Below are 72089 nucleotides of genomic sequence, written 5' to 3'. Positions count from 1 at the left end.
CATTAGACTCAAAATCACATTCTGAGTGTAATGGAAATACTTTTAAGATTTTTTGGAGGTCCAAAATTTATGAGTGGTGTTTTCGTCATTTTGGTGATTTTTCTTGAATTTATCTGTTTTAGTCGATTTGGGTCCCCGTTAGACTCAAAATTACATTCTGAGTGCAATGGGAGGTGCTTTTAAGATTTTTCGGAGGTCTGAAATTTTTGTGGGATATTTTTGTCATTTTGTTGATTTTTATAAATTTTTATGACTTTTAGCGTGAGATTTCTTCCAGTCCTAATGTGATTATTTCTAAGTCTCAAGATCATATTTTCTTAGCGTAACGAAGTCTCTAAGTTATCGAATTGTATAGTGAACCTAAGCGTATGTGCTTGCTAAGTCAGATGTAAGATGTAGCGATCTTAAGCGTATGTAAATTTCTATGTCGAGTCGTGACGAGTAGGGGGATGAAAAAAATAAAAATAGAAGGTATCCAGAACAGTACTCACAGGCTTTCGAGTTCTTTATGCTCATTATTAGGAATCCACAACAACTGGGTGACGAATTGTCGATTTAAGCAGATGCAAAAGTGGGGTGTCTACAATATCTTTTCAAGGTATTCGATGTTTGTCAGCTCAAGATTAAATACTTTGTAGATCCAAACCCCTTGTTGTGAGTAGTACTTTGTGGTTGGACTAGACTCTTCTCTTAAGATCTCATTGCACAAGGGTTGAATCATTTTGTTGGACTATCATTCATTTTCTCTTCTTTACTTGTTGATCTTTTTCGATATGTTTTCCAAAAATCCCTAGGATTGTTCATTTAGGTTTTCCCCTGAGTTGGTATAAATATTTTTTCATTATCTTATCAGGTTTAGGCTTGAAAAAAAAATCCTCAAGAAAGCATGTATAGATACACCATTTAGACATAACTTTCTTTTTGGTTTGCGAGGTCACTCGAAATTGGACAATGAAGTAGAAGTGATAGTCAAAATTAGAGTTGGCTATTTTAAAATGAAGGATTTTGACGAATGAATAATATTTTGATCATCTTAGACTAAGAAATATAGAGAGTTCCTTAATTTAGACAAACTTTTTTATTATTATTTTTTCCATTCACAGTTTATACTATTGGGGGCCAGAGTATTCAAAAGGTATTGGAAGAAAATAAGACGACAATCTTCAAAGTTTTTGAGTCATCTTCAGTCCTCTGATCGAATCAAATTTGACTCTTCAATATTTGTCAAAACACCCATATCATTCATTAATTCTAAATTCTTTGTGTTCATTAAGCTCATGCTTGAAGGATATTTTTCAAAAAAAATTATTTTTTTAATAATTCTTTTAAATGGACTTCCTAAAGTAACGATCTTCTTGAGAACAAAAGTCTGACAAATATTCCCAAGAAGGGAATGTATTTTTTTTAATTTTTTGTTTAAAAGATGGGCATTCTATATTAATACCTTCCTGGGGACGAACATCCAATAAATATTCCCAATAAGAAATGCATTTTTTTTTAAATTTTTTGTTTAAAAGATGGATATTCTAAATTAATACCTTCTTGAAGATGAATATTTCCTAGGAAAGAATGCAAATATTTTTCTTATCAATATTTTTCCTTGAACGAAAAGTTGCTCAAAAAATTTTCTTCGATTTTGTAAATAGTAAATAGAGGATCAGTTATCATCTTAAACAGATTCATGCTATCATTTATCATCTACACACTAGAACGAATGTTATTATATGGGTAACAAAATAAAATGTATAACGATTTATTAGGGTAAAATTATATTAGTTTAAAACTGATAAAGTCAAGTTAAGAGTGACATTCAATTGAATTTGGAAGGAAAAAGTGTAGAATTTAAAGTGCATCAACATAGAGGTGGTATCAACATAAAGTTAGTCTAGGTTGGAAAATTTCATCAACATAGGGCTAGCATTAGAGTGGAGCTGGATTAGGTTAGAAAAGTTCATTAGCATGGAGTTGGCATCAGATAGAATTGGATTGTTCATCAGTATGGAGTTGAAAAATAGAGATAATTTTGTAAAAAATTCATTAGCACGGATGTGGAAAAGTTTGAAAATTTGATGATTTTTTAAGAAGTTCATCATCAACATAGAGCTAGCTTCAATATGATGTTGGAATTTTTATGATAAAGAGACAACTTTTTAAAAGGTTTATCAGCATTGGGTTGGCATTAACACGAAGCTGGAATGTTTGAAAAAGGAATAAGTCCATCAGCATAGAGTGAGCATCAACACAAAACTAAAAAAATTTGAAAAATAAATAAGTACATCAACGCGAAATTAACATTAGTACAAAATTGGATTAAATTAGAAAAGTTCATCATCATGGAGTTGGATTGTTCATCAGCACAGAGATGACATTAACACGGAGCTAGAAAAATTTGAAAAGTAGATGATTTTGTAAGAAATTCATCAGCATAAATTTGATATCAATTAATCCAAGTACTGGGAATTTTTTGATAAAGAAATAATTTTGTAAAAGGTTCATCACCACAAAACTGGAATATCTGAAAAAGAGATAAGTTCATCACCATGGAGTTGGCATTGACACGGAGTTGGAAATTTATCTGTATAGAGTTGGAATTAGCATGGAGCTAAAAATGTGTTGAAAGAAGATTTTGTAAAACGGTTCATCAACATGAAATTGGGGGTTCATCAACACGGAGCTAGCATAAATTAAGATACATTAGGGTCGTAAAATAAGACATGCCTATGATAGTAGAAGATAGTTGTTTGATATTGTTTAAGATCGATAATCTTTATTGGTTTTGATCTTTGGTGATGATAGGTGATGATCATGATTTGATAAGAGGTGAAGGACTCTATTTGAGTCAATGGATGATAGAAAACCTGATGAGGGTCAATTTAAAGGATAGTTGGCCCAATTAAAGTCGATTGTGGAGATAGTAGATTCGATTTGGATTGATCATAAATGGTAGACCCAATTAGGATAGATTGCGGAGGAAACTAGTGTACTCAATTTAGAATTGGCGAAAGATAATAGACCATATTAGGGTTAATGAATGATATTGGAAATGATTGGGCTCGATCGAAAGATAATCAGGGTCCATCAAAAAATGGTTGATATCATTGGAGCCTAATGAAGAATAAGTGATCTCATTTGGGTTGATTGTTGATAGTTGATCAATTGGGTCGATCGTTCATAGTAGATCTGATTGGGTCGATCTTAGATAGCAGACCCGATTGGGTTGATCGTTGATATTGATGCATATTAAGTCGATCGTTGATAGTGGACTTGATTGAGTCGATCATGGATAATGGATATACTCGATTGGGTTGATCGTTGATAGTGAACCCAATTGGGTCTATCATGGATAATGGACCCGATTGGGTCTATCATAGATAGTGGACTCAATTGTGTTGATCGTTGATAATGGGCTCAATTAGGGTCGATTATAGACAATGGACCCGATTAGGTCAATCGTTGATAGTATACCTGATTGGATCGAACATGGATAGCTATCCCGATTGGGTCAATCTTGGATAATGGACCCGATACAGGTCGATCTTGAAAATTGAAATTGATCATCCTCGATGGAGAATGGACCTAATTAGAGTCGTAAAATGACGAAAAACCTGATTGGGATTGATTATGGAGGTAGGCCGATCTTGGCCATTGATGGACGGTTATATGGTATAGATTTGTGAAAACGAGTTGTCCTTATGAGTGATGGTTATTTGGTGAAGACCCAATGATAAGTAAATGATAATGATAATGGGTTTGATTGGGATTGATCAGTCGATGCTATACCACATTAGGGTCAAGATAGGAATCATATGCTCTTTGATTGATGAAAAAGGAGTAGACTCGTTTGGCTTGAATAAATGATTTTGATGGTTAAACAAAGTAGCCCATTTAAATGTTATTAGGCCTTAAAATCGGGAAAAAAAATACAAAACTGATATATTATCAAAATTGAAAGATGAAAGAGAATTTTTTTAAGTATGTTTTTAAAATATAGATCAACGTCTTTTATACGAGTCAATATTGTAAAAATCTAAGAATTTTTTTTTAAGTCCGTGTTTCAAGTATAGACCAGAGTAGCCCATGCTGTAGTTTGTTGAGTTAATAAAGAACAAATTGTCCATTCTTAATGTATGGACCTATGTTGATACCTTAAGTCCATGCTCCAAAGATGGACCAATAGTTATTTTTGGGTCGTATCTTTCCATTGTTTTCTGCTCTGGACATTATCCATGTTTTGAGTCATTATTTTTTGGCTTTAGAGGGCATTGTCTTTATTTTTTGTTGTGAGCCAAAAATGGTCACAATTTTTTTGTTTTGTTGGACATATGAGCTAAGTAAATTGGAAAGCAAAAGAAAAGCTCCTAACCTAATCTATACAACTTTCCTTCTTGGGCTCCCAATTGGGTTTACAAAATTACCTTCATGGGCTTAGAATATTACAATCATTGAACGTGAGATTGATACACATTTGATTTGAAAGCTTTAGTGTCCTACGTCTTTAAACGTGCTTTGATGCATATGGATTCATAGATAGTTTTTTGGATACTTGTTCTTCAAACCTTGATGTACATCTAAGTGTCCATGATTTAATGAATGGGGTGAATATTTTTCTTCCCACCACCCAAAATAATGATTTAGGAGGCTTGAGAGTATCGGCATCTGGGAGTAATTTGGAACTGTGGAGGGTGGTTGTGTAATGGGTTGTGAAACGTATGTGCATGTGCATTTTAAAAGGTGTATCAACCCTTACATTATTTGAAAAAATAAAATAAGCAAAAGGAAATAAATATTACATACATTTTTCCACAAAATGACAAGGCACATAACAAACATTAGTAGGTAATAAAAACTAAGAAATGAAACACAACTTTTTTTTTGAAAAATGACCGAATAAAAAAAGGGTTGAGCTTACTACTTCCTAGTGGAGTCGTCAACTCTAGCTATGTAATTTTTGAATCCAAAAATCACTGCCACGTAGATTTGGAGTTGTCACCATTCTTTTTAAGAAAAAGGGTGTGAATGGGCACCCAATTCAAGTACTAATCTACTTAAGATCTAGGTAAGAGGTGTATTTTATGAAATAAGAAAGGTGTCAGATACCTTATTCCCTCTAATATTAGGTGGTAATCTTAGATTCGATCATTTCTTGAAAGTAAATAGAAAATAGGTAAATTTGCTTGTGTGCTTTCGATTTCGAGGGACTTTGATTTAGACTTAGATCATGAAGGATTCCTTATTGAGGAAAGATCCCTATCCCTATCATGTCTTGAGAACATAACTTTTGAAAAATGTGGGCTTTGTTGGTTAAGGGCCCATTCTCATAGAATGAGGGGCCTTATGTTTTAGCCTCAAAAACAGTTTTGTGGTGGGTGCAAAGTATATAGGGATTTTTAAAAAGAATATTTTTGAAATGAGCTTCAACCCCTACCTTTTCAATCAAACCGAAGCTCAATCTACTGGGTGTAGGGAGGGTATCCACTACATCCTAAGGTTGTTCTAAAAAATAAAAGAAAAATATAATAGGGGAACTAGAGGGGAGAGAAGGGTGGTGATTAGTGCATGTTTCTTTTTTTATCTTTACCTTACCTTCTTTTTTATTTCTCTTCTTTGTGTTTTCTTCTTTATCTTCAAAATGAGAACTTCTTGATCTTGGCTTTAGTGTAGAGAAAATGATGGTTGAGATGCTTGTATTATGAGGACTTGAAGTTAATTGACTTTAGGTTGAGAATTGAGTAAGTTGAGAAATTTTTTTAGAGGTTAAGAGATATGAGAGAGGTGAGGCTTGAGAGGAAGAGTTCAAGAACGGGAGATTTGTGAGGCAGAGACGATGGATTTTATAGGTTTCTAAGGGATTTTTTAGGGGTAAGATGGGGCAAAAGAAAAAAAAGTAAAGGGAAATGACATAGGGGTTTAGGATAGAATGTTTGAAATTTGATATTAGAATAGGGTAAAAGTTGGAAAAGAGTTGAAATAGATCTTTTTGACTTATATGGGTTGGATTTTACAACCCATTCCTAGGTTGAGTGTGACCTAAGTGAGGTGATTGATTGAGGGAATGGATAATGTATGATAGTTAAGTAGTTGATTTTGAGAAGGTGGAGGATATGGTGACACATAACAAAAAAGTATGAGAGTGGGTTAGGTGAGTTGATTAAGGATATGAGGTGCAGAGAGTGTGAAGATAGCTTATGGAGTGATTTGAGGAGTGTGATGGGATTAGGTGGTGGCAAATGGTGTGATGTAGGAATAGTGATGGTAATGATAAGATTGATATCTTTTTGGAGGTTGGTTGTGGTGGTAACATGTGTCCTCTTTTACGAGCATGGGCTTTTAAGGCTGTGTGGACTTTGATTAGGTTCTTAGATCAGTGTTAGGCTTGGATATGGACATAAGTAGGGTATTGGGTTTGGGTAGGCTTTTGTAGGTTGGGTATTAGGTTGGGTTGGTTTGAAATTGGTTAAGGCTTATGTTGTAAAAGGTTTAGGGTTATAAGGTGATGAGAATGGGTTTTGAATTGGCAAGGTTTTTTTAGTGAACTTTAGATTTGGTGGATTTAGGTTTTGAGGGGTGAAGGTAGGATTTAAAATTGGATGTGGGCTTAAAGGTTTGGAAGTTTTTTTATGAAACAAACAAAAGATTTTAAGATGTTCCCACTGATTAAGTTGAGCTTTTGGGCTTTTATTTGGACACAAATATTGATTTTTTGAACAATGGGCCCTTAGGCTCGTAGATGTTTCTTTATATAAAAATGTATTTTTGTTTGTCCTTTTCGAGTGGGGCCCATTCAAAATGGAGTGTCTACAAGTTGGTTTTTCTTCAATATACTGAATAATAAAATGTTTAGACTAGCAAGATATGTAGACTAACAATGATCAATCTTTCAAAAGACTAGATAAAATTTTGTTATGATTGTTGACGCAATAAAATAACAAGGTAAGAGATGACAAGCTACATCAACAAATTTAATATGATCATCAGAATCAAAATCAAGTTCAATATGATCATCAAGGTCCAAAGTCCAATGCATCAAAAGTTCCTAGGGCATAATGTTAATGGTTAACAGACCAAATGTCCCTAGATAATATTGTTTATAGATCATTAAATATCAGAAAATCAATCTTAATTGGTTAATCCTTGGATGACATTGGTTATTAGTGCAGTAGTCTACCTTAGCACTTTCACCACTTCTTCCATATGTGCTATAACTTTCTTACTCTCATTAACTGTCTGCTCTGAAAGTGCCCTCGATCTGCGGGATGCGCGGATCCGCTTTTGACCCTTGAGGTTGGGAGTCGCCACCTAGTTATTACGGTCTAAGAACCGATCAATGACTCTAAATAGATAAAGAACTAATCTAGAATAGAAAAAAACTGAATTCGGGGATCATGTTACGGGGTTGGAAGGTGTTAGGCACCAACCCCGCCCGGCCAAAGCCGATCTCTACTAACTTCCCAAATAAATTACATTGCTAAAAACCTAGATAATAATAAATAAATAAATAAAGTTATACCTTTCCGATAGTAAATACTTTGTTTCCTCAGATCCGACAAAAATTGCTCCTTGTACCGTACTCCTTACTTCGTTCTGTCTCCGGATTTGATTCCTGATCTCTGAGGTAAGGTATCTCTACTTTCTTGGATCTGAATTCTTCAAGTTTGTTGTAGATTTTGGGATGTTTTTGAAAGGCTTTTAGGTGTTTCTTAGGCTAAAATCGAAGGAGGGATGTTAGGTAAGGAGTTGGGACTCCAAAACTAGGGTTTATGGGAGGTTAGGGGGGCTTTTAGACCTATTTCTCTTAGGGTTTATGACTTGATACGAAAATAGGGTGTGAGCACCCCTATTTATAGATTTTTTTAGGGGTTGATTTTAATAGAGTTAGTATTTAATTAGAGTTGTGTTTTAGTTAGACTTGTTTTAAGTAGAATTGTGTTTTAATTAGAATTATTTTAGGTAGAATTATTTTTTAGTTAGAACTCTATTAGATAGAGTTATTTTTTAATTAGAACTCTATTATGATTTTGACTTTTGGTCTTATTTGATTGACTTTTAATATTTTGACTTTAGTCTTAATTGATTGACTTTTAATATCTTGACTTTAGTTTTGCTTAATTGACTTTATTTTTGACTTTAGTCTCACTTGATTGACTTTAATACCTTGACCTTAGTCTTGCTTGATTGACTTTAAATTTTTGGAGAACCCCCCTCTAAAATATCTTTAATTCTTGGACCCCCAAATGAAGGGGTCCTTAAAGAATATCCCACGAACCCTCAACAATTTTACTTGAAAGTCCGATTGATCGATTTTTTAGTTCCATTTTTAAATTAATTTCATTAATATTTCACTTTAATTATTTAATGTTTTATTTATTAATTTCGGAATTTTTAATTATGAAAATTATGAAATTATCGTTTTGCCCCCGGAGAGGACTTTTCACGTTTTAAGTCGGTTTTTAATGTTCTAGGATGCTTTAGAATTGATTTTTCGTAAGGAACTCAATGGAAATATTAGTTTGTGTCATTTATGAAATTTTTTGTGTGAAATGGTCATGAACTTTATGAGGGGCATTTTCGTAATTTTATCAAATTCTGTAAAAATTGACGAAATGATTTATTTGATTTTGATTTGTTGTTTTATGTGTTTGAGAGAGTTTTCCTAAGCGTAACGTAGGCTCTATGGTTGTTTTGAGGTTAGGGGTATTTTGATAATTTTTAGTAATTTTTATCGTGAAGCTTCTTTTTGGTCTGCAAGATGATGATTTCTATGTTTTTGGGGTCGTATTTTCCTAGCGTAGCGTGGTTTCTAAGGTTTTGTCAGTTCGAGATACCTCATCCGGATTTCTAAAACACATCTGGTAACAAAACAAAGCAATGGAAATAACATCCATCATTGGGAATCATTGCAATCGGGTTGACGAGTTGATTAATCAGGCGGATGCAAAAATGGGGTGTCTATAGTTGCCCCTCTTTGGCAGAGGGTTGAAGCAAACTAGATAGCAAATCTATTTTGGTAGATAGTGCGATATCTGAATGCCAAAGCTAGTGACAGTTCATTTTGCAGCCTGATTTAGCAATTCGTCAGGGTGTTCGGATCCTTGAGGGTAAAGCTCTCCTCGAACTAAAAGGTTGTCAGGTCCTTGAGTGCAAACTCTCACTGACAGTGTCAAATCCTTGAATTTTAAAGAATTTTCCCTGACTAAAAAGTGCAAATGTGCAAGTGTGTGCATTGTGTGAAACTGAGTAAAATCTGAGTATAATTTGAGCATAACCTGAGCATAATCTAAGCATAAAATGAATATAAACTGAGCATAATTTTGAGAAAACCCTCGACGGCATCTGAGAAAAATCCAAGATAACCCTTGGCGGCAACTGAGTAAAATCCAAGATAACCCTTGGCGAAAACTAAGCAAAATCCAAGATAAACCTTGGCAGCAACTGAGCAAAATCCAAGATAACCCTTGGCGGCATCTGAGCAAAATCCAAGATAACCCTTGGCGGCAACTGAGCAAAATCCAAGATAACCCTTGGCGGAAACTGAGCAAAATCCAAATTAACCCTTGGTGGAAACTGAGCAAAATCCAAGATAACCCTTGTCGGCAACTGAGCAAAATCCAAGATAACCCTTGGCGGAAACTGAGCAAAATCCAAAATAACCCTTGGTGGAAACTGAGCAAAATCCAAGATAACCCTTGTCGGCAACTGAGCAAAATCCAAGATAACCCTTGGCGGAAACTGAGCAAAATCCAAGATAACCCTTGGCGACAATTGAGCAAAATCCAAGATAAGCCTTGGTGGCAACTGATCAAAATCCAAGATAACCCTTGGCGGCAACTGAGCAAAACTGGCAGATGAATGAATGAATTTTGGGAAAAAATGAACGAATTTGGAGAAAACTGATTAGAACGAATCGGAGAACGAATAAATCTGGAAGATAATGAATCTGGAAGAGAAATGATCGATTCCAAGGATGATTGGATCTGAAAAAGAATCTGGAGAATGAAAGAATGCCATATCTCCTATGTGAGATCCAAAATGCTTTTGTTTGAGCCTCAAGGATTTATCAAAAAGTTTTATGAATTTAAAACCTGAGTTTTTATTTCTTTTAAACCTCAAGAGTTTTTCGAAAAAACTGTTATCAAGAAGGTAACCTTAAGTTTGGGGTCCTCATTATCTTTTAGGATTAAAATGCCTCTAGTTTGACAATGAACATGGCCTTGAAAATAATTGAACACATCGTGCAAAAAATAAAAAAATGCCCCTAGTGTAAGAGGAAAAAGAAGAAAGAAAATGCCCCTTGTATGAAGGTTTGAAATAATTGATTACCACAAGCGCAATAAAGATTCAACTTTTAATTTTGATTAATTTTATTGCAGGTTTTGAGTCAGGCTCAAGAGTACAAAATTATTTTCTTTTGAGACTCATCATAGAATTCACCCTTATCTCCCTTGGTCCACTTGGGGAAGTAAAAAAATTCAGATCGATCATAGACAAGATACTTGTGGCTTCTGAGTCTATGCCTTGTTTAAGCTGAGTATTGAACTTGATTATTCGGACTTCTGATGTTGCAGCTCGGACCGCTCTCAGCTTGGAATCTTCTTTTGTTTTTCTTTGTTGCTCTAACTTTTGCCTAGATCACCTTTTCAGGTTTTCAATCTATCGAGCTTGCTCTAGCTTTTGCCTAGATCGCCTTTTCAGGTTTTCGATCTAGGGAGCTTTTTTCTTCTTTTTTCTTGGCTCTGATTGTTGCCAAAGTTGTCCTTTCAAATTTTCAACCTTGCGAGCTTGCCTTAATTTTTACCTAAGTCGCCCTTTTCGGGTTTTCAACTTAGCAGACTTCATCATTTTTTTTTTCTGTCTGAACTTCTAGAGTTGTTGTCTGATCATGCTTTACTATCTTCCTTGACTTTTCGTACGGTACTTAGGAGGACTTTCATGGGTAGGCTTAGGACTGGATATAAAAAGAAAGGAATTTTGAGGCTCAAAAACCTAAATGCCCCTTGTGTGGCATTTTCTTTTAAATTATTTCTTTTTCTTTAAATTTTCTTCCCCATTTTGGATGATATTTCTTTTCTTTTGAATTTTTTCTTGATTTTTTTTTTGTGTGGGAAATATATTTTTTTATTTTGATGTGGTCGGGCCTGAAGTAACTTCTCAGGTTGCCTACGTACCCCAGAATTTTGGGATCAGACCAAAACGTAGTTCAAAGCTTCCCTCCCCTAGGTTAGGTGATCGGGCTGAGAAAGAAAAAGGCATAATTTTTTTTTTGAAAAGACTGCAAAGGGGTTGAGAAAGGATATGTTGAACTGGGTAACTGGGTAATATGAAGATTGATTCGGCCAAAGATGGCCTCCTTAAATGTAGTACCGTTTGATTTGGTCAATGTTGGTTGGTTGGTTCTGGTAATTCGATTCCATCATGATCTTGAAGTCTGACAGCTTTTCCTGGTAATATTTCCTTGACGATGAACAGACCTCCCCAATTTGGTTTGAACTTCCCTCTAGGGTCAAAGATAGGTGCCCGATTCTCTTTGAGTACTAAGTCCCCGACTTGTAAGTGACGGGCCTTGATCTTTTTGTCAAATGAGCGGACGACTCTTCTTTGATAAGCTTGCACGTGGTACAACGTTCTTAGTCGTTTTTCTTCGATCAAATTCAATTCTTCATACCGTTGGTGAACCCAATCTGCTTCTGACAACTGACTTTCTAACAAAACCTTGAGAAATGGAATCTCCATTTCAACTGGCAAGACTGCTTCCATGCCATACACTAAGGAGTAGGGAGTAGCTCCAGTGGAAGATCGAATTGAGGTTCGATATGCCCATAATGCAAATGGCAGTTTTTCTGACCAATCTCAATGTGATTAACACATTTTTCTGAGGATGGTCTTAATATTCTTATTAGCTGCTTCGACTGCTCCATTAGTCTGGGGGCGGTAAGGAGATGATTTATGGTGTGAGATTTTGAACTTTGAACACAATTTGATAACCTCAGCTTTAAAGTGTGACCCGTTATCGGAGATCAACTCCGAAGGTACCCCGTATCGACTGATGATGTTCGTTTGAATAAACTTTGCAACTCGAGACGCAATGAGGACAGCATAAGAGGCAGCTTCGACCCATTTGGTAAAATAATCGATGGCAACTAGAATGTATTCATGCCCGTTTGATGCCTTAGGCGATATTTTACCAATAATGTCGATTCCCCAGACTGAGAATGGTCATGGTGAAGTCAGACCCACTAATTGAGATGGTGGCACATGTATAAGGTTCGCATGTATTTGGCACTTATGACAGGTTTTGACCATGTGATGACAATCTGTTTCCATCGTGGGCCAGTAGTATCCTTGTCTCATAATTTTCTTAGCTAACATTTTCCTACTCATGTGAGGGCCACATTCTCCTGAATGTAGTTCAACCATTATCTGTTCAGCTTGATCTTCATCAACACACGACAAGTGAATCCCATCATAAGACCTTTTGTATAAACTTCTTGCGCACAGGATAAATTGAGATGCTAATCTTAGTAGGGTCTATCGTTCCTTCCTCGATGCTTCTTCCTGGAATTCTTGTTTTTCCAACACTCTATTTATATCTGTGTACGACGGCTTTCCATCAGGTAGTCGAGTAGCAATGTTGATCTGATGGCAGTATGCGGGTTTGTCTTTGACTTCAACAGTGATCGGCCTCAATTCCATGCCAGAGGGTAAATGGATCATTGAAGATAAAGTTGCTAAGGAGTCAGCAAATCTATTATCCTCCCTTGACAAGTGCTGGAACAGGATAGCTTTAAACTTACTGACTAAGTTTAACAAATACTCATGGTAAGGTTTCAACTTTTCATCCCTAGTCTTCCATTCTTCCAATGACTGATGTATGACCAAGGCCGAATCCCCAAAAACTTCAATTTCTGTAATACCCAGGTTCAAAGCAGCTTCGAGCCCCGCGATGCACGCCTCATATCCAGTCGTGTTATTAGTGTTCGAAAAGGCTAATTTAATAGCAATAGAATGTGGCATCCTTCAGAAAATAGGACTGCCCCTATTCCATACCCATTTTGATTGGCGGCTCCATCAAAGTACAACTGCCATGTTTGGTTCTGCGGTTCTTCTTTAATGTGCAAGATGTTCTCATCTGGGAATTGATCGACGGGCTTATTCCTTCTACTACAGGGTGATCTGCCAAGTATTCTGCTACAGCTCTTCCTTTGATAGACTTCTGTGTAACATGCGTGATGTCAAACTCTGATAGCAACAATAACCATCGCGCGGTTCTCCCTGTCAACGCCGGCTTCTCGAAAAGGTACTTGAGGGGATCCATCCGAGATAACAGGATAATTGAGACAACATATAGTGCCGGAGTCTCTGAGTGCCCATACCAGTGCTAAGCAAGTTTTCTCCAAGGATGAATATTTTCGTTCATACTCTAACATCTTCTTGCTGATGTAGTAGATGGCCCTTTCTTTGCGAGTATCTTTGTCATACTGTGCAAGCATGCATCCCATAGCTTCTTCTGTGACTGACAGATAAAGAAGAAGTGGTTCGCCCAGTGTGGGTGGAACCAAAATAGGCGGGTTTAAGAGATACTCCTTGACTTGGTCGAAAGCCTTTTGACATTGCTCATTCCAAACTGTTGGTTCATTCTTCTTAAGAAGCTTGAAAATAGGTTCGCAGACGTTGGTGAGTTGAGCGATGAACCTGCTAACATACTGGATTCTACCCAGAAAACCTCGAATCTGTTTTTCAGTCTCGAGCGGTGGCATATCTTGGATAGCTTTAATCTTTACAGGGTCTAGTTCGATCCCTCTCTGACTGACTACAAACCCCAATAACTTTCCAGAAGTTACTCCAAATACACATTTCTGTGGGTTAAGGGCGGAGTTGCTTTTGAATCCTTGTGAGAAACTTTTCTAACGCATAACATGCCCCAGTCGTTCTTTAGATTTGACTATCATATCATCTACATAGACTTCGACCTTCTTGTGTATCATGTCATGTAGTAAAGTCGTGGCTGCTGCTCTTTGATAGGTGGCTCCAGCGTTCTTCAAACCAAAAGGCATGACCTTGTAGCAGAAGGTCCCCCATGCGTGATGAACGACGTTTTTTGCATATCTCGAGGATCCATTTTTATCTGATTGTACCCTGAAAATCCATCCATGAAGGACAACAACGCGTGCCTGCTGTACTGTCCACTAGAACATCTATGTGTGGTAAAGGGAAACTATCCTTTGGGCTTGCTTTGTTTAAGTCTCTAAAATCCACACACATTCTAACTTTTCCATCCTTTTTCGGCACTGGGACGACATTGGCAATCCACTCAGGGTATTCTACTACTTCCAAAAATCCAGCGTTATCTGCTTCGTAACTTCTTCTTTGATTTTCAAAGTCCATTCCGGCTTCATACGTCGAAGTTTCTGTTTGATTGGTCGAGCATCAGGATATAACGGAATCCGATGTTGACAATATCTGTGCTTACCCCCGGCATATCCTCGTAAGACCACGCGAACACGTCTTTGAACTTTCTGAGCAAGTCTACTATCCCTTTGCGTTCATCGGGAGATAAAGTGACCCCTATCCGAATTTCTTGAGGACTTTCTTTTGTTCCGAGGTTGATAACCTCTACTTCCTCTATTAGAGGTTGAGCCCGACGTTCCTCTTCTTGTTCAAGTAATTTGATTATTTCAGGGGGAGGTTCTTCGTCAGAAGATTCTCCCTCCGAAGTCAGATTATTAGTTAAATTATTATTGCGCTCGGGGTAATCAAAAATTTCTTTCATTTCATTAAAAGGAGATGGGGTAACAGGACTCATTGCAGACTTGACAGACTCACTTGACTCAGCAGGAAAAACAGACTCACTAGAAAACAACTCAGTAGAAACAAACTAACTTACTTGACTCAACAGAAATAAAGGACTCAACTGGCATGTCAGACTGAACAGGACTAATGGGACCGACAGACCCAGCCTTGACATGCAACACAGGACTGATTACATGATAATTTGATAGAGACCCAACAGCGGGTTTGATTACAGACTGAGGATTTGGGATCCCTTTCTCAACTGACAACACTAAACACTATGGTCTTCAATGAATAGCTGATTGATGTTGAGGAGTCCAGATAGAGCTGCCAGTCTTCAACTTTCTCCTCTTGAACTTTCGCGCTTGCTTCCTTCTCAGGCCATTCCATGCCAAAGAAGATTTCAAACCCTGGCAGACGAGTACCTGTGATGTGATCAATGAACGGCTCTGGGAACCCACAGTAGCGGAAGTCTTCTCCTTCTTTCACAAAATAATTATTGAGGGTCTTTCGATAGGGCTTCATTTTAATGAGATCTGTGGTACGCCTTTGCCTTTTAGCAATGGCCTTATCTCGTTTTGTCTTCCAGAATTGGGCCCAATCTTCCTTAGTAGGCTTATATCCTAGTCCGAATGTGCCGATGGCCTCTTTAATCACTGGTATCTTTTTAATAACTTGCTGCTTTCGACCTAAGCCCATACCAGGGAAGAATTTCATTTTCTTGAATATATTGGCCATGTAGCAATTAGAGGTATTTTCCATTGGAAAATATTCTTTCATGGCTTGATCCCATTGGACTGAGCATATCTTTTCAAATTCGAACCCACTGAGCTCTACTCCCTGTTGTTCTGGTTGAATTTCAAGCAACGGCTCATCCTTAGCCTCAGTATTATTTACGATCCCTACAATTTCAGCGTCTCCATGAAGAGTAATTACTAGTCCATCCTTGATAAACTTGACCTTCTGGTGTAGCGTAGAAGGGATGGCTTTGATCTGGTGTAACCATGGTCTCCCTAACAGTAAATTGAAAGAAGACTGGATGTCAATGACCTGAAATTCCACAGGAAATTTAGCTATGCCTGTGGACAATCGAAGGTGCAAAATTCCCAGTACATCTCTCTTGGTGTTATCATAGGCTCTAACACCTTGATTAGTGGGCTTGAGATCTTCAGCCTTAAATCCGAGACAAGTAGCCATTTTCAGCGGGCAAACGTTCATCGCACTCCCGTTATCAATCAAAACTAGAGGTACCCTCATTCCGTTACAGTCAACTGTAATGTGCAACGGCTTAGTGTGGCTTGCCCCTTCTTTTGGGAGATCTGAGTCCGAGAAGGATAGGATATTCTCCATGTAAGTTGCCCCCACTATACTGGCCAGTTGATCTGGAGAAGTATCAAGGGAGACTTGGGCTGTGTTTAGTGCTTTGAGAACAGCCTCCCTATGAGCTGTGGAAGCCATGAGTAAACCCCATACTGAGATATTGGCCCCTGATTTTTTCAACTGTTTGATCACGGAGTTATCTTCTTCGATGCTTTCCTTAGTGGGATCTTTTCCTTCTTTTCTTGCAAGGGCTGCAAGAATATCAACACAGAGTTCTTGTGGCTTAAAAACTCTTCCCCCTCGAGTCATATGTCTAACTTCATCACAGGAAAGGGGGAAAGGCTCATCTTCCTCAGTCAACAAGTATGGATCTTCATCTGTCAAAAGTACAGGGCTTTTCAGATTCATTTGGGCCAACAAGTAACTAGTGAACGCAAGACTATCGTAATGAGGCGGAGATAAACATTATGTATCATCCGAGGTTAGATCAAATGGTTCATAGTTCGTAGTGAAAACCTCATCAGTGAAGGCTATCCCGGCAAGGGGGTAACTAGGCGGTTTAACTTGGATTGGATGGATAAGAGAGACGGGATCAAACGGCAATGAGGTGTGAGAAACCATATTTAGGGTTGGTGGAGGTTGGTAGGTAGGTAGTGGATTAGTGGTGACATTTGGTGGGCTGGGGATTGTGATCTTTTTGTTATCAATAAGGTTTTGAATGGCATGGCGCAGGGTGATACATCGATCCGTGTGATGACCAGGATTTTGATGAAATTCACAGAATAAGTTGGGGTTGTGTCCGGCTGGCAAGGGATTTGGAAAGGACGAGGTTGAATCGGGGTAAGCAACCCTTTTTTCAACAGTTTTTGCAAAGCTACGGTAAGGGTCATCCCTAAATTGGTAAATTGACGTGGAGTTCGAGGTTGACTTGGGTGAACCTGGTTATTAGTCCGGGCCGGGAGTTGAGCTGGGGTAACTGAGGTATTGGCGATGTAAGTATGGTTGATATTGGGTTTGGGAACATATGGTTTCTTAGGCTTGTTATCTGAGGGGTTAGAAAGGATCCCAGAGGCAAATGCATCCGCGAGTTGGCTCCCGGCTTGCAACAATGATTCAAAAGTAGGGAGGTAATGGGCCACTAGGTGTTGAGCATATCCTTGAGAGAGGTTCTTTAGGATAATTGCTATTTGTTCCTTCTCCGAAGGTCTATCCCACATTTGAGAAGCCTTGGCCCTCCAGCGACCAATGAAATCAGTGAATGTCTCCCCATTTTTCTGTTTAGTTGCTTCCAAATCCCTTCTTGAAGTCTCAATCTCGGTACTGTACTTATACTGATGCCAGAAGGCCTTTGACATGTTTTCCCATGTACCCACAGTAACTGGATCTTGAGACATTAACCAACGTAGTGCTGATCCTAATAAAATTCTTTGGAACAATAATGTCATCTGTTCGTCGTTGAGCCCCATAGTGCGCATGTTGGTAACATACACCTTAAGATGCGTTTTCGCACACCCTGTCCCACTGAACTTGTCCATTTCAGGCATCACAAACTTCTCTGACAAATGGATTCTAGGGATGCGGTTCAGAGCTTCAATGCCTGCTGCAATTTCATCAATACCCTTTATACTCTTCATAGCTGACTCCAATTGAGACATTCTGTTGATAACGCCGGATTTTCATCAATATACTCTTCGTCTCCGTCGAGTTCGAAGACTTCACGCGGACGTTTCTCTTCTACCTTTTTTCCTTTTGGGTCATCTAGAGGAATTCCTGTCGATTCCGAGGTCTGTTCCAACATTTCTACCTTGCCTTTTATATTGTTGATATCATTGGCAAAGGCTGCCAAGATCTTACGGATCTCTGTGAGCTCAGATTCTAAAGTCATCTCGGCTTGTTGACTTGGTACTGTGGTTCTTTCTAACCGACTGGACTTACGACTCCAACTAGGAGGTGGATGCTTGAGTTTGGGCGCAATGATAATCCTATATGACCCCATCAAAGGTAGATTTAGTCAATTTCAGTATTACCCCCTTGATAACATTTTAGAAAATCATTTTATTGATGTTTGTGCACCAATCCATTAATCAATCCATTCACACAATGAATATTCGAAAAAGAAATAGATATTTATTCAAAAAGAAAGATAGTTTTATTAAAATGATTAACAACGAATATGTTCTTATTAAAAACATCTTTCAACAAATTTGATTTGAACTATTTTTACATGGATGCTTGGCTTTGTCTTGATGGTCATCAGGATTGCTGTCAGGCTTGACCCTCTTGGCTCTAACAGCTGGCTCTTTGAATTCCGCTGGTCCGTCTGGATATCCTAAGGTGCGCTTATTCCAAGCTTTCTCAATGAGGTGTACTAACTTTTCAGTCAAAGGCTCGGGGGAAAAGAAAGCTTTGTGCTGAGGTAAGGATAACTCTGTAGGTACATTGTACTGTTCTAGGATCAGATTAGAATGGTAAAAAGATGTTTCTTCTAAACCAATCAGACGGACATAGTAGGATCCTTTGGTTCCTAGAATAGGGGGATCAATCATCCACCAAGGGCACCTAAAATCGATATGACAGGCAAGGCGAGAGTCTAACCATTTGCTCCAAGCTTTGACTGAGTTGTGACGCACTAACATGTTTCTCTTTGAGGGAACCTCTACGATTTTGAGACGGTCACAAAGTCACATATAGAGTAAGTAGGGGCTTCCTTTGAAGCTTTCTCGTTTACCATTTTTTATGGCATCTAGACCTGAGAAAGTTTCAGCTAGGATAAGGGGTACTGGGTTGGCTTTCTTTGAGAGTTGAGAGGCTATATCTATGAAGGACTCAGGGATAGTTTGGCCATCACTATTAGAAGTCAGTATGTATTGGGCTAGGATTCCTAAGCATAATCGGTAGTCTCTAGTGACTCACCAGGCTTCGGGTTTTACATTGATAGGATCACTGCGGGAGCGGTATGGGCCCAATAAAGGTACTAAGTTCAATCTCCCGTCATGAACTAAGGCCTTGGCTTCTTCCTTGGAAATGTTCAGTCCTGTGACGAGGTCACCAGAATATCCTGTCTACAATGAAGGTCTAACTAGAGGTCCCGAAGTGGATATCCTCATGATGCCACAATAATCCTCATGAGTGGGGCACAAATGCATATACCTCATATGGAATATGTGAAGATAGGGGTTCCACCGCTTAGCCATAGCATATAAGAGGTTCCAGTCTATCTCAAACTCATGAAAGTAAAGAGCACTCCTCAACATGAATCTCCCAAAATTGATCTTCTCTACAGGGTGCATTCCTATGACGGTTGTTTTGACTAACTGATCGATTGGGTTATCGCCGACGGCTAACATCCTGATTTGACACAAAAGGGTATTTTAGTACTCTTCCAAGGTCCATGTAAAAGATCAATTTTCTTTTTATTTAGAAAATACTTTCCTTTCATAAAATCTTGTTCTTACGGAAAACATTTTTTTTGGAAAATATTTTTTCTTGGAAAATATTTTTCTAGGGAACACTTCGTTTGAAAAACATTCTCTTCTGGAAAATATTTTCCTTTTCTTATTTGAAAATTCGATTTCCCTTTTGATTTGAATGGCCCGGTCCATCATGATTGTTGGATCGAGGTGGACTGGGTCATTATTGTAAAAGAATGGGTTCTTTATTGGGTTGGTGCACCCATTTTAATTTTCAACAATAAATTTTTGATCCTTGAGGACAATCATACACTTTGATCTCATCATTCACATCACTCACATACATTCATCAATCAACAGGCTCCATTCAATAAACTACCCGGGAACACCCACGATAAGTTCGAGTCGTGACCTACGGGGAAGGTTTCTAGACTCTAAGCTTATTACGTGCAATGCATTTTTATCTGGTCACCCATGCCCAAGCACACCTATATACCTTTCGATACGTGGTGACTTGGTTTGATATACCGTATAGGTGATAATTTAAAACCTCAATTCACTTCTCTGAAGCCAAAAACAGCCAGTTTGATTTCCAGTTGAGAGGTGGCGCACAATGCTGAGCAAGGGCCCACTTAAATACCTCTCGTATAGAATAGACGTAGTCTATCCCCCTCGTACAGTAGGGTACAGCGGGGCAAGATCTTGCTTAGGCACCGGTTTTGACCAAGAAGTGTAATTGATATACTTAGATTATCTTTTATACCTATGGGTATGAGTCAAGAGTTGTAACTTTCATAAATGGTTTGGCATCCCACGAGGGGACCGACCACATACTAGTACTACGTTGGCAATCGGGACATGTGACTGTGTGGTTACAATAGGTCAAAGGCTCAGGTCGCTCCAGCTTGGGTGCATCAATATATCTCTCAGAATCACCTGATCAGACGGTATTAATGCCCCCAGTTTGATTTACCCTACGATACGTGACTAGAGTTGTGGTTTTCATGAATGACGTCGCATCTCCGAAGAGACCGGGCCACGCACTAGTGCCACGTTGGCATGTGAGTAAAACAGTAAACATGCATATGGTGTGTGCAAAATAGGGTGGGGTGTGCCCGGGGCCTTTTCAAACAAATGGACCGAATCCAATCATCACTTTATGATTATCACATAAATATTAATCGAAACTATTACATCGAAACATACATATCAATATTATATAATAATCAAGATCGTGATACACCGAGTAAGCATGACACCAAGATAATCAATCATCAGTCAAATCAATGAGTAAAGAAAAAAAATATGGCTATTCCTCTACGGCCCAATCGAGGACTATTTTGGATGGCCCAAAATCATTCGTGATTTCGGAGAATATTTCATTGAAAATAGGTTGATAGTTGTTGAGACAAAGAGTGATTTTTTTTTTATTTCTACTTTTATTTTTTATTATTATTATTAGACAAATCGATTTTCTTAAAAATTTTCTTTTCATTTTTCTTTTATTGGAAGTATGAGGCAACCAAAAATGGACCTTTGGGCTGCCAACCATACTCACAGGAAGGAAAAATAAATAAGAAAATTGGAAAATAAAATAAAATAAATAAAAAGAAAAACCAAAACTCAAAGCTTCCAATACATGCTAGTATAAGAATGTTCGATAACCAAACGAGATTCAATTCGCCCATGGATCTGAAATTTTAAAATCTAGATTTTATTAGATCGAACTAAAACTCTTTTATCCGTTTAACGATTCTATCGATCCTGAACTCAAGGCTTCCAATACATGTTAATCCAGAAATTAGTGGACGATTCAACAAAGATGATGAACCCAAATCTTCATATGTAATTCTAGATTGATCGCCCCATCTCTAAATCCATAGAAATCTGGATTAATTTCTCTTATTTTCTGAAATTTTGTTTTTTTTCTTTTTTAATATTCTGAACGAAAATATAAAAAAAACAAAAATTTCTATGAAAAAATTTGGTTGAAAGAGGAACGATCAAAACCAGGTTCGATTTGATCCGCAAAATTAACATCCCAAAGCTTCTGTTTCTGAAACGCAAAGTCTAACACCTCCACTTGCGATTTAAGGTTCGAATGAGATCCGAACTACCCATTTTATCCGAAAGAATGAATCAGATATTAGGAGAAACCCAACACGGATCTTTGGCTCTTCAAACAGGATCCATTAATTCAAGTCGAACGTCCTCCAACGATTCGAACCAACACGCCAAGAAACATTCTTCAACAGAAGAAAGAGTTAGTAATTCATTAAAACCGTTTAGATCAGATAGACTTAAAGAGGGCTGTCGATTTGAAGCTTAATGACTCTTCATCAACGATTTTTTTGGGTCCTAAACGGAACGACTTAAACCAGTCAGCTTGTTGAAGACGATGAAGTTGGGAAGGAACACGTTAAAAGCTGAAACAGGTAAGGGTTTAAAAAGTAAAATCACATTTTTACTAAAAACACATCATCTATCCTCTTAAAACATAACGGGTTTAGAAGTAAAAAATACACTTTGACTCGATGCACACCACCATCATCGTTTTACACAGTGCTGTTACCAACAGTAAACTAAAAAAAATATTTAATTTTTATTTACTCTTTATTTTTTTTATCTTTTCATCATTACTGTCAACGGACAGCACAGCCACTGTATTAGAACAAGCAGAACTCAAAAAATAAAAAAATAAATAAAAATAAAATAAATAACATAAATATTGTCAATCGAACGATCAATCCTACACCCACAATACAAATAAAAATAACTCAAAAAGAGAGAAAAAAAAAAACATTAAAGGATAGATTAACGCATGCACCACGACAAAAACAAATAAAATTGTTATTATTTAAAAAAAAAAAAAACAATCTCCCTACTTCAACAACCATTAACCAGTTCTTAAGGAAATTAACTTGTGAGATCTTGTATTATTTAAGGCCATCTTAAATGTCCTTCGATTGATCCATAGAAAACAACATGCCAAATCACATATTCCAAGTTCAAATCAATGATCAATAATTGAGACAATAAGGATAAAAAAAAAATAATAATAACTCAAAATAAAATAAACTAAGAATCTAGGTCCTGTTGGCAATGTTCCCATACTTGGGGCTTTTCAAGTCTGATCCTCAATGGTCCCCAGTGGAGTCGCCACTGAAAGCGCCCTCGATCAGCGGGGTGCGCGGATCCACTTTTGACCCTTGAGGTTTGGGAGTCGCGCACCTAGTTATTACGATCTAGAAACCGATCAATGACTCTAAATAGATAAAGAACTAATCTAGAACAGAAAAAAATTGAATTCGGGGATCATGCTACGGGGTTGGAAGGTGTTAGGCACCAACCCCGCCCGGCCAAAGCCGGTCTCTACTAACTTCCCAAATAAATTACATTACTAAAAACCTAGATAATAATAAATAAATAAATAAAGTTATACCTTTCCGATAGCAAATACTTTGTTCCCTCAGATCCGACAAAAATTGCTCCTTGTACCGTACTTCTTGTTTCGTTCTGTCTCCGGATTTGATTCCTGATCTCCGAGGTAAGGTATCTCTACTTTCTCGGATATGAATTCTTCAAGTTTGTTATGGATTTTGGGATGTTTTTGGAAGGCTTTTAGGTGTTTCTTAGGCTAAAATCGAAGGAGGGATGTTAGGTAAGGAGTTAGGGCTCTAAAACTAGGGTTTATGGGATGCTAGGGGGGCTTTTAGACCTATTTCTCTTAGGATTTATGAATTGATACGAAAATAGGGTGTGAGCACCCCTATTTATAGATTTTTTTAGGGATTGATTTTGATAGAGTTAGTATTTAATTAGAGTTCTTTTAATTAGAGTTGTGTTTTAGTTAGACTTGTTTTAGGTAGAATTGTGTTTTAATTAGAATTGTTTTAGGTAGAATTATTTTTTAGTTAGAACTCTATTAGATAGAGTTTTTTTTAATTAGAACTCTATTATGATTTTGACTTTTGGTCTTATTTGATTGACTTTTAATATTTTGACTTTAGTCTTAATTGATTGACTTTTAATATCTTGACTTCAGTCTTGCTTAATTGACTTTATTTTTTATTTTAGTCTCACTTGATTGACTTTAATACCTTGACCTTAGTCTTGCTTGATTAACTTTAAATTTTTGGAAAATCCCCCTCTAAAATATCTTTAATTCTTTGGACCCCAAATGGAGGGGTCCTTAAAGAAATATCCCACGAACCCTCAACAATTTTACTTGAAAGTCCGATTGATCAATTTTTTAGTTTCAATTTTTAAATTAATTTTATTAATATTTTACTTTAATTATTTAAAGTTTTATTTATTAATTTCGGAATTTTTAATTATGAAAATTGTGAAATTACCGTTTTACCCCCGGAGAGGACTTTTCACGTTTTAAGTCGGTTTTTAATGTTTTAGGATGCTTTATAATCGATTTTTCATAAGGAACTCAATGAAAATATTAGTGTGTGTCATTTATGAAATTTTTTGTGTGAAATGGTCGTGAACTTTATGAGGGGCATTTTCGTAATTTTGTCAAATTCTGTGAAAATTGGCGAAATGATTTATTTGATTTTGATTTGTTGTTTTATGTGTTTGAGAGAGTTTTCCTAAGCGTAACGTAGGCTCTATGGTTTTTTTGAGGTTAGGGGTATTTTGATAATTTTTAGTAATTTTTATCGTGAAGCTTCTTTTTGGTCTGCAAGATGATGATTTCTATGTTTTTGGGGTCGTATTTTCCTAGCGTAGCGTGGTTTCTAAGGTTTTGTCAGTTCGAAATACCTCATCTGAATTTCTGAAACACATCTGGTAACAAAACAAAGCAATGGAAATAACATCCATCATTGGGAATCATTGCAATTGGGTTGACGAGTTGATTAATCAGGCGGATGCAAAAATGGGGTGTCTACATGCTCGTACTGGATCTTCTCTTTGTGAATCTCTTGAATTTCTTATGAATACTCGTTTTCTTATGGATGATGGATTCTTCTTGAATGGTTTACAGTATGTCTACCTCTAAAATAAATTGAGCTTGAGTATTCAGTTTGGCAATTTTCTTCTTGATGATAAAGTTCTGTGGATTTTTCCCAAGATAAGTTTTAGTTTTAGCTTGTTTTGTGTCTATGAAAGCCAATGCATGTCTAAAAACATTCAGTTGATCCATTTTTCTCGTCTATTCTTCTTATAGAGTGAAGGAATTTTCCCTATGCTTCAGAATTGAGCATGTCATATTGGTTTGGAGCCCGTAGGTTTCCATTTGTGCAGTTTTTTGGAGAAAATATTTGACTTTATGTTCCGACCTCTCTTGCAAGAAGAACATTTTTTTATGGCGCTTCACGAATCCCTCTAGTTAGGCGAAAATCACTTTCTTTTAGTTCCTCGGGGAATTGCTTGATATCTGCATTGGAAATTTTATGTCTTGCGGAAACGCTGTGAAAAATCAAGGATATTTTTTTAATGCTTTCTTTATTTTTCCCATCATAAATGATTAGTCTTTGATCCAATATTGACATCTTGCCTAAATTGACGGATGCCTCATCAGGTAAACCCTTCTTCACCAAAGACATGAAGCTTTATGTTGCATTGTAGTCTCAGAGACAAGTCCCAATGGTAATCTTAGTAGGAATTCAAGATATGGAATCACATTAGGTCGGGTAGATTTACCCTGCAAAATGAAGAAAGTGTAAGAAATTATTTGATGAAGATACGTGAGGAAAAAATGATGCATAATACACTCACTGATGATGAGTTAGTTATAACAATTGAAGTTGCTAGACTATGAGTTTGAGAGTTGAGTAGAAATGATTCTTGTGGAGATAGTTCTTACATAATTAGAATCTTAGGACATGCTTGATGGTATTTTTTTATATTTAAATTATGCACTAATCCCAAAAATCTTACAAAGATAGACTTTTGGATGTCAGAGTCATTTTTCGTTTGTATAATGTGTGGCATGTGCCATTTCAAAGTGCTTAATCTCATATTCTCCGCTCTCATATGCTTGGAAAACAAACACTCCCACATCTTCAGTAATGTTTTCATTTTCCTCTAGTGTCTGCAGGGATGGTGTTCTCTGCTTCTTTTTGTACATGCATAACATTTTCTCATTTAGTAGAAGCATACTGAAGTTTTACTCCTTGATCGCTTGTTATGATTACTTCCTTTTGATGCTTGAATAGCTTGACCTGTTCCTCCCAAAGTTTGATCTGCATTACAACCAAAGTCAAATGTTAGTGTCAATCTTATACATGCATGTTTTGCACAAATCATTTTACTTATCAAATTCGACTACTTCATCCTTTTCCAAGATAATTTTATATTGCTCTTCTTCAATCTCCTCTATTTTTCTCTTCTTCAAATTCTTTTCTTGGACTAGTTACTCCTATCCTCTCTTCATCCCATTCTTTGTTGCTTTTTTCTCTTTCAAAATCTCCTTTGTCCATAAGTATTTTTGTCTTGTTATTTCTACTTCACTTTCTTCATAAATAACAATCAGAGTCTCTTCCGACTTACATAATCTCGTTTGTTTCTTCTTTTTTTTCCTTGCAAATTATAAAAAATATTAGATGATGTCATCATCAAAAATCTTGGTAATTGTAGAACATTGTTGACAAAAAAAAGTTGTGTGTATGCTTGATGTTATAAATAATTTTTTTGGTTGATTTAGCCTCTTTTTCAAAATAATCCCTAGAGTTCATAATGTTGATACTATTATCAAATTTTCATTAAATTATCTTTTTCTTCGATTGCAAAGGAAAAAAAACCTCATTGTTCTAACATTTTACAGTCAATTTTATTCTGAAAGGAGAATTCAATCTATTTTGATGCACTATTTTCACGGAACATTGATTTTCCCTTTTGATTACCCTATTCACAATAAATACTAACTAGGGTCTTGGTTTGTCTACCTAGTTTGATCCCCTAAGTGACAAAATTTTAAAACACTAATGGCCTTCTCCAGTTATACTTTATAATTGAGGTACTCAAAAAGAAATAAATAAATAAATAAATAAATAATGACTTATTTAGGTTCATTGTCACTTACCTGTTACCGCCTGCCTTTTTGACTTCCTTGTAGAGGTATTTGTTATCTTTGAAATCAGTTTCCTCTTATTGTATTTTTTCTTTGCAACTACAGTTATTGCTGGTGGTTCTTCATCTGTTGAATCGTTGCCCTTCGGCCGAATTATTTATATTGTTGCACTTTCATCTATTATTAATAATGGAGTCTCTTTTTTTGCGAAATTTGCTTCAAAATATTTTTCTAAACAATTTCTATCATGAACTCGTATTGATTTTTTTCCTTCTTCCTCCATAATGTGAACTACTTTAATATTAATTGACTCCCACATCATATTTGTGTTTCTTTCTTCCCTACAACTAAGATGTCATAGCCCTTGACTTGAATGCCTCTCATAGATATAACCTTCCTTTCGCTATCAACTCCATCCAATCAGTGTATCTTGTTGACGGATTATTACTCAAAATGTTTCTCATTGTCTCTTGTATGCTCTCTTGAAGTTTTTGCACAGAAGCACATCATACTCTATAGTGGTTGCTGAAGTACCTTCTATAATTTTTTGTTATTTGACCTTCTCGGTCGCTTAGAACTACCGCTTATGACTGACTTAGCGGAAGCTTAAAGAAATGTTTAAGAGCTACTTCAACTGTATTGTATTTTTTTTACGCCCATTATAATGGCAATTCCTAATCGTACCCGAGTTGTCTTGCAACCTTATAAGGGTTATATGCAACCAATCTTGCAGATGGATCCTTCTTTTGCTTTTTTGGTAACCAAGGGATATGTTGGTATGCCTAAGATGTAGCCCGCCGTGGTTGATCTGAAAAAACAAAAATCCTTTCCACTTAAGACCTTGAAATTACTTTTTATCTTCAAAAATGGGTTCAAACTTGAATTCATTATTTTGGTAGGGTCTCCACAAAAAATTATTGTTGCAACACAAAGCTTCAATGTATGCGGTGGTATCCATGATTGCTAACTTGTTAATGCTATAATAGTGTGCTCGATAGATGTTGGAAATCAGCCTCTTTGAGGTAATAGCCTGAAAGCACAGATGCACCCATATTTGTAGGATCTATAATGGTCTAAGCATTGGTCTTGTTGGCTCAATGCCCCTCCTAGTCTTGTCTTTCTCCAAGCTGCAATCTCTTGGTGAAAATTATCAAGCCCTTGGTACAATTGGGCTATCATTAAACTTTTCAGGCATATGTCTCTATCTGCAAGAGCTTTAACAACGATGGTGAAATTAATGTTATTAATGCATCGGGGGGATACCTTTGGTGTGACAAACACTGAAAATAAATATATCAGAAAGGTTGTAAAATGCATTTCTTCACAGTAGTACTTGCTAAATTCTTTTTGCCAATTTCTCAAGTAAATTCTTAATCTTTTCCTTTGCGGATCTCCTACGTGACTTCTCATTGCTTATATTCTTAAGATTTTTGTTGACTTCAAACCCTTGCAACTTTTCTTGTGGAACACACGCAACTTTACTGCTGACCAACAATCTGACCGACCGAATGACATCTTCAATGGTGAAAGTAAATTCTTGAGTGGATGAAACGAAAATATGCATTATGGCCCATAATTCTGTCAAAGCCAACAGTGAAGGTTTATTTGGAATGACCTCCATCATTAAAATCTCCACTGCTGCTATCAGACCAAGTTCTTCGAATTTTCTCTCATAGAGTTGTGTCTATTGAAATACTTTCATTCGATACCACATGGCCTAAGAATTTTACCTCGGTTAGCCAAAACTCACACTTATTGGATTTAGCATACAACCAATACTTCTTGATAGTCTGAAGCATTATTCTCAAGTGTTTTTCGTGATTTTCTCTCGATTTAAAGTAAATTAGAATGTCTTCTATAAACACAATCATGAACTATTCAAGGTATTTCCAAAAGATTCTATGCATTAAGTCCATAAAACACAGCTTGTGCATTTGTTAGACCGAAAGACATCACTAGATACTCAAAATGCAGTCTTTGAAATATCCTCCTCCTTTATTCTCAACTGATGGTACCCAGATCTGAAATCGATTTTAGAAAAATATTGGACACCTTACAATTGACCAAACAAGTCTTCTATTTGGGGAAAAAGCGTATTTGTTCTTAATAGTTACTTGGTTCAATCTTCAGTAGTCTATACATAATCGCAATGAACCATCTTTATTTTTCACAATTGTAATGAACCATTAATAACAATAATCCTCCTTTGACATTCTCATAGTTTTTAAATTGGGTCATTATGACAATTGTCAAATTTAATGTAATTTAATATGTAAATGTTAAATACAATCAATTACTCATTCTAATAATCAATTACTAAAAAATAACATAAAATATCCATAAAGTGCAATATAAAAAATTTGCCAAATTATATTAATGACCACCATTATTGACCGAATATTTATTCTAAAACATTAAGTCGATTTTCTTTAACAATAGCAGAATTTTTCATTCAAATATCATTCTAACTAGTTCATGGCCACGACTACCAAATTAGTCCCATAAATTGATGCCAAGATGAGCCAATGGCATACATTAGTGATCAAGCATTCATCAAAATATTATAATAAATTATTAATTTGATCATGAGAAAACAATAATATAATTTGATATTCATATTTTTCTTTATACCACATTCATATATTATCAGGGATACCTTATATTACCATGGGCACATTTCTTTCCTGTTAAATATCAAATGTTAAACTTCAATCTTCTTCCTCCAACTCTTTACATTAGCAAGTAAAGTTAGGATAAAATGGAGGTCACAAGTTTGAATGTAACTTGACGAGAATACCTCCCAAACTAGTTGCACATCCCTTCCTTAGATCTACACAACCAAAAAATCAGCCTGAATGGTAATTTATGCCCTTGGATTGTAGCTTGTACTTATATAAGGGCCTTATGAATATAGCCCATGAATAGATTTAAAGCCCATCTTAAAAAGTGGTTAAACCAAACAGTTAGGGACCAGCAATTGAATATTTTTTAGTATAGGCCCAGTAAAGAGCGGACTGAAGAACATCTCCTTTGGCCCACAGACTCATGTTTGAGAAACATTGTGGATCTAAATAACCAAAAAGCTGATTAGTGAGTAGGGCTGTCAAAGGATCGGGTTTGGATCAGATCAGGGTGGATCTTGTACCAATCTGACAGGATCGGTCTCATCCGATAAGTGTCGAATCAGGTTCTTAATGGATTGGGTTTTTATCAGATCTCAATATTAAGATCCAAACCCGATCAATAACATCGGATTGAGTTTGGATCGGACCAAACCTGATTTGAACACATCAAATTCTAAATAAACTTCATTTATTTAAACAAATATATAATATAATTTACAACATTTTATCGGATCGGGGCATGGAAAATCTAGATCCGATCCAATAAGATATCAAACCGGAACCTTGTTTGAATCTAAATCATCGTTCCAGATCTGAAGTTATTGGATCAGGTTTGGTTCTGATCCGATCCATTGACAGCCCTATTGGTGAGTCCTGGTCATTGGATAGGCCACTTTTTCACAATGGGCTCTAGACTAGACTAACATTGGATTAAAAACAAACTAAAGGAAGTGACTCCATTTAGTGAGTTGACTCGACGTGCTCGACCTGGCTATAATTTTATTATAATTGAGATGTTTATGATCTTGAATTGATCATGTAATTCATTCAACTTTTGATTTGAATTTGCTGGATTTATTTTCAATATGACTTCTTGATTAATTTTTGGATCGAAAAGATTTTCCTAGAAGGATGATTTGAATTGTGGCCTCACGATGGACCGGGTCCAGATTGGATTGTGGTCAACCGAATTAGGATTGGATCTGGAACCAATCTAATATGAATTGGATAGGATCCTTATCAGATCAGATCTCAATATCTTGGATCCAAATCAAATTGGATAATAGTTGTATCGGATCTAGCTAGATTTGATATAACTGAATACAAATAAACTTCATGTATTTAAACAAAATATAATATTAGATTGAATGGTGGTAATCTGACTACCCCATGTGGCACACTCAATCGACTCTCCTGACATGACAAGTTCGGAACCATAGATCTATACCCCTCGGGATACAAAACTACACTTCCATATAAAAATTGTATCCCGAGGTGTGTAGATCTACAGTTCCCGAATTTGTCACGTCAGGAGAGTTGATTGAGTGTGCCACGTGGGGTAGTCAGATCATAACAACTCTATTAGATTAGATAACTTCTCACATTTTATTGATTTGGGATATGGTTCATCCAGAAACAATCCGATAGGTTATTAAATAGGACCCTTATCGGAACCCAAATCCTCGATCTAGATTTGAAGTATTGGATCAAAATGGATCAGATTTTGGATCTGATAAATCAATTGACAGCCCTAATATATATATGAGTGGAGTTCGGAGGCCTTAAAGAGAGCCAAACATTTTTTTAATATATGGGTTAGGAGTTTCGGAAACTTGTAACTCCTATTTTGAAAAATGTTTGGCACAACGTTTGGCTCTCTTTAGGGCCTCCGAACGCTTCCCTATCTATCTATATATATATATATAGGGAAATGTTCAGCACCCTAAGTTTTACCACAACCTCAAAGTTGCTTTGCAAAGCATCAAACCAATTAAGTTATGGGTCTAAGCCCTCAGCCATAATATATTGATGGTCTAATTTCTTCAAACATATCATCGAAAGGAGTAAACTTTTCAAACCTGTGGATTTCTGTAACATATTGCATAGCCAATTTAGTTCTCGAGGAAAGAATATAGGAAGCGGGATATCTATTTTTCTTGGTGAGTTGGGATAACTTTTAGGACAATTTGAAATAAGGTCGACTTGATCGTATAAGCATCGAATCGAATCCTTGTTGAATTGGGTTTATATTGGATCTTAATTTCAGGATCCAAATCCAACCCAATGACAATTAGATAAGTTCCAAATGGGATCAAATCCGATTTAATAGACAAAATCCAAAATGAACTTCATATATTTAAATAAAACATATAATGTACTCTATATACTTTCTTACATTTTATGGGATGGACCCACTACAGTAAAATAGGGCTATAGCGACGGTCGTGACCGTCGCTATAGGGTAAAATACCGTAGCAAAAACATGTAGCGACGGCCAGGGAGGCCGTCGGTCGTCGTCGCTAAATAGCCCATCGCTATATGTTATATCGACGGCCAACTAATTCACGGACGTCGTTAGTGCAGGACTTATTGCGACAGCCAATGCTGGCCGTCGCTATAGGGTATCATTTTTAAAAAAAATAAGTTTACTCTTTAGCTACGCTTTTGGCTTTTGGCCGTCGCTGTAAAGGTTTTTGAAGAAAAAAAAAAATTTTATTTTACACCAGCCCCCTCATGTTTTGCAGAATATTGGAGATACCCCTAATATTTTGAAATTGATGACCATGAACCCACTTACCAATATGAAAAGACCCAAATGCCCCACTCTACTAGAGTTCATTGTGTTACTATTACACAGATTATGATACAACATGAGCTACTAATTTTACTTTTACATTACAAAAATTATAACTAATTAGTTGTCTTTGCTGAGGTCTTGATAGGATATGAAGCATCCGTGGCTATACCACATATTCCCTCTTCATCAGCTATGCTGCGCTGCATTCTTATGTAACCTTTCTTACCCCATTCTGGTCCCCATGAGTTCTTCACTATCCAATACTTGGTCCCATCTAGAGTTGCTCCATAGCCCACGATCGCTACCCCATGAACTAGTTATTTGCCACAATCTCCCGTGAATACGCCCTGTGATCATAGTCAAGTCGATTCATGCATATAAATTAAATTCAAGGTTTATACTAAAGCACATCAAATCAGTTTATACTAAAGGTTTCGGATCCACAATTTATAGCAATATTTATATGGATGATCCACAATTGTAGCTCCCTGCAAAGTTATAATTCAAATGCAATGAACAAACATGGATATTGAGATAGGACTGCAAATTCACGAAGATATGGGCACATTAAAGATCAATATAAAGTAATGTTAAAAGCTTGCAATGTAACTGGACAAGTCAGTAGGTATATGTATGCTCCATCAATTCAGTAGACATCCACCTTTCCCACCAAAGTAATTCAATTTCTCCCCAATACACATCAATTTCATTGTTTCATAATCAAGAGTTTAGATTGGAAACTTACACTGAGCAAGACAGCAGTTTCAAGGGCATGAGCCTCTTTGAATGTTACATAAGCAGTGCAAGCATATTCTCCAGATCTGTTTATAACAAAAGGAATTCACCCGTCATGAAAAAATACAATTACACACACAACGCATTTTTTTTATGAGTAAGCTGGACTTGAACCCATGACCTCAAAGTTTGACTGAGCTATGGGTCTAAGCCCACAGACACAACATACATTGGAAATGGTATAAAAGAAAGTGTTTGGTAGTGTTCAAATTTGTATTACTTCTTTACAACAACCCATTTTGATAGTGAAAATTTAATGGAGGAACCATAAATTTACAAGGCTAAACCAGTTGATCTTCTCATAAATTTACATATTAAGCTCATAACACTAAAAATTGTGACAAAAAAGCGAGATAACAAGCTTACCTCCTCATGTGGAGGAGTGAGAGTAACCAAATCATACTTCCGATGCATCCTACTGTTGTGAGTAACCAGTAGCCGAAGCTATCAGAGTACAACATAACATGAGATAAACCTGCAAGAATCAAAACTAATTAGATACAAAGTCCCCAAATTAGGTTCCAAAGCACATTAATTAGAACTTGAACAGATTGGGAAAGAAAAACGTGAAAATCACACAGATTAATCAGATCTAACTAAAGCGATATACAAATTAATCAAAAGCAAGACTTCAAGATTCTGATTGAAGCAAAGATCTGAAATACTGATTCTGATTGAGCTTGTTACGTCAGATAAGTTGATTGAGTTGCCACGTGCCTAAGTCAGATTATCAACACTCTTCTCTTAGAGACAAGATCCAGAATGGCATCTTGTTCCTATAGCATAAGAATAGTGTCTACGTGGCCTGTTTTGGTAGAAGTTTAAACTACATTGGACACCTTACCAAACCTTTTTTGGAAGCAGGTCTTCCCCCATTGTGACAAAGCTTAATGGTTCCATCTGAAAAACAACATCACCTTACTAAAATTTCAAACAGAAAAACAAAATGGGATATGACCATGTCAACCATAGTGTTTTTAATGCTCACAGATACTGGTTCAAAGCCAGATAGTTCTTTGAAAGTGTTCTCTTTTATCATAATTGTAAACTTGCACTATACATAGCAAAGACATTTGTCAACATCAATCTTTCATTTTACAATTGATTATCTGACTTGATAAATTTATACTAAAGAAGGTGAGAAAAATGCTTACAAATTGAACTGAATTAGGGAAAAGAAAACAAGAGATTGATATAACGTTATGTGCATCAAAAACAGAAACAAGGTAAGGCAACCAAACAACAACTACCCAGAAAGAACAATCCAAATACACAGTTCTATTACATAGTCAAAAAAGACCACTTTTGACTTCTCGAACATTTTGCTTCAAAGGCATAACAAACTAAAGACAACAAATCCAACCCATATTAGTTATGATAGAAATCGGTTTAAATAAGATGAGAAATCGACAAATTTACGAAAGATTGACCGGGGGGGTAGGTCCAGCCACTACAGTAAAATGATGATTCAAATCATCAACATCATACATTATCACATCACAATAAATTAGCAGATATTTTAATATTTGACACATTAAAAAAATAACAATAATACATATATATAGAAGATCAATATTAGCTATAACATGATGATGCGCATTGCACCACATCATGTACTGCCCATGTGATAATACATCATGCACATCATGCATCATGAACCATGCCATTTGAAAGCTCACCTCAGCTTGGCCCTTGGCTTGAACAGCTTTGTAACCCATGCTTTGAGTGTTACCAGACATCTTTGTTTTTCTCTTTTTGAGTCTTCAAACACAAAAGCAAAGCAAATCAAATTCTCTCTTTCTTTGATTCTGCAAAGCCAAGCCATACACCACGCTGATTTATCACTCATTGTTCCCCGAGCTTCTTTATCGATTCCTAATATTCCATTGGTATTGAAGTCTCATTCTACAGTAAAGTAAAATAGGAAGACAACAAAAAGTCAGATACTATCAAGAAAATTAAATTAAACACTACATGGAGCATGACAAGCATGAGTATCTAACAAAATCCACGTCAACAACAAAATACACCAAAATTTACTAGCAAAAGGATAAAATGAACACCATACTGCCAAATAAAAGCATAGCACAATGACTGTATAGCTTACAAGCAGAGTAGTGTCCAGAAGTATAGGTCAAGTGTTCAAAACCTCCAAGAAAGCAATGATTCCCTTGAGACAAACCCCAAGGTATGGTACAGCCTGCACTTACCCGATGAGTGTAGTGCGGGAGGATAGCACAACTCCCAGGGGGAGTTATAGTCTCACCTAAGGTGGGGATTCTCCCAGAGATACCAACAGAAGGGGGAAAAATTGAAAAAATAGAGAACCATAACAATGAGAATAAAATGAAAGAGTGGGCTAACAGGAAAAACAAGAAAAATGTGAAACTGATAATTGACAGATGCATTTATGCTGTAAAATGCAAGTGGAATTATGAATTATTCTTACCACACACAGCCTTCAGGATTGGACAGCCTGTGACAACCAGAAATAAAAATTAATAAAAAAATAAAAAATAAAATCTGCCATAAATAATAATCTGGACTCGACAAAGAGATGCTTGTGCCCATCATTGGATCAGTCCTTTATTTAAAATTTAACCAAGATGGTGCATAAATAAAAACAAAGATGAATGTCATCATTCATACATAAAAACTAATAGCTTTGTCCTTCTACCTACCTTTTATTGCTTTCTGCCATACTAAGATGGAAGCCTCTTACTCATCCACATCCAACCCATTCCCACCATCAGCACCTTTCATATCTAGAGTAAGCCTCTTACTCTTGGGGATCCAATGCATGTTGTGTGCCAAAGTTCAGAGTGTTCTCATTGGTTGAGAAGGTATGGGTCAACTCTGCTCCAATTGCCGTGTTGGTCAGGGGGCTCACTATTTGATAATAGGAAGCATTCAATGTGTCACCTTTAACTCCTTCGTCCACAATAAAACATATAATAATTAATAAACCAAACAATGATGCACTCTACATCCATCATCCCCACTAGTGATTTGGTCACAAAATTTTATACTCCGGATCTGGGAAGAGATTTGTTGAGTATGAGATTCATAGATAGTGTGCAAGCCTATATAATTGAGAGATGTACAGTAGTATAGGAATGTATAATAAAAAAAGGCTTTTTTAATGAAAGGAAACTACTCACAGAGTCAAGGCAGCAATAAGGTCATTGTGGGTGAAGCTTAATCCGGCATTGCATTTGGTGAGGTTCCCAGTAGCATTTGGCATCAGCCCCAATGGCAACGACATCAATTCCTACAACTCCTAAAAAATTATATCACAAGACACATGCTATCTAAATGCCTATGCAATCTAAAGTTCAGCATACAACTATAAAATTAGAACCAATTCTACATTCCTTCTCAAGCTTTGCCAAGATGTTCATCAGATCCAAGATTTTAAACCTTAATTGGAAAATTCTATTGAAACCTTTGAAAATTGGCAGAAAGCAATAAGGACAATAAGAAATTCCTTGAGGCAAACATGATCTATCCCATAATATTATAACTTCTGAAAAGAAATTCCTAGCTAAAACATTCAAAATAAGATAAACCATGTCAAGTGAAAGAGCATACACTCAGGAACATTTGTTCTTGTTGGCGCAGCAATTTGCAGCAACACCATTTTATCATGCCAATTTGACAATATGCAAATATAAGAAACAATTGACAATAAAGACTATTTATATGCAGAAAATTAACAAAAATTAATGGTCTGAAACACATCAACTTAAACACCCAGTCATGAGTCACCCACCCAAGTGAATAAAAAGAGACGCATCAGCAGCGAGAAAGGGAGTGATGCCTTACAATCCAATGGCGAGCAGACAAAGGATTACAATCACGCATTGCTTGCATTTCAGATTTGAGCAGTTCCTCTTCTGCATAAAATGCATTACTGTGAACATTATTGTTCCCTGGTTCTTCAACTTGAACATTCAACTCAACCACCTATAGAAACAGACAATGCAAAACTATTAATATCATTTTAATAATGATAATGGCTCACATATGGCACTACTTCATTTTACAACGAACTACTTGTCTTGAAATATGAAACAATACCTTATCTTTTCCCTCCTCCTTTATCCGGGCTTGAGACCGGTCCATCTACGGACCGTACTTGACCTAATATTATCTATGAATTGACTCAATTTACCTGACCCAACCCATTAAAGTGAAAGATACTAGGCAATCTTCCATGAACGATTACCAAATATGTATTATTAGTAATACATAACAAATCAGCATACTCATTATTTAACAACTTATCAATATGTATTATTAATAATGTGAGTTGCAATTAATATAATATGGTGTTATCTACAAAGCTTTTATCCCTTACTAATGAAAATAGATAGAAGTATCTATAAAAGAATAAAAATCAATGAGATTTAAAAAAAAAAAAAAAAGAATTATTGATAAGGGTTGACATTGGATAGGAAACAAAGCCACAAGAAAGAGTTGTGCAACCATTGGACCTCAGATATACAAGTTCAAGAATGTGTGTGAACATATAAGTTCACTTTTCATGAGTCTATGGATCCCGACCCTTATATAAAGTAATATAAAAATATATTAGGTTGTAACATAAAAATAATCTGGTATGAATTTCATAACATCACCAAAATTGATTCAAAATGTAAGGAAGTATGTAAATTATATTATGTAGTTAATGGGCTGAGTCACTGTAACTATTCACAATATTGAAATTCCCCCTTCTTGTTGAAAGCCTAAGAGACAAAAAGAAAAAGTTGAATGTTAAAAGAAAGTAACTAATTAACAAAAATTAAGAGCATAGAATTGGGAAGGTATGAACACATAAGGCATAGATGGGAGTTGGCACCTCATGAAAATCAACGATGAGAGTTTCGAGATTAGGGGAATTGTCTAGTAAGCAAGTCAGCAAATTGAGATGTTTTTTACTAAGACCAATCCTTATCTTTAGATACTAAAATTTAGGCAAACTTTCGAATACATCTCGCTCCGGCATATGAAACTTCCACATTACAGAAAAGAAAGAAAATTAGAAATATAAAGTTAACAGCAGACCAAACATGCTGTGTATTTAATATGAATGAGTTTATACAAGAGTTTATGCCTCAAATAGAGAAATGTAAGCAGGCATGTTAATCAATCTTGTACAAAGAAAGTCAAGTAAGGCTTTAATTGGTCATTGAGAAGAACTGATTTGGTCTAATAAATAATCAAAATGAGATTTTAAACCTTGCTTGTAGCCATGGAGATCATTCTCACAAAACAAATGCAGAATATGTGTATAACAGAGAAATTACAAATCGAACTAAAATTTCTGAATTTAAATCGAACCAAATTTTCGAAATTGGGATTTTTGATTGAAATCGTACCAAAATTTGAATCAAAGCTGTAGAAATTAGGATTATACAGCAAAATCAACAAAATATCAACAAAAATCCAGGGTTTAGGGATCGATTGAACAGAAAAATTAACAAAATACGTAGCAAAACATACCTTAATTTTCGGGAGGCCGAGGTCAGATCGGATCTGATTATTGAACCCTCACGCGTTTCAGAGATCAAGATAGAGAGAGATCGACAGCGAGGTAGAGAGGTTCTATGTCGAATAATCCTTAAAGAGTGTTCGAGTTTCAGCAGCTTGAGATCTTCGAGCTTGTGATCTTCGAGCTTGAGATCTATTTCAAACGAGATTTGCAAGTATGAGACAGAGGCTTCGAGTTTCAGAGGAGATGAGAGAGAGAGATTGTTCGAGTTTCAGCGGAGAAGAGAGAGACGGAGATGAGAGAGAGGCGGAGTTCAAGTTTCAGCAGAGAAGAGAGACAGAGACAGAGATGAGAGAGGCGGAGTTCGAGTTTCAGCGGAGATGAGAGAAGACGAGATGAGATGAGAGAGGCGGAGTTCGAGTGTTTGAGGGAGCGAGTCGAGTAATAAAATCGTTGTTTCAGCGACGGTCAGACTTTGACCGTAACTAAAAATCGTCGTTACAGCCCAATTTTCCTGTAGTGACCCTCCATATGAACAAGACATGGTTGATCCAAAACCGATTCGATAGGTTATCAAAACCAATTATAAGAACCCATATAAGTCTTTAATCCAAATCCAAAGTTATTGGATCAGAATGGATTGAATTCCGGGTCTGATCCAATCCATTGACAGCCCTATCTTGATTCTTGAACACATCCATTATATAGGCCAATTAAACCGATTGGGACAAAGCTAAAAACAAGCCTCTTGTTGTCTTTAGATTTATAATCACTAATAATACACGCTTAGCGAAGCTAAATCACTTTATTTTATATCAATGGCACTAATTAAATTAGTTTTTTCCTTGCTTTAGGTGCTAGAATATCATTAGTGGAAGATTGTTGTTGTCCTTGTCTGGATTCATGAAGACAAGATTCCAGATTATATATATAAATAATCCCAATGAAAAATAATACTACATGTTATAAAAGAAGGGATTTGATTTATTTTTTACCCTCCTACCTAAAAAATTTGGTTTTCAATATTCAAATATCAGGATGAAGATATGATTTTTTTTTTTAGGGAGATGACGGTGGCGATTTTTAGTAAGAAAACCAAAAACATCATTTGTATATTCCCTGAAAATATTTCCATTTTTTTTTAAACGAACTTATTCAAATTAACTGAATTTAAACCTCACCAAATAATTAGCAAATCCAGCTCTTTGTTCTTATGGGTTAACAAGGGCTTATAATCAATTTTGAAAACATAAGGGTTTGTCCCAAATATTACCTAATGTAGAGGAGCATCTTATTAAAATAGGCAAGAGGGGGCAACATGGTCAAATGTGACATATTATCATTTTGAAAGCATGAGAGATATCTCAAATACTCATTATAGAGGGGTGTCAAAAGTTGATAGAAACAACAAGTATGAAAATAAGAGAGTATTCAAATATTGGCATAAACTCAAGGGTATATCTAGATTACCAAAAAGTTTTCTCTTAGGTTCAATAGGAATTTAAATAGGAAAAATTACTTAAACGTCGCTCGCAGAGGGACTTCTTTCTAAATAGTCCCTCAGTTTTCAGTTGTTGCTTGGCAGGATATTTAGTAAAAATTTTCTTTCTAATTGGTCCCTGGACCTCAACTCCCACATTCCTCACGATTGAATGTCCTTATTGTTCCAACTAATAGTTTTCATTCAAAAATTGGATTTTTGGCATTTTAATTGAGTTTCGGAGATTCCATTTCGTCAGAAAGGATTTAAGAAAGAAGAAGAAAACATTTTCAAATATTTTGAAGATGTATGTAAAAATCAATGACTTTTTCACTTTTTTTTTTTCAATTTTTGGATGAAAATCGATCAATAATGGTAGTTTTGGATTATATCATTTAAACAAGTTATTATCTCAAGTTTTTAGTCGATCTTGCCATGTATTTTAGTAGGAAATCTTGAAAATTGAAAATGGGTGGGTTTTACCAGTGCCGTTCACCACTTTTTATTAAAAAACGGTGAACTCCACAAAAATTAAAAAAACATCAAGTTTGATAGTAAATAAAAAGTGGTGAATTCAACAATAAATAGTGGTGAGTTCAATAGTAAAAGTTATGAACTTGATAGTATAAGGGACCATTAAAAAAGAAAAAAGGTTTACTAAATGTCCTATCAACCTAACACACGAAACTTAAGGACTATTTAGAAAGAAATCCTTCCGTAACAGTCCTTTAAGTAATTTTTCCAATTTAAAATAAGTGAATTGCAGATGTGGCTGTGTAATTTATATAATCATTTAAATAGATAATTATAAAATTGGATACTCACCAAGTTTTTAAATATTAAAAAGGAAAATTCTGAAGAAACACTGAAATTGACATCATTTCACACATTGCTGATGTGGATGTACCTACAAAATCATAGATGCTTTTCATCGAGATACAAGTGAGAAGTATTTATCATTCTGTGCATATCAATGTGTGAAACGATGTATACGACTCAATTAAAAAATGGGTGATTTAGGGGGCATTTCATTCGGATTGTAGAAGTTGATTCTCGTTGATAATCGGATTTTAAAATTCATAACTTTGTTTGGTTCAGATTAGTTCAATGATTTTTAATAATCGGAACAAAAAACTTTCAAAAATCAGAAATACCTTTCCTTCCGTTTGTTTCTCACATGTGAATAGCGTTTATGCTTTAAATGGTGGAAAAACCGTGTAATAAGGTCTTAATCGTAGGTCCAAGTAATTTAAACTCTCTTTTCCGTGACGCATGCCCAACTATTATTTTCCAATTAAATCCATTCCCTCCACAGTTTGGTGAATATTTGATGATATACCATCCTTGACCTTGGTCTTTTCTTATGAATTAAAGAAAAATTACATCAATGCCTTCACCATCCACACCATCATCATCATCACCATAATAGCTACATCATCATCTTATTAAACTAAGTAGGATATTCAACACAATTTCAAAAAATAAAATAAAAAACTTACATCAATGTGCCTTCACCATCCACACCACCACCATCACCATCACCACCAATATATAACTATCATCATCATCTTCTTAAACTAGTAAGATATTCAATACCTGGGCGCAGTTAGGATTTTCTTATAGTGGGGGCAAATTATGATTAGTTGTATAGATGAAGAACTTGAAGATGAATGATTTTAGAGAAAAATTCAGAGATTTTTAGTTAGAAATTGAAGAAAAGAATATTTAGGTCATTTCCAATTAGTATATGAGAAGGTCCGGTCAAGGGGCAATGTCATCAACAAAAAATTGATGGGGGTGAATTGGAGGGAGGTGAGGGTGTGGGGGAGAATGGGGAGAGAGGTGAGGGAGTGGAGACAAATGGAGCATGTAATTAGTTGAAAATACAGAGGTGTCTCAAAGTTTTGTAGGGCCAATTGCCCCCACCAACTCTTTACTAGCTCCACCCTTCACACTTGTTCAATACTATTATTATTATTCCATTCATTAAAATATGCAAAGCCATTTCAATTAATGTGATGTAGCATCGTTTTTATTAAATCTATTTTCATTGAATTTCTTTATATAATATCTATTTTTTATTTAATTAAAAAATGAAGTTCTCTATTAGTTGTAACAGGTATTTGATTCCTACACTTGATAATGTCATTTCTATTGTAAGGTGTTTTGATTATTTTCTAATGATGAGATGAGCATCATCTTAATGGCTATGATGAGGATATATGAGTGCCTTGATGTAAGTTGGAGTGATCTAAAAGGACTAAATGTGTATTGTTGAGTCTGTCAATTTTGTAGGTAAAAATTGAATGAGAAATTATAGCAAATTAAATGATATTATTAATTTAACATGCAATGTGAGTTATTATTTCAAAATGCTACTATCACTTGTACATTTTATTACAGACTACCAAAAGTTGCTCATAGGGGTGTCAATGGGTACCCATTTACTCGGAACCGAAATCGAAAACCCTAATTCTGGTTCCCTTTTTATTGGAATTGATTAGTATCGGATATAATATGGAATCGAACTGATAGGAACCGGAACCATTAGGTTCTATCCGATAGGTACCCGGAATCGATTTATTTTGTCATTTATTTTTACATTATATATGATTCAAGATTATCCTATATTCTAAAATTAATATTTATGATATAAAATTTTTAAAATTTCATATAAAATAAATATTTGAACTTAAGATAAGTCATTTCTTTTTAAAGTTATTACTTGTAAAAGAAATAAATTTTAATATTTGAAAATAAAAGTCATTAAATCATTATTTTAGTGGAATAAATTATTATCAAGTTGATACTTAACAAATAATTTGTTATTTTTTAGAAAGAGTTTCTTTTATAATAATTTTAAAATAATTTTTCTCATTTGATTCTTGAGAATCGGAATCAACGGGTATTCGTGATTTTTGATGGTTTCGATTCCGATTTCACTTATTTTAAAATTAGAATCAGAATCGATAAAATATAAAGATTATGATTCCAATATTCATAAGAATCAAATCGGAACTGACCCATTAACACCCCTAATTGCACATTTATGTTAGATAATGTTTTTTTAAATTTTTACATAAAAGTTGCAACTAATAGAGCATTTGGATTTCAAAGGAGGCTGATGCAACATTTGTCTCATTAATTGTCCCATAACATATTTTGATTTAAATCAAGTACATCAGTGTGACCCAACACATCCATGCATGCATTGATGGATGGATTCATAAAGCATTTTAAGCCTTTTTTTCTTTTATTTTTTTCCTGAGCGAAGGACGTATGTACTTCATATGAACATTCGCATGGAGTGTAAAATACGAAACAAAAAAATAAAGAAAAAGAGAAAATTTTCACTTTGGAATCTATAAAACAATGATTATGGGAGAGAAAAGAAGATTGAAAATTATCAAAAGCTGACTGACTTTTGAGGAAAAGACGAGAATATCCATGATAATTCAAAAACGACAAAACTGCCACCAGGGTTCCTCAATAATAACTATAACGACATTGCTAGAGAGATGCCTTTTCTTTCCTTCTCTCCGTGCTGCCCCCTCTGCTCTAAATAATCTACACTTCTAGATCCATCACAAATCACTTCTCAATCTCTTTCTAAAAGGCGAAAAAAAGAAAAAAAATAAAAAAATGTGTCTAAATAACGTGCACGCTATGAGAGCAGCGCATATTAGCAAAACAATGAGTCTACAGTGACTCGACTCATATGTCCATCGAGTCATATTGACACGCACGGAATAAGGTGAGCCCATATGAGCAAATACAAATAGAGAGGTTTATCTGGCATATCCAACTGTTGCATTTTTATTACAAAGAACGTTACTTTATGAAGTTTGTTACTCACCAAACTTTACTTTATCAAGTTTGTTACCTGCAAATCTTGAAGTAAGATTCACATCATATAATTCAAATTTTTGTGGTTAATTTGTAACTTAACATACCTTGGAGTGAATTTTAAGTACATCTATTTGTAGCATCCAAAACTACGATCAGATGTTACAAGGTTATAAAGGAAAAAATTCAAAGAACTTCAAAAAAAAAAAAAAATCGATAAAAAGTAAATTTTCACTGTTAAATTTTAGTTTTAAATTTAAGAGTTCGGTAGTCATAAGGGGCAAAGTTAGTAAAGAGCTTGTGGGGGCCATTGCCCTTACAGAACTTTGAGATGTCCCTATATTTTCAACTAATTACAAACTCATTTGTCCCCACCTCCTCACCTCCCTCCAATTCGTCCATCTATTTCAAATTTTTGAAGATAACATTGTCTCTTGACTAGGCCTTCTCCCATAGACTAATTAAAAATACCTTAAATATCATCTTCTTCAACGTCTAATCAAAAGTCTAAATAGTTTCTTCCACTACAATAAAATCTTGACTCCACTCTTGGTAGCAATCCATTTTCAACACAAAAGATCAAACTCAAAATTTTTATTTTTTTTAATTTTTAATCTGAGTTTTTGCATGAAACCTGTGTTGTTGGATTGCTAATTTGATAATCCATGTGTACCCAATGACCCTTAGTAATATTTGAAATGTCACCATGTTAATCATGGTAGTATGATTCATAAAGGAAGATTTGTTAAAGTAAAAAAGTAAGGGAGTTTTTGTAACAAAATTCAATAAATAGATCTGCCCAATAAATCTCTCATAAATTTATAAATAAATTAGATATTTTATAATAAATAATTTACATTTTGATCTGCAGAAAGTATTTTATATTATTGAATAACTCAATTGAATTTTGGTGCATTTTTGAGTTGACTCAGAAGTTGGTTCTAAATCGAATTTGGGGTCATGTGATCTCAAAATCCAACCTAATCAATTAAAAAGTTGACTCAATGAGTTGTATAGACTAGAGGAGTAGGGAGGGAGGTATTAGTGGGAGTCAAACTTTTGAGGAGTGAAAGTAAGAAAGGAGTGGTGAGTGGAATGTTTTCAACAAAAGTCAACCGAAAGGGCCATAGAATTCAGCGTCCCTAACTTGTTAGGAGTAGTAGACGAAGGTAGTAGGTGATTTTTAGGTCTCTATGAAATCATATTTTGTGAAAAAAGAATATATTATGATAGATCATGTGATCTAATATTTTTATTTAATGAGATATGCAGTGATACTGATTCGGTGTATCTTTCACACTTTTATTCCATACACCTCCGTATGGTCTAATAGTATATAAAACAAATAATGGAATCTATATGTACACGACTGGTTCACGACAAACAATAAAAACACCTTGGGAGACAAAAATGTTTCAATGTAATTTAAATAATTTCACAATAAATTCTCTCTCTCTCACACACACACACACACACACACACACACACACACACACACAAAAACAAAAGACATACATTAGATACACAAAACACCTTATGATAAAATTCTATAAATTACCAACACATTACGTATAATACAAACACATCTAGTTACACAAACCAACCCAGCTGTACTAATAATATTCTATCTTTTAATTCCCAGGTAATTATTTTTGATCTTAATTGAATGGTGGAGTCAGGTTATAACCCTAGATTTCTTATAAAATAAGTACACAACCACAACCACATATTTATATAAACAAAACATCCAAATAAATATTGCATGAATAATTAACATAACTCTCATAATAATGAAAAGGTTATATTCATTTTCTAAAAAATAAATAGAAAATAAAAAAACTTGAGAGTAAAGAAAATGTATATAAAAAAAATTAGAAAAAAAAATCCATATAAAAAACAAACTAGCAAAAGGTGGGGATATGCATTGATAAGGATATATAGTATAGCATGCGAATTATTACAATATCTTGTTATAGAGTACTCAAGATGTTGACATTACAAATATAGTGCAGATCATGTACCATTGGTGTTAGGTAACATTACTCAACTGTCTCCATTTTTCCATGCAAAAAAAAAAAAAAAAAACACAACTCTTTCAACCCCATTAAGATCAATGATTTTTAGCCATTGGATTCAAACATTTCATCATGATTTACCATCGGTCTCATTGACAAAGTAAAGGAATCTGGTGGCTAGAATTTAATGGTCAGGGTATTTTTTGGGTATGTGAGCCCATCAAAGAGAATGACAAACATTCATAATTGATAGAGAACATAATACAAAGTAAAATGAAGAAGAGTCATGTTGGAGTGACCTCAGTGGGGGACATCTTGACGTGGTGGTACGCGTATGTCTATAGATGCGTTTTACTTGTATCTTGAAGAAACAACATCTATAGGCATGTGCACGTCACCACATCAAAATGTCTCTGTGTGTCCTCTGCTGAGGTTACTCTAACATTAATCTATGCAGAAATGTCGAACATTTATAATGACATAGGCACTTTAGCAATGATATCATGTGTCTTATTCACATTAATATCCCTTCCTATTAATCTATATTGAAACTATAATGTGAAACATGAGATACGAAAAATTTCTGGGAATAAGGGATCTACAGTCATCTTAGTAATTTTCCAATACAGGTAAGCTCTATCCCGGCCCAGTGCTGCAACATCTTTGTGAGTAGTTTTCTATTTTTATTTTGTTTTACTGGGAGAACAGGAGTGAAAGAAAGAGTTAATCAAGAGAAACAATAGAATCCTAAGTTAATGATTATCTTATAAGCAAAAGCTACTCAAAAACGAAATTAAGTAAAACCTTCAAGGAAATAAAGCCTTAAGGCACATGCACCAAGAAATCCTACCACAATGAAACAACAACATTAAAAATTTCTCCAACAAAGTCATCACCAAGTTGAGTTATACATACCTAAATTCCTTTTTTCTTTCCACAATTTGTTCAAATCCTTACTGAAAATTTCCACCTCCAAAAGTTCGATTCCCGCCTCCAAAAGATGGATTTGTTGCTGCTGCCGCCGACTTCATTTCCGAGTCCAACGAACTTATGTCGATGTCGTCATGTTGTTTTCTCTGCGATATCCCACTGCTCATGCTTCTTACTACTCCCCCAACACCTAGAAAGTCCCTAGTTAATCTATCTGATCCTCCCATACTCATTGTGAGACTTTGATGCAACTTAGGTTCATCCATGTTACCCAAATTCGAGTTATTGTTGTGTTGGTCCAAGGTAAGCCTGTTCGTGTTAAACCCAACAAAGCCGGTCTCACCTCCAAAAATTGAAGCTGATGAGCTCCCTTGTGCTAGAGAATTCATTAAGTCTTGCAGATTGTTTTCATTTTCAATTTGTGATCTTAGACTCTCTCCACCACCACCACCACTTCCACTTCCACCAAAACTACCCCTAAAATTAGGAGAAATGTGTGGCCTATCTTGTCTTGTACTGTTTGAAGAAGAACTACCAAAGCCTCTTAGCAAGGATGTAGTACTATTCCCACTTGTTGTTGAACCCATTTGAGCAGCTTTTTGAAGCAATGCAGTTGCGGACATTTGAGGGATTCCATTGTCATTTTGCATAGAAGTGTTGTAGAGAGAAGATACATTAGAACCCATGTGATGATCACCCATTAAATTACCTGAAAACATCGTGGTCCCTTCGCCTCCACCAGCACAGTTAAACTGATCAGGATTAATAAGCAAACCAGAAGAGCAGGTATGGCTATTGTTACTATTAGCATTGTTGCTAGTGGTACTACTATTGGAAAAGAAGCTGAGGTTGAAGAGATTGGCAGCAGCAGCAGCCGAAGAAGAGTTGTTGGTGCTGTTATGGAGTTCGGAAAGTTGTATCAATCCATGGAAGTCTTGGTTTGATGAGCCAGGGAGGAAGAAGGATGATGATGGACCGGGTTGTGGAGGTCGAAACGATGGAGTTGAAGAAGGGGCAATTAGTTGATCAAATTGAGTTCCTGCAGCACCACCCAGTCGTAATAGATCACTAGATGGGTGATTTTGATCTTGTAATGAGGAAATTTGGGAACCCACTTGTGATAGGCCTAATCCCATATTACTACCTCCATACAAATGATTTCCAATGGTGTTTAGGTTTGTAGGAAGCCTTGCACCCTCTTGAGCCAATGCATCACAGAAGGCCCTGTGAGTGATGAAACTATCACGTCTGCGAGAATTTAAGCAAAAAAGAAAGCATAAGATCAGTTTGAGTAGAAACTAAATTGGAAACGAAGGGAAATGGGGCTTTACTTCATTAATTAGAGAATCAGAGAGAGAAACTCATGCTTAAGTTTATGATTTTATTTTCTTGGTTCATTTTTTTTTTTTTTTTTTTAACTTTTTAAGAAACTAATTTATTCAAATTTGGAACAATAAATGTTGAAGAAAATAAGTTTCAAACAAATTCTCTATAGGAAGAATATCAATCAATGAACATGAACAAATTACTAATGCAATTCCCAATTAGGATCAAGGGGAAAGGAGATCAATAATTTCAGTTGAAACTCAAAAGTCATTAGCAATGAAAATCCATTTTTAAAACTGATTAATTCAATTAAGCAATGTAAGAACTTCAAACACACACACACACACACACACACAAACTGCATTCATGATGATAAAATGGAGAGAATGAAAAATTAAAAGATGTTACTTCACATTCCCACGAAGGGAAACAATTGAAGGGGAGAAGTGAAAGAATCTTTCTTAAACTTGAAAATGATCAAACAATCAATAAATAAGTCCCATTTTGAGGACTGGTTCTACAATTAATGTATCAAGAAATTTCATTCAAGATTGATGAAAGCCATCAATCAAGAACCCTATTTCTAAAACTTTCACTTCAATTAATGCAAAAATCATGAGCTGTATGGTTTCCAATCTAAGAATTTTGCCAAAATTATAAAAATTACCAATAAAAACCCCCATTTTTGAATCGCTACTTCATTCAATGAACAACCCATTGGAATAATGCAAGAACCCAAGTCTTGATGAAAAGCCATCAATCAAGAAGCCCATTTCTAAAACTCTCTTCAATTAATGCAAAACCCATGATCTGCATAATTTCCAATATTCTAAAGTTTTTGCCAAAATAAAAATCATCAATAAAAAAACCTATTTTTGAAACCCTTTCTTCATTTAATGCACAACCCATTGGAATATTTGTTTCTTTTTAATGCATGAACCCAAGTCTAACTTAAAGTGTTTGAGAACAAGACACTCTTTGGAACATGTTCTTTTATAAAACAAGAGAGAGAGAGAGAGAGAGAGAGAGAGAGAGAGTAAGCATCTTGAACATCTGTGTGTCTTCTCTTTCCCAACTCTAGCATTTTCATCAAAAGGGCAACCTGCAAGATCCCAAATCTGTTCACATCTAGCCAACCGACAAGAGAACAAATCTGCTAAAACCACCACCTTTCGTTATATTAGTATGGCAGCATGTGAATAGGAGTAGGAGAGAGAGAGAGAGAGAGAGAGAGAGAGAGAGAGAGAGAGAGAGAGAGAGAGAGAGCTGAGAGAGTGGTTGTTCCAAGATGAAAGAAAGATAGAACTTTTGTTTGTTTTATTGGTTTCTTGGAACCTCTCTATCATGGCAGTTTCACAGTTCATTCACGTGTGAGCAGTCCCTCTGCCACTAATTGTAGACATTCAGTAATAAATAGTTGAAGAAGAATCTCAAAAAAAGAAAAGAAAAAAAGAGAGAAAATAAAACACACATAAAATAAAAGAAAGAAAAGTATAATAAAACCTATCCAACTCTCATCAATTCTCTTATGATTGAGTGTGCCTAGTAAAAAAACAAATGAAGATTAATGGATGTGATTGTTTAGGGGTTAGTGTTAATTGGTTACCTTGAGAATAGGGTTCCACAATCACATCTGTATTCTCTAGTCCCACAAGTTTTAGAATGGGCCTTCCAATCAGACTGAACTGCATATCGCTTAGCGCACTTATCACACTTCCATTTCTTCTCTCCATGTTTTCTACAGAAGTGTTTCTTAATGCCAGTGAGGTCGCCAAGAGCCCTTGAAGGGTCATGGTGGACACATGTGGGCTCAGGACATAAATAAACTTTCCTCTTCACCTCTTTTGTAGTCTTCTGCTTTAGCTTCCAAGGGAGGTTATGTCCTCTTCTGTGGAGTTGTAGGTTTTGTTCCCTTTGGAACCCTTTGTTACACACCTCACATATGAACCTGTTTGTGGCCATTAGAGTCTTGGGAGATAGTGCTATTACCTCTGCATCCGGATCTGTTGTAAAAGATGCCAAAAACAAGAATAAACAACAAGAAAAAAATAATAATTAGAAATTATGCAATTAATACCCATTTTATTAATTTCCATGCATCACTGATGTCTTAAAAACTAGGGTTTCTTTTGGGGATTAAAGAGAGAAATAACAATAATTGGAAGAAAAATGAGTAAATAAGCAATACTCACTGAAGATTCAAAATTAGGTTTTTTTTTTTTTTTTTTCTAATGGGGTTTAATATGTAGGTGAGAGAATTTTTTGAAAAAAATTATTAATTAATTAATTTAGTTATATGCAGATGTAATAGCTACTTGCTTGGTGTTCCTGGGAGATTTCTTTTCTTCTTTTGAGGAGCTGTGGTTGGAGCTGTTGATGATGTTGGTGTAGATGACTGTAGTTGTTTCATCTGGTTTTGATCTTCTTCTGTCATTCCAAAGAACGGAGAGGATGATGAAGCCGATGCCATCTTCAGCTAGCAACTCCACCTTCTAGTTCTTGATCTTCTTCTCACAACTACACTTAAATGTAAAAAAATCAACCAAAATATTCACCAAATTACATAAAATCTCAAGCTTCTCTTTAGTCCCACTCTCTTTAAGACTTTCCCTAGCAAGAAAAAAAAATTGAAAATTTTCCTTCTGGGTATTGATCTTCCTCCTCTATAGAGTCTTAAGTAAAACTCCACAAAATCCTCCAAATGATGAAATAAAATCGAAGGAAACAGTTGAAGAGAGAAGAAGACAAACAATTCAAAGAAATTCAAAAACCCTCTCTCTTCTCTTTTTCTCCTCTTCTTTTCTCCCCACTTGTTAATGAGAAGTAATAGAAGATTGAAGAGCTTGTTATTCTCTTTCTATAATTTGGTTATCTTACATGCATACATGCATACATACATACATACAAAGATCAACATACATACTTTTCTTCTCCTCAATGATTTTCTGATAATCTTCAGGCCCTTCTCATCAAAAATACAAAAATAAAATAAAATAAAAAATACTATTTATTGAGTAGAAGAGGTTGTGTTGCTGGTGTTCTTGCTCCTCTCACGCAGGCTACTGTGTCGTTATGTGACGCTTGGTTGGGGCCACCGACTGTAGGCCTTACCCTCTCCTCATCTCCTTCTCTAATATCGTATCTTCTCACTCACGTCAAGACAAAACCTCCCTTCATCACCACCTCACCTCACTCAGTAAAAAAAAGCTAAATATAGAAAATATTCAAGTTTTAACAAAAAAGAGACTGCCTTACTTTTTGATTTCTAACCAACTACAATCCCCAAAAATTGAAATGGAATTTTTGATGTGGAACTGAGGTCCCATCTATAAATGCCACGTAGTACTACCTTAGGGCCCACTGGCCCTTCGATTCCAAAAAAATAATCTATGATTGGTTATTTCTATTGCAAGTGTTTACTATCAATCAACATTATGGAGTTTTTATCTTCTTTCTAAGAATTTTCACCTCATGATCATAATTAATTGGGTTCTATCTTGAAATTTTGGGTTATTTTAAATTTGCTATTGCAAGTATTTTAATATCTTTTATTTATTTATTTATTAGTAAACTTGCTTTTAATGAGTTTGATCACTAACTAGGTGTTGGCGGGATTTGAACCTAGGTCTCTGGTATCACACCCAAAGACTACCAATTAAACTAGTTGGTACCATCTCAATCTACATGTGGTGACATACTTACAATTGATGATGTGGATCAATAAGACATCTCCACATGGTCAATAAGTCAAGGCAAGATTGAATCGGAAGGGACATACGTCCCATCCTTGAAGTAAGGAGGGTCATTCAAAAAAGAATAGTTAAACTAAGACATTCATTCCTCACCTTAACTGACTCCTTTAGGGGACTAAGTCTTGGTAGCGAGTGTAAGAAATCAAAACACTTGACTTAACTCAGTTGGGAACCTAGCTCATGTAAGGAAGATTATAAAATTAGAAAGAGAATAACAACAAACCTAAAGTGGAAGGTTTCCTAGGATCTACAAGATCCTAATTAGAATGAGATTCTTAAACCAATTTAGAAGGAGATTAACATAAGAAAAAACTATGATTCATCACGACATTAAAAAGATAAAGATGGAAAGATCCTAATCGAATGAGGATTGGGATACATGCACAAGATTTTCAAAAAAAAAAAGTTATCAATGTAAGAATAACTCTGCAAATCTATAAACAAAATTATCAACACACAATTAAAGGACTTTTCGACTCATGATCTAATTTAGCTGTCCTTCTTTTATTATTATTTTTTCTAACTTGATTGTCGATCAATGAGTCTTAATCTGGGAAACCATCCCACATTAGAGGCTTTTTGCAGGGAACAAGAGGAAGATCGTCCTCGAGATATAGGTTTGGAGTTGAGGTAATTTATTTTTACCTACACTATATTATTTTGATTTTTTATCTTCTAACTTAGTTCCAATTTGTAACTTTTTCACTTTCATATGATAAAATTACCTCAAACAACTTGTTATTTTTTATTTATTATTTTTAATGTTTATCATTTATTAAGACTACTAAATTTCATGAAGATGTATATTACTTTATTATTATTTTTTTTTCTTTTATCTTTTCACTCATCCATAATATCATCATCATCATTATCATTTGTGTCTATCCATCTTCAGGCTGGGGTCCCTTTAACCCCATTTTATCAATCAAAAGAAAAAGAAAATTCTCACGCTGTTTTATAATCGACAAATTTTATAAAGAATAATTGATCTTAATTACCATCTACTTGTACTTTTTTTTTTCTCTATTAATTTGATTGAATACGTCAATGTCAATTGCATAGAAATGAATATCACTTTAACCATCTAGCTTTATATCTAAAGACACATCCTCTTAAATCTCTTCATCATTAACATAAAAAGTCCTCAAACATAATTGCTAGAAATAACCTCAAGCTAATTTTAATTTTTTGTTGAAAGTCCACTAAGAGTTATGGGCCATGGGGGTCAAAAAGTGTACTACACAGCATATGTTGATGGGTGCAAAGCTCAACCATGAAAGCTCATATCAAAAGAAAAATTCTAGTGTCCAACATTGTCGGATACCAAGTGTTCGACGGACAATTGAAATAGGATGATATTTCTTTAGGATTTCCCAAAACATTGTTTGCAGGAAATCTGGATTGGTCACTGGGAAATTTATATCTCTACCCATCTTAACCGTTCCTTGGACCTTGTAGATCATAGAAATTTCCTAAAACATTTGATGATCTATATATAAACTTTCAAGTTTTGGTAAAAATTTGATGACAAATCCTCCCTGTTTTCAAATTGATGATGTACTCTGACTTTCGTTAGTTTAAAGTCTAAAAGAAAATGATCTAAATGCTTTTGTCTTCATCTTCCAACCTTAGAAAATCATATTATAATTTCTTTAACCTCTAGGATAATTTTTTTTTACCTTAGAAAATCATTGATTTTCTACGTAATAACTTTAATCCCTAAAGGGTTTGGTTTGGGGATTGTTACTCACATTACTCACTCTTTTGGGCCCAATGTTTAGCCCTACCTTCTGTAGACCGACACCAAAATAAGCTTGGTTGGTGGATTTCAGCGGTTCAATTCGAAATCAATGAATAAATTTTTTTATTTTTTATTTTTTTAAATAATTTTTTGTTCTGTGTGTGTGAATCTGACCAAAAAAAAAAAGGCAAAATTTTTATTGTTTAAGTGGTCCCCAAAGACTGCCAAAGGCTGGGAAGCAGAGATAGAGTAAGAATATAACAATACCATACTCCAGTTTTTTTTCATAAGCTTTCGGATAACATATGATACCGATATATTACGAGTTGTAGCTATTGGTGTCGTCAGTAATTATACTGATTCTTGACATCTTTCTATGGTTAGATTCTTGATAGTGACTTGATTAGCTAGGATACTTCATCAGACAAGCTCTAGGTCTACTTTGTGAGCCACGTGGCCCAATATTTTGGATTCACAAACACAAGAATGTTGTGTAAACTACTAAAATTACTGAATCAACTATGTTTTTAAGTTTATGTAAATGTTCATATGTTCCTTTTTTTTTTAATTAAAAAATTAGTTATATATTATCCAAAAAATAATTATAATTGTTATTTTTTAATTAAAAAATAGTTATAAACCCGACTTTTAAAATTCTTGTGGGGCAAGTGCCCCCACTGTAAATCCACCCCTGGCTGCGAGGGGTGTAAGACCATTTCATAAATGTTGAAAAATACTAGTTCAATGATATTTGCAAAAGAGTCCTAATAAAATGACTCGCCAAGTGGCATATTCAATGGACTTATTCACGTGGCCAAGTTTGGAAATCGTAGATATTTCTACCTAGGGATACACGACTTCCTCGGGATACACTTTTTTATGGGGAAGTGCAATCATGTATACCGAGAAAATACAAATCTACGGTTCCGTACTTGTCACGTCAGTGAATATGCCACCTAGTGAACGGTTTTCGTAAAACACCCAATGTTTAACTGACCCTTTCTTGGGGCTATACATGATATAGCAGATGGGTTGGGATTTGTTGACTCTTAAGAATGACTCATGGAAAAAACACATGATCCCAACCCTTTAAACACAAAATCCAATGGTTGAGATTTATGAGTATCTTGATAAGACATGTCTCTAAGATGCTATACCTAGGATAAATCTCAACCATTGGATTTTGCATTTAAAGAGTTGGGATCATGTGTTTTTTTCATGAGTCATTCTTAAGAGTCAAGGGATCTTAATCCAGATTAGATTTATTGGTGCTTTCTTGACATGCATGAATCTGGCTATTTCAAAATGTCTTCCGATGAAAAATACACAAAATCCAATGGTTGAGATTTATGAGTATCTTGTTAAGACATGTCTCTAAGATACTTATCCCTAGGATAAATCTCAACCATTGGATTTTGCATTTAAAGGATTGAGGTCATATGTGTCTTAGGAGTGGAGGGATCTTGATTCAGATCAAATTTATTAGTGCTTTCTTGACATGCATGGATCTGGCTGTTTCAAAATGTCTTCCGATGAAAAATACACAAAATACAATGGTTAGAGATCTCCAATTAGGCTGATGTTCTCTATGTATAGGTCTAGAATAAGTGCAAACATTCAAGAGTTAATGAACATAATAAAAGAATGATCAATTTTTCTATAAGCGAGAACTTAGAGTAGGATAGTTACCAACTTCTACGATAGTATGAAAATAGAAAGTAAAGGAACAACCTGATATGCTCCTGAGGGATGAGTGCTTGCTGGGTCGATGTATTCTTTCTGGGGAAGAGGGCTATGTTTGTTGGGTTGGAATTTGCTTTCAAGTACTGTCCAGGGTTGTGAAGCGATGCCATTCTTCACAAAAATACATTTACATCCGTGCGTCATTTGCTTCTCTCAACATATGTACATGTATACATTACACGTGGCATGCGTTTAACAAACTAACACCGTCAATGCCGACAATATTTTCAAAAGTTTTGATCGTATGCTACGAGTTTTAGATATTCAATGGAACAACGATCACACCGATCAAATAATCCTAATTGTGATGCACAAAAATTTAAGCAATACTTACTAATAATATTAACATGGATTGAAGTAGTGGGAAAAATTGAAGTATGTGATTTGCTTTAGGTTTTATAGAACTCAAAACATAGAATTTTGATGAGGTTTTGTATTAATTTCATTAATGTGCCATCCATATTTTATAGAAGAAAATTATAAGGGTTTTTTCTATATTTTCATACCAAATCAAGATGCGTACAGTCCAAATTCCTAATTTATCTCTACTTGCCTAATAAATTCCTAGTTTGATTAAAAGCACTCATTGGAGAGGTCTTGGACTAAGAAAAGAAGAAGAGATTTTGAGATGTGACTATGCGGATTAGGGATTAGATGCATAGAGGAAAATATGGATTTTATTAAAAGAATTATAAAATGAAAAAAAGGAAGATGGGATCATGAGGCGGGATCTAGGACCATAGTCGACTTTATCATAGAATCAAAGTCAATTATGGCTTTGATACCATGATAAAATCCAAAATGCTATATTTTGATAAGGTTTTGCATTAATTTGTTGATATGCTATGTGTCTTTTAAAGACAAGATTACATGGGATTTTCCTTAATTACTTTCATACCAAAAGAAGATGTGTATATATCTAGTAGAAAAAATACTTTAGAGTGATGTATATTTTTTGAATAAAAAAGCGCGCATCAAAGGCAGGTTTTAGACATCGATTTCTGAGAACAATTGATGTCTAAAAACTAAATATAAACTGATGTCGAAAGTCCCAAACTTTTTGGAGTGATCCCTCCAACAAAAAAAAAACTGCACTTTAGATATCATTTTTTTTTTCAAAAATCACTACAGGAAAAATGATCTATAGCAACGGCTTTTAGCTAACAGTTAGATAAAATTTGTCGTTATAGACCATTTTACTACAACCAAAACTTAAGCCATCAATGAAAAAAATATTTTATTTAAATAAAAAACTCTCGAACTCTGACTCACCCTTTCTCTCTCAAAATCACTCTAACCCACTCTCCCTTTATGCGAGCAAGATGTTTTAGATCTCTCCTATGGACCCTAATCTCTTTATCTCTCTCACTTGAGATCTTTAAAATAGAGAGAAATATATCAAAATTCTCTCGATCTCCTGAACTTCAGAGACTTTTGAAAAACTTATAGAAACAGATCCGATCTCGACAAAAAAAAATCTCTCTCAATCTCTTGAATTTCTAAGGTCTTTGAAAAGCTCGAAAAAATAGATTTGATCTTGATTACAAAAACTCTCATTTTCAATCTCTCATTTGAAACGAATCTAGAACTTCGATTTTTTATTTGAAACCTCAATCGGTAAGTAATGTTAGGTCGATGTTGCACAAATGATTAATTTAGTATTTTTTTTTGATTAATTTAGTTCGATTGTATTCATGTATTTCTCATTCTAGAGATCAAATCGAAGAAGGATTCACGAAATCGACTTTCTGTGATTACCTCTCTGTTGAAACCCTAGTTCTATAGTGTTGATTCAATTTCATGGTGTAGCAATTGATCCCTAAACCATAGATTTCATTTTCTAGGTTTTTAATGTCAAGACGGGATTGACTTAATTGAGCTTCTGCACCAACATACAGGTTTTTTAGGATTTTGTTGGTTGAGATTAGGATACTTCAGCTCTGATTCAACCACATTTTGGACAGATTTTAGGCATGTTTATAGTTTAATTTCAGCTTAAGAGACTTAGGTTTAGGGCTTTGCTTTCATTTTTTTTAGAATTAAACCCCAATTTCAATTCAATCACTTGTTTCAGTTGATCTCGACTTTTGCTTGCCTCTTTCTCGCTTTTGTTTGGGTCTTCTGTGAAGATTCCCAATTAAATTTTCCAAGTAAGTAATTCGTTGGATTTAGACTAGTTTTGCTTTTATTTATGAACTTGTTTTACTTAGTTTAATAATCTTCGAAAAAGCAACTTGGGAAGAAAGGATCTATTGTGTGCTTCTTACTTGAATCTGATTTACTTGCTTTGAAGTATCATGATTATTTCATTTCAGTTTGAATTGTTTGATTAGTTTTAATCTAGAGAGTATTCATTTTCATTTTATTTTGTTTTGTTGAATTTGCTCATTGGTTGAATTTTATCCCATATTTTTGTACATGGGTTGTGATCCATTTTTCATTGGTGTTTATTGGTTATTGATTCTATTTTATCATTCATATAAGTTACCATGCATGCTTATTCTTATGGAGTTGAAGCATAATTCTTTTATTTAACTAACAACTTGATGGTCTTTTGGCAAAATAGTTATTTTTTTGGAGCTCATAATTTACCATTTTATTCCTCTTTACATACAAAATAGTTATTCTTGACAAGGTTGCATAATGAGTTTCAGGGGCAATATTAGTTGGTATTCATCTAACTGTTGTTAGTTTGGGCATGTTTTTGTGAGAGACTTTGTCCCAAGGGCATTGGTTTTTTTAATGAATAGGGGACTTGAAATAGTCAAGAATTTCATCTTTGGCAACTCTTGAGAAATCTGCAGCCATTATGATCTTATTGAGAAGACTTGGTTGGTGAAATGCCATTGAAGATTTACTATCCAGCCATAGAAAGCCATGAATGGCAGATTGTAACATGTTGTGACCCAAAAAATACTAGGCGGAGTTACCACAATGGAGGATCTTGGCCAGGTAAGCAATTAAATAAGCAAATTTGCATAGGTCCTTGAAACAAAAGTAGGATTTTCTTACAATTGCTTGCGAGCTAAAATTTTACATAGTAGGATGTGAGGAGGTTCAAATTGGATCTTGGAAACTCATACTTACACATACGTATTTGCATGGGTATTATGCATATAAGGGGAATGCAAGTTTTCCTTTAGTAATACTGGCATTGCTCCCTTTCCCCTCCCCCCTCCCCCCTCCCCCCCAAATAATTGAGTTTTTGTAATTACAAATAAAAATTATGTTGATCTCTTATCATATTTCAACATAGATAATGGCATCTTGTTGAAGTTTTATGTTGCTTCCAAGTATGCATGTTTTAACTAGATCAGTAATTCAAGAGAAAAACGAAAAAGCCAAATGCCTAGTGCAAGAGAAAAAACCAATGGTTCTAGCAAACACTTTTTTCCCCAATTTTGAGATTTATCTTGTCTTCTGTGTCCAATTAACCAATAACATTCACTTAAAATTTATAAATAAAAATGAAAAAAATAAATAAATAGAAAAGGTCAACAACATTGTACCATTTTTAAACAAACAACCTCTTGAGTCCTGACTGAGGTGCATTACGTAAACCAATTAAGCCCTACGCATAATAAAGAACGAGATTTTAGAACACATTACATTATAATCTATATAATCACCTAGAGAATATTGGATACTTAGTTTAGTATATGAAGTAGCAGGTTTCAAGTGAAGCAAGTGCTTAGTGGACTATTGGTTATTCAAAGATTTAATAGAAATGGGATAAAAAATAAAAACCATAATTTGAGCATCTGTTTTGATCTCAAATCATTTAATGTTGGTCTTACTGATATCTTTCTCGACTTATTATAACTATACTTTCAGGCAGTTCCCGAGAAATCCAAGGAGAATTTTGGAGGTTCTTGGACATTTTGTGTGTTGATACCATTATTTGATCCACCTAGACATGATAGTTTAGAGACCATTCTCAGAGCATTTAACCTTGGGGTTTGTGTAAAGATGATTATAGGTATGTGATTGTTTGTAGAACTTGATGTGTAAATGCAGAGATAGAGATGTAAAATAAGACTTTGGGTAAGTCGAATTCGTTCCACAGGAACAGTTGGGATTCAAACGCTTATTCGGATAAAAATGCCAAAACAGAATTAGAAAACAGATTCCTTAAAAACATATTTGTTGCACAAATAAGATGGAAATCAACTTGAAATTTAGAATTAAAACAGGAAATAAAGATTGAAAATCTAAAAGAGAGAGATTAGAGAAGTCAATCAATGCAAGAATTGTAATTGCAGAAAATAACAAAAGAAAAGAGAAAATGGGTGAAGAAGATGACGATTGATCTTTAATCCTCCTTTAATAGTTCTCAAAAGAATTACAAAAAGTATGAATGGATCACTCTTGATGTTATCACTACAATCAAGAGCTCTCTCAAAAGAAAATTACAGAGAATTAAAGAAAAAAAAACCAAAAATTACAGAAGAAGAGAAGGTCCTCTCTCTGAAATCAACCTTCCAATTTATAAAATTCTTATTCGGATAATCGGGTTGATTTGACGAATGATTTGATTCAAATGACCCATTAAGTTACAACCACCAAAGCAATTGGAAGCTTCTATGAAAATCTCAAGGACAAATTTCTCGAAATGACCGTGGCGCGGTCTTGCCTAGCCGCGGCGTAGTGAGGTGGCACCCAAATCAGCTTAGCTTGGGCTAGTTGCTTCTTCTTTGCTCACATATTATAAATGTAATTGTTACACCTTTTGTTGATTTTCAAATGTACCATTTTCACCTGAAATTAGTAATAAATTATTGCTAGCTATATTAATTTGGGATTTTAATATAATTTATTATTATTTTTAAGGAACTAGTATTTAAACTTTGATAATCTTGGTAAAATTACGGTCCAAAAGTGAAATTATTGGGACCTTATCACACCCCCAAACCTCAATTTTACTAGTCCCGAGCAAAACTTAAATCTAAACAACTCTTCTTTCGTGAGGTTCCCGACTGCATTTAGCTTATGCAGTAAGCCCTTAAACCCCTAGGTTACCCCTAGTGGACGAGTTTGACTAGTGAGGTTTGCAGTGAATATACTCACAAAATTCTAATACTTTACAAAAATATTAAAATCAAAATCAAAGTATGTAAAGTGAACATAACGACATTTCATAAATCAGTCAAATGTCATTTACGTTTGAACAAAGTTCTAAGTTTTTATTCCTCATTTTCAGAAAATTTGAAAGATAACTTGAGTGCTTGTGCGATTTTTTGATATTTTTTTTCTTAATAAAAGCAACATCTTTTTAGGAACAAGATTTCACCTCCTAACTGCTAAGAATTGTCGGTTCTACTTAAGTTCTAACTCAAAACTAAGCATCCTGTCCAGGATTGTGAGAGGTGTGGATATTCACTTTAATACCTCTAAGGGACTTTATCTGTGATATTCCAGTTTACTCACGTTTTTACCATTAACGGCTTTCACCCTACTATACTATTTGGTCTCATTGGACTCTTTTTTCATTTTTGCAGTTCTAGCCATTTTTGACATTTTCTCGCATTTTCTGCTTCTTTTTTTGATTTTATCACACTTCACCATTTTCTGGTGTTCTTTTTACAAAAAACAGGTAGCCTTTTTCAAAGTACCCAGTCTAATCCTATGGTAGCTCTTCAAGTGTTTTGTTTTTCTTCTAACAAGCCAACCAAGGGACAACGAAGTTATAGTTCATTAGACTAAGTTTCCCCTAACACTTTAGACAGAGAAGAGTCAACTTTTGTTCCATAAAATCTTATCTTTTCAAATACTTAATCAGAAGTGAATTTTTAAAGTAATTCTCTCATAATTTTCTTAATGAGGAATAACAAAAAAAAACTTATGATCAAAAGTTAGGACATGAGCCTGAGATTTGAAATTCATATGTAAAAAGTATATACAAAGATTTTGAAGAAAATATTTCGAAAATGTTGAATATTTTTGATTTTTTTTTTCAACATGAAATTAAAATAGCAATGAAATAAACATGAAACTAAACTACCAATGAAATGCAATGCAATGCAATTGTGAGCTAACCTAATACCCCTAAACCTAATGACATATTGTCCTCAATATGCAAGCAGTAAGGAAAAATAAAAAAAGTTGGATCACACCTGAAACGGATTGGGCATTAATGTGTAAAGTCTTGTTACAACTAATCTGAAAAGAATGAAAATTATAACAATGATAATTTCTGAAGCAGTTCTTTTTTTTTTATATACATATAAAAGAAATCCTTCCTAAAATAGAAAAACAACCTAAAAACGTCATAATCTAAATCCAAACTTTCAGTGGCATGTGCCTTCTTCTCTTTAATATAAACCAACATTTGTTGCTATTAATTAATCAACAATTACTAACTAGGCTGCAGTCCTAGTGACGTTGATTGATTTGGTTTGAGAGTGGACTTGAAGATGAAGAGAATGAGAAAGGTATTAAGTTAGAGATTTTTTTTTTAAGAAAATTTTTATTTCCTAACTACACTACTTATTAAAATAAAAGCACATGGGTTGCCTCCCACGTAGCGCTAAGTTTAACGTCTTCAGCCAGACCTATCAAAAGATCCGATATTTAAGAATTTTCCTAACATTCATTTTGACTAACACATGATCGACTTCCCACCCCAATTGCAGACAGATTTTTACCATCGTTAGGACATGGAAATTATTTTTTAAAATGATCAACAACCCTCGTTTGTCCTCAGTTCTTAGTGTCATCACCCTTTCAAAATAAGTTTCAATCATCGTATTCCCAAAGAGAATGGAAGTTGTAAGACATGAAAGGTCTTTACATTCTTGTGAAATGATGGGTTGGATGGGATACGAAGTTGGATCAGTAATGGTTGGAATTGGTGTGACTAACAAATTAGAATTGGTCGTTGATTCCTCCTAGACAACAGTCTCCTCTGATGGTGGATCAATTTGCTTAGCCAAATTTATACAATCAACTTGCTTATTGGGAATTTGAAACATTGGTTGGCTCTCATAGGTTATCTCATTTGAAAATTGACCATTATCTCTTTCTTCTAAGGGCACAGTAAACGGACCTAGTTGGACTTCTATCATTACTTTGGTTGGAACTGCAACCTCATTAGTATGTATTTGAACTTCCGTTGAGATGAGATTATCAGTTATTGATAGATAATCATCAAAATCCTCAAAAGAGTGGAATTGGTCACTAAGATTATTTTGAAAGAATGATGGATTTTTTAGGAGTGAGATATCCTCATTTTTTAATTTGTCAAATTTCCCTTCTTCTAAGGATAATGCTAGGTGACTCAATTGAGTTCCTATGTTGATTAAGGCTTGACCCATGTCCTGTTGTTGATGGAGCTGTTGTTGTTGATTTAACAACTCAGTCATCAAGGATTTTAATGATGAAGTTGGAGGAGAGGACAAAACTAAGTGATTGAATGATGACTCTGGCTTTACAATTCTATATTCGGAGAAATATTGAGAATCATAGGATTGTTGGGGAATTACGGTTGGATCCATCATCGAGGTGTCATGCATATAAAAATCCTAATGGTTACCAAAATGACTACCTTGAGTGAATTCGTTCTGACACGGTAAGAAATCTGAGGGAAACCAATTATCTACGTTGTATGGTTGGTCGAACGAATTGGATGTCGGCATCCAATACGTGTTTTGAGGATAATGCATATTGGCCTGTGTAGCATGAAGCATGGGCAGACTCGGACAATGCTCGGGAGAATGACCATAATTATCACATAAGATGCACGTGATCCAAGATTATCTCCTAAACTCTATGACGATGTAAATTTGATTGAGGTTCTGTATCTACTGTAACATACACTTTGAACTTGCACATAAGAGAAGGAGGAAATACACACGTGAGAATTGGGTTCCTATGACTAGACAGCTCCTAACTGGTTCAAAGGGTTAATCAAAGCCTCCAACCCAAATTTCTGAAATCGAAAACAGCCAGTTTAATCCCCAGAGGAGAGGTGCGCACGATGATGAGCAAGGGTACTCTTAGATCACCTCTTGTCTAGAATATACGTAGTCTATCTCCTAAATACATGTAGTACTACGGGGCAGGACTGTGCTTAGGCACTGTTCAAGATCAAGAAGTGCAGTTGGTGCAACTTTTGATTAACTTTTCTTAATGAGCTCGATGGAACCTAGAGTCTAGTCTAATCAAATTTTAATTAATTAATTTGCTGTGAATTTAATTTTCCTAGAAGGGTAAGATATCGGTAATGAAATCCGATTCTTATCTTATGGTGCCATCCTCGTAAGGGTGCCCTTATTACTATGTGCACGATCCAATGTGTATAGATTAGTCATTCAAAAGCAATACAGAAACTCACTAGCGAGTGATGCGTGAGTGTTTCAAAATTTACCTCCCATTTTAGACGAGGGATGATCGAGTTGAGTAGACTCGGGCCACCAACACCAAATTTGGTGTACGAACCCAAGGGGCTAAGATAGTTTCATCCCACTATCGTCCGTCCTTAATTCTATTACAATCCGAGCCTTCTTGGATAAAATTAAAATTTAATACAAATTCAAGTTCTTAGTACAAGTTATTTTCTAAGAAAAATAAAATGCAGAGAAAATTCGAATTTACTGATGTTCTTGGTGATAGAACCAATTCAATGGATAAAAATTCCACGTGTCGCCTTTTGTTAATTTCCGTTGACTTCCGTCGAGTCCTTCACCTGAAAATAACAAAATTATTCAAATCAGAATGCTAAGGAAAAAAAAATATGACCACTACAATATCCATGATGTCAAAAACTTGTTCAACAAAAATCAGCAAAAAATATTGCCGCATCACCGCGGAGTACTAAGGGGTAACCGCGGAGCAGTGAAATTGTGATGAAAATTGATTTTTCAAATTGGAAATGGTTTTTGATATCCTGAGGATTGTAATGAATTTTTTTAAAAATTTTGTTCTGTTTGTTTGGCTTTTGTTTCAAGCAAAACAAGTTTCAGTTCTGTTTCGGAAACTGTTTTGGATTCTTTCTGAATTGGAAAATGAATCAACTTGCTGTCCCCGGCAGCGGCACCATTTTGATCGTTTGTAGAACTTACTGTGTAAATGTAGAGATAAAGATGTAAAATAAGACTTTGGATAAGTCGAATTCGTTCCACAGGGACAGTTGGGATTCAAAAGCTCATTCGGATAAAAATGTCAAAACAGAATTAGAAAACAGATTCCTTACAAACATATTTGTTGCACAAATAAGATGGAAATCAACTTGAAATTTAGAATCAAAACATGAAATAAAGATTGAAAATCTAAAGAGAAAAATTAAAGAAGTCAATCAATGCAAGAATTGTAATTGTAGAAAATAACAAAAGAAAAGAGAAAATAGGTGAAGAAGATGATGATTGATCTGTAATCTTCCTTTAATAGCTTTCAAAAGAATTACAAAAAGTATGAATGGATCACTCTTGATGTTCTCACTACACTTAAGAGCTCTCTCAAAATAAAATTACAGAGAATTAAAGAAAGAAAAATCAAAAATTACAAAAGAAGAGAAGGTCCTCTTTCTGAAATTAACCTTCAAATTTATAACATTCGTATTCGGGTAATCGAGTTGATTTGGCGGATGATTTGATTCGAAGAACCCATTTAATTACAACCACCGAAGCAATTGGAAGCTTATATGAAAATCTTGAGGACTAATTCCTCGAGATGACCGCGATGCAGTCTTGCCTAGCTGCGGTACGGTGACATGGCACCCAAATCAGCTTAGTTTTGACTAGTTGCTTCTTCTTTGCTCGCATGTTGTAATAGTAATTGTTACACCTTTTGTTGGTTTCAAAATGTATCATTTTCACTTGAAATTAGTAACAAATTATTGTTAGCTATATTAATTTGAGATTTTATTATAATTTATTATTATTTTTAAGGAACTAGTATTTAAACTTTGATAATCTTGGTGAAATTACGGTCCAAAAGTGAAATTATTGGGACCTTATCAGTTTGTGTTGAGTTTCATTAGATCATATCATGTTGAAAGCTTTCGAATAATTAATTCTTATCATCCTTAGTAGAAGCACAACCTTATCCCCAATATTTGGATTGGCTGAATGAACCCTGTTCACCCATTCAATTTTACATAAAACAATGTCTTCAATTAATTTAAGTGAATACATTGTCATTGCTGGATTTATTGTACCGAGTAAATTTTCTTTGTGAAATATGTGTTGAATATAGGAAAGATCTACAAGAAGTTGAAGGTACAACTACTGCACCTTATCATGAAAGGTAAAAAAGAAGTGGGGTGTGCCTTCCAAGTTTTGGACATTTCAGTTATTTAGTATTTTCTTACATAATTGTGCAGTGGGCTTTAGATTAGTAATATTCGTTGCAAACATTTGAGTAAATTCATTTTTTCCTAAATAATTAGCACCTTGAAAAAACTACTTACATGTGTGGGAAACATGTCTACTTCCACAATTTCAAAAATAATTTGAGAACAAGACCATTGAGAATCATCTTAGTATCATTCATGACTGAGACTAGATAAAATACGAGTTTTAAAACCATGTCGGCATTTGTATGGTTTTTCTATAACAGGATGTGGATGCTACATAATTAAATTTGAAATAAAGGTGAAATTATTCATTTCTCTAAACCATAATTACAAATTAAAATTAAAAAAAAGGGTATTGTTGATCTCTTCTCATATTTCACTGCATATTCAATCTGGATAAACCACATTGAAATCTCTCTTAAAACTAAGTTATAGTCTTTAACCAAGTGAAGCCCTTTAGTTTAAACTAATTTACAATGAATTTTAAAATTTATTTATTTATAAGAAAAATATCAACAATGTAGTAAATTCTGGGCTTTACTGGGAAGAAGAATGCATAGGTTTGGCAATCATGTGTAACTCAGTAGTAACAACCATCATCTTGGCAATCATTCAACATTAGGATTATAAAGGGTCCGTGTGTTTGACACATATCGGTATATTTGTTTACTTACATTAGGACTGTTTTAGTTATCAAAAACTTAATAATTCAACATTGTGGTCCAAATGGATTTTGGCAAGAATGCTCCTTTGGGAACAGTTAAATGGTTGTCAGCTTCTTATTGTTGGCCTCTAAGACTAAGTTTGCCTTAAAAAATTGGGCCAAGTTTGCCTCCATCTTCTTTTTGGCCTCCTGAGAAAATTGGCTAGAAGATGCCAACTTAACCTTAACTAAAGTGATTTTTCCTCATACTCTCTAGTCAGGGTGGCTGCCTAGTCCTCTGCTTCATGCCACTTCAGAAAAGCCATGGTACCATAAGAGTTGGTCTGTAAGAAAATAAAGTAAAGTGAGTGAAGCACGGAGTATAAGGAGTAGAGTGGGAATAGCAAAAAATTATCTAGTAGAGGCCATGAAAAAACCGACCAAAGCCTATATCAACATTAGCTCGATCCACAACATCCCAGTCTTTAAGGGAAATGGAGTGGGAAAGTAGGGATGCAATGACCCCACAACTATTGTTGAAAACATGGTTAAAATGGGGCCAAAAATTATTATTTTCATTTCTATCCTAGAAGAATGCCTTATGACTCCTCTAGGAGAAAGTTGATTCCTCTAGGGGAGTCATGAGGTCACTAGGGCCCTCTTGCTTGAACTTCCCTATGGATGAAGGGCTCCTCAAGCTCTTCCTTATTAGCTTGTATCTTTTATGCGGTTGGAGCTCAGGAATAGGACTGTGCTCCCTAATGATATCCGAGCTCTGTATTGCTTAAGCATGAATCTCCTCAGGATGCTCAGCAAGAGCAACAATTAGCAAAAGTAGGAGTAGCTTGCTCTCCATGCACCAGAGACAGTTGACCTACTTCTCTAGTGTGGGTGGAGGTGCGCGGGGCCATATTTCTTTTTTTCTTCCTAACCTTGGTCAAATAGAGGATTAGCTCTGACAACATGGGTAAGGGAGAGAGGATACTCCAAGAGATTAATATTCTTGACGACGGAGAACCCTAAGGGAAATAGAGGAGAGGGAAGGGCAGGTACAGAGGCAAGAGGAGAAGAAAAGCCTTCCAAGAACTACTCGACTTGATTAAAGGGAGCCTATCGTGCAAGTGGCCGAGGCAAAGAAGGGGGATGATAGGTCTGATCTCTTTTGATAACCCTGTTGGTCACCCAGGTTTAGATACCCACTGCTATTAGCCCCCTATATTTAGATGTTTGCGCTGCTCTTTCCTAGCCTCAACAACAGAAAGGGCAAAAGAATCTACAAAAAGGGAAAAAGTCAAAGTTAGATTAAATTTTACACAAGGTCGAAAATAGGATACAGCGATGCATAAAAGTTGGACTTACCCTAAAAGGTCTGAGGGACCCCGAATCCCTTATGAGAAACTCTAGGAGCAAACTCTCAATTCCTAGTGACAATCAGGGGGTCCTTGTACCGCCCTTTGTCAACACTAGGGAGAGACGGAACCAATGCAACTACTGCATTCTTAGAGGACAACAAATATTACTCAAGACATTAGGGGATAGTTTTCAAGTTATATTTGGAAAGAATGTCATTGGGGTTTATACCCATTTTTTTTTACTATATCCACTGGGCGGTAAAAGTTACTAGATATTTGGCTTGGGGCCCGATTTATTTTACTCAACACCTTCTTGAGGAAGAGAGAGAGATGAAAACTTAGGCCGACCTTGATTTAATCGTCATAAATTATGATTTCCTCCTGACAATGCTCGTCAGGTTGTTGGGGCCTTTGCAAACCTGAATAAACACAGAGGTAGGGATATAGAGTCATCTTCGAAGTTGGGTTATGTTGGCAGCCATTGAGAAATTAAGTTTGTAGAATAATAAAGTAAAAATAGAAGATTACCTCAGCTTGAGAGAGTTAAAGATAATAGTGAAGCAAAGATAGAGAGAAAAAAAATGTCGTAGACAGAGAAATATGAGATCGCACAAGCAATATCACAGTAAGAAGAGAAGTTGGTGCAAGACTCTTATTTATAGGAGAACGTAAAGGAGTACGTACGCCTAAGAGGATCGCCTAATCCAACCTAATCGTCGCAGCCTAAGGCGTAGTGCAAGCGTTAACGGGGCACGCAGATGGTCATAGATTATAGGCGATTCATCTCTGCCATCAAAGAAGATTTGAAACGATGTTTCATTGAATGCATCGATTTAGTAAAACTAGAATCAATGATAGAGAATCATGACAGTCAATTAAAAGAAAAATACGTGTCTCACGAAGTGAGACTTCGCGTTTCCTCGAAAGGGGATAATTATAGAGGGTAATATTTGTGCAACCATCTAGATCGTACACGTGTCCAAGCCAATTAAGTGGTTCCGTGCGCATATCATCATACGAAGAGCTATCCAGCAGAAGGGTAAGCCAAGGTAGAGAGCATCTGACCTGGCTAGAAGGGTAACATAGTATTGAACAAGACATGGTCTGCCAAGCAGGACAAACTGAGTCAAAGAATATTCGTAATCTTGATTTGCACATATAAAGCCCAAAGATCTCAGAGTAGATCTCCCCATTATAGCATATCCAATCCCAAAGATCCCCATTCCTTTTAGGATCTTCGGAACTAGGGAATCTTTCAAGATCACCTCCCGTGAGAAGGGGAAACCCTAAAATCAGAAGAAAGAGTAATAAATAGCACAATGAGTATAAGATGAGGAATTTTTTGGCCCATTGAGAGTCTAACCATTAATATCCATTATTCCTCTACTACTCGATGAGTGTCTCGAAACACTAAATTGTATGCATATTTTTTTGACATTTATCTTTATTCATGTTAATTAGACTTAATTATACATAAATAAATTCATTTACTAGATAAATCTAATTACGTGTGTTTCTTGTGTAGAAAATCAACATTTTGGAATCAAATTCTCAAGGTAAAAGCATTTGGGCCTAGTTTGGAATGCCCTAATCATTTGGAATGTCCTAATCCTTAACTCATGTTCTCATTTTTTGTCCTTTTGTACAAAGAAAAGTAGAGGCTACTTTTAGAATCCTCTACACATATTTTTATCTATAAATAGAGCTTTAATCTCTAGAGAAACTCTTGTTCCCTTTTGATTCTCTCATCCAAGACTCCTTTAATCTAAGGCTCCTTGCCTATTCTCTTATATTTTTATATTTTTATTTTCTAATTATTTTTTTTTTGACTAAATAGTTTTGTAAAAAGTAAAAAAAGAAGAATTTGTAAGCTTCTCCATAAAATGAAAAAAAGTTTTTTCATCTCTTGCAATAACATTAGGCTAAGCTCTCCTCCATTGAAGAGTGGAAAAGTCTAGAACAAGTTCTTGTGTTGTTTCTAGTTTCATGCATTTCTTTTATCTAAAATGCTCATGAGTTCTCTTTAAGATTTCTTGCACCATTTATTCTTAATATAGATACTTTATGCTTAGATTAGATCAAGATAAAGTATGCTTAAACTAGATAATTGGTAGTAGGAAGTTCAAGGAATTCTACTTTATTTATGTTCTCTCATTTGATTTCATTTGCTAAACTTTTTGATCTAAGGAACTAACACCAAACTTTTACGATTGAGTTATAAAAAGGTTAAAGACTAGGAATTGCTCATCAACATGTTCTAGGTAGATCCACCTCCAATGGTGTAATTTCATAAGTTTACTTGCTTTTAACTTCATTAACTTTAATTCATTTTCAAACAACTTTAAATCTTCTTATAAGTTCAAAAAAATACAAAGAAAAATAGTTTTAATTTTTTTTGGTTAATTCAAATTTTATTCTCTTAACTTAACTCTACTATCCCTTTCTCTTGGGTTCGATCCCCTACTTGTCCCACAAGTAAAGTAAAAGTAGGATTAATATTAACTCCGGTGAGAAGAGCAACGATAGTCTCATCAAAATTTTGGCGCCATTGCCGGGGAAAGGTAAATGTAGTAGTGGTAAGTTTTGATTTAAAATTTATTTCTTTCATTTTTATTTATTTTTATTTTTTTTCTTTTGATTTCTTTCTGTAAGTTCAAGTGTTCTTGAGGGTTTAAGAGAGAAGAAAGCAGAAAAAAAATTGAAAATTGAAAAAAAAAAGTCATTCCCGTGTTTTTTTTTACCCTAGACAGTAGAACTTAAACTGACTGTAACTTTCTGCTCCGATCTCCGATTAACTATTATAGTATATCGATTTGGGGTAGATTGAAATTTTCTATAAAATGTGACATAGTCAGCAAAGATTTTGGTAAGTTAGATTCTATTTTTGAGTCCATTTACTATCATTTCTATTTTGCTCATTGTAGGTGAATATTTTTTTCTTCTTTTCTTTTAATTTTCTTTAATTTTTAGTTAGGTTTATTTTTTATTTTAAAACTTCTTGTATAGGATTTCTTGTAATTTTTTTTTAATTATCAAAGAAGGCTTGGATTGTAATAGACTAAGGAAGGACGATAGGTGGATAATACCATCACGGCTCCTTAGGTTCGCACACCAAAATTGAAATTAGTGGCCTAAGTTGACTCAAACTGTCTTCACCCCATCTCGCACGGGAGGTAATTCTGAAACACCCACGCCTCTCTATGCTAGTGGATTACTCCTTGTCTTTGTGTGTTATTTTTTCAATTTGTACACACTTGGAATAGTTAATTAAGTAGTAAAAGAACACCCCTTTCTTAGGGATGGCATGATAAGATAATGATTGAAAGTCATTACCAATTCCTTGCTCTAATTAGGATAATCAACTCACTAGTTATCCAATTAAATAAAATAAAATTAATTAGACTTAACTATAGGGCTCACGAGCTCAATAGGAGAAATTTCACTTCAAGTTGTGTTAATTACACTTCTTAGTCATCTTTTGTATCTAGTAAGATCTTGCCCTTTGAGGGGATGAACTCAATTTATTCAAGAAAGGAAGGTGATTTAAGAGTGCCATTGCTTATGCATTGTGCGCCACCTCCAATCTAGAGATCCGAATGATTCAAAATTAACTTCATAGAATCGAGTTAGAATGCTAGTTGTGCTATTTCTACCCAGTTAGGAGCTGTCTAGCTTTAGGCAACCTATCTAGGTACTGTCTTTTCTTGTCGTGATTGTTTGATCGATTGTGTGATAATTATGGTCATCCTCCCGAATATTGTCCGAGTCTACCCATGTTTCGTGTTTCGCAAGCCAATATGCATCATTCTCAAAATTCTTATTAGATGCCGACACCTAGTTCATTCGACCAACCATACCACATAGATAATTGGTTTCCCTCAGATACCATACCGTGTCAGAACGAGTTCACTTAAGGTAGTCATTTTAGTAACCATGAGGAATTTTATATGCACGACACATCGATGATGAATCCAAGCATAATTCATCAACAATCCTATGATTCTCAACATTTCTTCGAATATAGAGCTAGAGTCAACATTCAATGACTCATTTTTGTCATCTCCTCCAACTTCATCATTAGAGTCCTTGATGATTGAGTTGTTAAATCAACAATAACAGTTCATCCAATAACAATAGGACATAGGTGAAGCCTTAGCCAGCATAGGAACTCAATTGAGTCACCTAGCGCTATCTTTAGAAGAAGGAAATTTTGATAAATTTGAAAATGAGGATATCTCCATCTCAAAAAATCCATCATTCTTTCAAAATAACCTTAGTAACCAATTTTACTCTTTTAAAGATTTCGATAATTGTCCATCAATAATTGATAACCCTGTCTTAATTAAAATTCAAATTCAAACCAATGAGGTTACAGTTTCAACTGAAGTAATGATGGAAGTCCAACTAGGTCAGCTCACTGTGCCTTTAGAAAAAAAAGAGAATGGCCAATTTTCAAATGAGATAATCCCCGAGGGCCAACCAATGTTTCAAATTCTCAATGAGCTAATCAATTGTACAAATTTTGCTAAGGAAATTAATCCACCATCAAAGGAAACTGTTGTTTAGGAAGAATTAAGGATGAACTCTAATTTGTTAGTCACACCAATTTCAACCACTACTGATTTAACCTCGTACCCCATCCAACTTATCATTTCACAAGATTGTAAAAATCCTGTCTGTCTTACAACTTCCATTCTTTTAAGAAATACGATGGTTAAGAAC

General features: G+C 35.1%; 1 protein-coding gene and 1 long non-coding RNA gene across 5 annotated transcripts; both read right to left on the bottom strand.

Annotated features, from left to right (window-relative positions):
- Positions 1 to 31962: 31962 nt before the first annotated feature.
- Positions 31963 to 38630, bottom strand: LOC147409992 (uncharacterized). Of its 4 annotated transcripts, XR_015175559.1 has the most exons (9): positions 38260 to 38630; positions 36346 to 36720; positions 35916 to 36034; positions 35436 to 35643; positions 35204 to 35230; positions 34434 to 34659; positions 33121 to 33229; positions 32705 to 32780; positions 31963 to 32306 (listed from the first exon to the last, which is right to left on the bottom strand). It is a non-coding gene; the product is annotated as an uncharacterized LOC147409992 (long non-coding RNA). The 4 variants fall into 4 exon arrangements; XR_015175557.1 differs by having other exon boundaries at positions 35436 to 35685; positions 35916 to 36720; XR_015175556.1 differs by having other exon boundaries at positions 35916 to 36720.
- A 7749-nt stretch (positions 38631 to 46379) lies between these two features.
- LOC147409991 (protein indeterminate-domain 4, chloroplastic-like) lies at positions 46380 to 52564 on the bottom strand. The gene is made up of 3 exons (XM_086432185.1): positions 50165 to 52564; positions 49452 to 49848; positions 46380 to 47767 (listed from the first exon to the last, which is right to left on the bottom strand). Exons 1-3 carry the CDS (start codon positions 50313 to 50315, stop codon positions 46543 to 46545), a joined length of 1773 nt encoding a protein of 590 aa, XP_086288311.1. The 5' UTR covers positions 50316 to 52564; the 3' UTR covers positions 46380 to 46542.
- Between the last annotated feature and the right edge of the window lie 19525 nt (positions 52565 to 72089).

The sequence above is a fragment of the Akebia trifoliata genome, chromosome 2, assembly GCF_017979445.1.
Source record: "Akebia trifoliata isolate Shusen 1 chromosome 2, ASM1797944v1, whole genome shotgun sequence".
Taxonomy (NCBI): domain Eukaryota; kingdom Viridiplantae; phylum Streptophyta; class Magnoliopsida; order Ranunculales; family Lardizabalaceae; genus Akebia; species Akebia trifoliata.
The sequence above is the reverse complement of the archived record's forward strand: the minus strand, read 5'-3'. Positions and strand labels throughout refer to the sequence as shown.

Coding starts and splice junctions, on each gene's coding strand:
- LOC147409991 (XM_086432185.1), bottom strand. CDS start 50,315: ATGGCATCGGCTTCATCATCCTCTCCGTTCTTTGGAATGACAGAAGAA. Junction 49,849..50,164: donor AAATCTCCCAGGAACACCAA/GCAAGTAGCTAT, acceptor CTTTTACAACAG/ATCCGGATGCAGAGGTAATA. Junction 47,768..49,451: donor TGTGGAACCCTATTCTCAAG/GTAACCAATTAA, acceptor AAATTCTCGCAG/ACGTGATAGTTTCATCACTC.